Below are 72,089 nucleotides of genomic sequence, written 5' to 3'. Positions count from 1 at the left end.
ATCATGCAAGAAAACTACTCACAGTTTATCCTGTAACTCGACAGAGCCACCATTCGACCATGCATAGAGTATTATTGTCACATTTTGGTTGGTGCATTTATCCTTAGTCTCTCCCTCTTGGGTAGAATTAAAAAAAAAAGTCTCCAATCTAATAGGTCCCACTTTGTCAACTAAGCCCCAGCCCCTGTCCCATGGCCGAAATATTCTATCCTTGTGTCTGTTTTACAAATATTTTAATAGAATGTGTTTTGTTGAACTCATTGCACTTGTGCTACGTCAACGTACATGTCCACGATAAACTTGCTTAGCAACAAAATCTCACCCCTTCACTGTTGAGGTCCCTAAATGCCAGAAAGCTTTCTACTCTAGTAGCTTCTTACCTCGAACAGCTAGACTTTGGAATTCCCTTCCCGCTGTCTGCTTTCTAGATTGTACGGATATGCAAAAGTTCAAATGTAACGGCAACTAACATCTTTTAAATCTTTCTTAGGCATGGTCCTAATTAGGAGCCCCTTTACGCCCAAGTGGCCAAAGAAAAGTTTGTATCTCATATAATAATTAAAGAAGGTACAGCTTAGTTTGATGACAGATAATGAGTCACTCATTAAACTCGGGTTAAGTTTGTTTGAGTCAGAAAATATGAGTTTGAAAAGCCAGTTAAGTTGAGACGGATATTATAGTTTGCTTGAAGCATTGTGCGTAGTGTGAAAGAAGTTGTGTTTGAAGGCAATATCAATGCGGTTCGAAGGAAACAGATTTTTATATGGTAACTCGTGTCCACTGCGTTTCCTATTAACCGCATTGATATAGCCTTCAAACGCAACTCTTTCCAGTTAAGTTGAAATAAAAGATGCGTAAACACAAAATCATTTGCTTTCTGTGAGCAGATTTTCTGTTGCTTTCTTTCGTATGTAAATTATGTAAATAATTAGTGGCTGTTCTGACTTTTCTTTCTCGTTTTCCTCATCAACTTATTGTTCTTTTTTCTGATGTCAGATTTATCATTTGAAAATAGAAAAACAACAACGGTTGACAGTTGATGGTATACTTACACACATTTCTTGCGTGAATAGATGACCTTATTGGTTCACGCTAATTAAACAGTTCTCAAAACCGTCTGGACGTCGTTTTGAACAATTAAGTGAGACACCTGCGAACAGTCGTAACGGTTGCTGACAAATATTCACCTTTCAAAACGGACACTCGCTGCCCTTCTTCTTCTTCTTCTTCTTCTTCTTCTTCTTTCTTTCTTTCTTTTTTTTCTTTCTTTCTGCCATTCTTTCTTTCTTCTTTTTCGTGTTTCACTTTGTTTCCCTAATGTTATATACACGGAAAATTCCTCCTCCCTCAAGACAAAGATGTGATCGTCCGTTTGAACTTTACTCGTAATATTTATTACATTTTTTTTATTACATTTACACCCCAAACAAGGCACGTTGCCACTTTGGTCTATCAAGGACATAATCTACTGCGATACTATGTAGGGAGTTAGGCAGCAAGATGTCGGTTCACGTTACACTTGAACTGCTACATGCCAGTACAGTTGGAGAAGCAGGGGGCCGGAATAGAATTCCAAAGTCTTGCGGTTCTGGAGAAGAAACTACTGGAGTAGAAAACTCTCCTACATCTAAGGATCTCCACTGTATAGGGGTGGGATTTAGCTGCTTGTCGGGTTTGTCGTGGGTACTTACGTCTTGGGGGCACAAGTGCTTGCAGTTCGTCAGAGTATTAACCATGAACATACTTATAGAACAAGCAAGGGGACGCAACATTTTGTCGATAGGACATAGGCTGCAACTTAGATGACAGTTCAGGACCTATCAAGTTGGCGACTCTCTTTTGAACCTTGTCTAGGAGTGAGAGACTAGTAGCAGATGCACCAGCCCAAATATGACAACAATACTCCATACATGGGCGACTGGTGGCCTTATAGAGGTACAGGATACGTTTGGGCGTTAGTAGCTTTCTAGTACGGTAGAGAGAGCCTACCTTCTTCGCAGCGGTACTGGCAATGCTCTCAATGTAATTGTTCCAACTCATAGTTCCTGTGAACGTTAGGCTGAGGAGTTTAAAAGAAATACTTTCGGATAATGAATCTTTGGCCATTCACGTAGCCATGTACACTCTGCTTGTTCAAATCACGCTGATATGAAACTGTGATAAAGCTATTCAGTATTTAAACTCAGTCTTCTTAGCAACAGATATACGTGTGTGTGGGTGTATGTGTGTGCATATATGTAATACATTTATTCATGCAAACATTATTAGCTACATATGCCATATTCCTGCTGCAACCCCTTTAGAAAAACGGTATTTTCACATTTAATTAGAGATTAAGCCTGAAGATGTTGTTTCCATAACGAGATTGCAGCAAAAACATGTATGCACACACGTTGCCAATAATGTTTGCACAAATAAACACAATATGGTTATATTCTGCTTATAATTGTGCACTATTTGATAAACACCGGAGTTTCAGTGGATGCACATCTACGAAACTACAACGATATAATCACTATATAAATATTTGTCTACGTCCAAAAATATATAGGCGATTTTCTAAGGAAAAATATCTTCACGGCTGAAGACGGTTACACACCGTATTATCGTTTAAAAATTAAAAAAAAAAAACATCTACACACACACACATGCGCGCGCGCACACACACACATATATCTATAATATAAATCTGAACGTCTCTGTGTGTGCATCTGGTCACGACTAGGCAACCTCCGTGGCTTTCGGGCCAAGATCAAGTGTAGTATCTGTTCCGGCAGATACTGCAAGCAAAGACCATATGTGGGGCGACCCTACATATAAGACCTTGGTCAATGTAGGGGCAACCCATCATACCAATTGTCACTAACCAGCTCCCCTACTCCCCGGGGAGTTGGTCCCCATTTTCCCTTCACTCCTCACATTAAAAATCGGCCTTGTGCCTAATTTGCTCGGTGGGGGAGCAAATAAATACCTGGTCACGAATAGGCTCCTATATGGTTGACTATTATAGAAAACTGATCACGTATAATGATAGAAGATGTATCGAGACACATGGATGGATACGTTTGATCTGGCATAATGATGATTCATTAAAATTGTGGGGTCTGCGAACGCGCCTGGTCCACAAAGTATGAAAATAAAAAATTTAAAGATTAAAAAAAAAACGTTTACAAGTGTTTTTGATACAGATGTACATAATAATACTTTGATAAGTATGTTTTAACTTTAATAGGGATGGTATAATAAAATTGTTGGGTCTGCGTTCGCGCTTGGCCTCCATAGAATGGAAATAGGCACAAACTATAATAAAGACTTTTCATATCTATCTGCGTAAGTATACTTTGATAATAATGTTTCAGTTTGAAGAAATATGGTATAATAAAATTATGGGATGTTCGTTCGCGTCTGACCTCCATAGAATGGAAATATGTCACAACGTTTAACAAGTTTTTTTTAATAGAATATTGTGATAAGTGTTTCAGTGTGAATAGGTATGGTATAATAAATTATGGGGTTTATCTATTTTATTTTTACTTTCATCATATTTTGCTTTGGTTTTGATACCCCCGAATTCGAAGTTGTCTCTTTACAACCTATACCTATCATACTTTCATAAATCAGAGTCCATTTTCTGTAGGCTGTTTTTGAACCGAGTCAACGGCGGGTACTTTTGCTAGTATATATATATATATATATATATATATATATATATATATATATATATGTATGTATGTATGTATATAAATAATTGTGATTAAATGAAGTAATCATCTTTCAAACACAACTCATTTCACACTACGCGCAAAGTTACAATTGTGTTTTGTTTTAATCACACCATCTTTAAATTTTTAATCATATACAGGGAACGATAAATTTGTCGCCATACAGCTTTATTTTAAAAGTTTATTTGAAAATATCAGTTAACTTGATTATGTACTACAGCTGACTTCTATTCAATATAGACGCCTTCAGTATCAATCACCGTCTCGATACAGGTCCCAAACTGGAAGCATGCCATTTCCACAAGCGTCGAGAATATAGGCAGATGGAGGCGATTGGCTTGCTTTGATGCTGTCAGCAGTGTTGGTGATGATCTTGACGTATGAGCAAACGAAGTAGTCCAGCGTGTTCAGGTCGGAGAGGAAGAGAGTCAGTCCAGTGAGAGGTGGGTACACAATCGTTGCATTCCTTCTGAAACCAAGCGTGGGTCTCTTTGGACTTGTGAACCAGCACCAAGTCCTGTTGCCACACCCAAGGTCTGCCAGCAGGCACCTAATTGCACCAGGTGATCACCATACTCTTCAGCACATCCAGATACAATTTGGTGTTGACTTTCAAGCTGACTTTGAAGATGTGAGGTGGCATGATGTAGACCTAACTTAAAAACCACACCAAAGATCATAACCGTGACCGAAAACTTCGTTGAGCTGTGCCCTTAAGCATTCGACCGTCGGAGGTTTTATTCTGAGGATGCTGGTAATGGCCCGGTTGTCATTGGATCGGTAGAGAGCATGAGCTGTGTACATATGCGATCTCGCTCGTTGAACGTTGTGTCACATTCAGACATGATAAAAAAATCTCCTATCACACTAGAATCCGTACACAACTGGCCAACTAGTAGATGGCTCGCTTCAGAAAAAAAAAAGACAAAAGACACATGTTATCATCAAACAGAAATGGAATAATACCGTCTTTTCTAGGCCGACCATTTTATTGTCCCGTTCTGTTTATATAAATATATATATATATATATATATATATATATATATATATATATTTATATATATATATATATATATATATATATATATATATATATATATATATATATATTATTATTATTATTATTATTATTTAAACATTGAATTCTTTGGTTCAAATAATACATTTTTATGTTGTAAACTGACTCTTTTTAAATGAAATTTTAACATATAAACTCTAATTTTATTTGCTCTGTCTAGTATATTGAGCGTTTTTATCTTGCTGGGATTTTTTTTATACCAATATGTCCTTCCAATTTATATATAAAACTTGAAACCACTAGATTCACTAACCAGTAATCTAATTCATTTCAATATCTTAAAATATGTATGTATATATATATATATATATATATATATATATATATATATATATATATATATACATATATATATATATATACATATATATATAATACACACACACACACACACACATATATATATATATATATATATATGCACATGCAGTATTACTTCTCTATGCTGTGGCATATTTCATTAAATAAAATAGACGTTTTTGTCTATTAATTCTATTTTCGATCCTTTTCAATTCCGAATTCTGGCGGGAACTGGCTGATGTAATCACCATATTCATCACAAATCCGAGTACTTTCCAATCCTTCAGGATTCATCGTCAGGGATAAATAAATCTAACTGGTTTTGAACAATTAAAAAAAAATGTTTTTCATTGGTTAATTATATATCTCATTTATATCTCGTCATGATATGTACGGAAATTGGGATGAGGGTCGAGGATTTTGATATTACAACTCTTGTCAATTAATTATATCAAAGAATCAAATCTCTCTCCGTTGTTTCTAACAGCGATGTTTTTATTGTCTCCTGACAAAATAACTGAAAGCATTACGTATTTTCACACGGGTCGTCGTTTGTTCTATATTAACAGGTTTGAGTAGGAGTTTGTGCTTTCGTTTTATTATTATTTTTTGAATGTTTTTTAGGAGGAATGTTTCAGGTTATGCCTTTAGCTTTTTCTTCCGTTATTTTGACAAGAAGGAATGCTTGCTGTCATTCCTCTATTCTAAGAAACACCAAAGTCACAACATCTGTTTATAGCCGCATATACTCGAAAGTAAACTTATATAAAACTATTGTTTTCTGTGCAATAATCAGAAATTCTGATCTATCGTAATTACCAAAGAAAATACCACAATAAATGTAGAATCCATTTTGGTATTCCAGCTTCAGCACATGTATATGAAAATAACAAAAACCTTGTATTTATCTAGTGGCATATTATTGTTCGCTTCCATGGGAATGTTCTTAAAACGCTCAAGGACACCAGAACAGAGGGCTTCCCACCTTAGTTAGCGGTTAAATTTGTTAAAAAAACAAAAATAAATAAATAAATAAACAGAAAAGAAGAAAAACGTGCGCACGGAAGTAAGAACAGTGTGAATAATATGACAGTGACGTAATTGGTGAGTCATGAGAGATTTTATAAATGCAAACATTGCTAGAAGCGAGTTGCATCAGACATTTTAGAATCAGCTCTTAAAAAAAACGTTTAATTAAAATCTTTTTCCGAACCATCTCGATGCGTTGTCGAAATTTATACATTAAGAATCGAATAAAGAGGCAAATTGTTAACAATCATTACAGAGTCTCGCATTATTTGTATTATTCGGACTTCAGTTCTCATCTAGAGTGTTATTTTCACTGCGTGTCGATCGATGTAACCTTCGACCTGCTTCAGGTGTATCTTGTGGAATTCGCGAATCTTATCGTCGAACAGGGGCTTCTGCACGGAATTCTGAAACTCTTTATTAAATCCATGTGGTTGACATGTTCTCGTTCCGTTTGCCGTTGGGTGGTAGAAGTTCTCAGAAATTCGAAATTGTGTTTTGAGATTGACTCTTCAACCTCCAGAAGAGTGTAATTTACTACTGAATTTCACCTAGAACTTTATTCTAGTATTAAATTTGGGATCCTTAAACCTAGTTTTGTTTTTAGATATACAATCCTACTACTTATCACTGCACATTACTATTTATACTATCTATATATATATCTATAAAAGTAAACGTGTCTGTGTGTGTGTGTCTGTCTGTGTGTGTACATTTCCCTGTGTAATAACTCTGCCAATTTTTAGTCTACAGACTCGACATTTGATATACAGGGTACTGAGATTTCGGAAAGTCTACGTGATCGGTTTTCGGCCAGAACTTTGGCTGTTAAGGGGTCAAAATTCAACGATTTGACCTCTAAGAACTCTACCAAACTCCTTCGATAATTTTGGGTCTACACACTTTAAATTTTAGATATAGGTTCCTTGAACATGGATCGAACTTAATAACTTGATTTGAGTCCAAAACAATAAATGTTTAAGGGGTCACAATGGGGTTAAAATTTAAACCTTTCTTTTGTTCAGCATACACTTCCAAACACCCGGGCAACGCTGGACACCCATGCTTGTAGACTATTAATATATATATATATATATATATATATATATATATATACTATTATATAAATGTCACTTTGTGTGTGTGTGTGTGTGTGAGTGTGTGTGTGTGTGTTAGTTCCTTCCGCATACTTTCCAAAACGGTTGGGCATATCTTCTGAAAATTTCACACAAAGGTAATTTATAGTGTTCGATACTTCACAGTACCTGTTTCATAGCGCAGAAACAATGAGATAATTACAATATCAATTTTTTAAATATGTTACGCCCTTACTTTTCAGAAGATAAAGAACTCATCAAATTTTAAAAAGAAAAGAAATAAAAAAGAATTTTAGCATTATTACATAAATCTGAATAGTAGATGGAATAGTGTTATTTTATCATACAAATATGACAAAAATATTTAAGCTCTCTTTGATTTACGCCGTATTTGTCTATATATATATATATATATATATATATATATATATATATATATATATTCAGGTTTCAGCTGTCCAAAAGTAGGGGGACTAATGAATACAACGAAGTTGTTAGATAGTGCTCGATAACAAGAGCTAAATATTTTTTAATTATTTTTTCGAGGGTAAACAGTTGCATCTGGTCGCTACAAACAGTCATCTGTTTCAGTCAATGAGATTTCATCAGGCGACCTTGAACAACTTGACATCATAGAAAAAAAGTGGAAAAAGAGGGGAAAATTGCATTTTTTCTATGGTGTCGAAGGGTTCAGAGTCGCTTGACCAAGTCTCATTGACTGAAACAGATGGCTGTTTGTAGCGACCAAATGTAACTATTTACCCTCTAATACATAATATATATATATGTATGTATGTATATATATATATATATATATATATATATATAAATATATATATATATATATATATATATATATTTTGATACCTGTAAGAATCAGCCATTATAGAATTTTGATTTGCACTTGCATACAGTGTGCGAATCTTTCCTATTCAGCGCTTTCCAACAAATATAGAAAATAAATAATAAAAAAACATTCTCGTTAATCAGTAACACCTTGTCTTTGTAAATTCCGTTTGTACAAATTCCGAATTCAACACCTTTATTCGTGACACTATTTACATTAAATCTATTCTTAGCTTGATTAGACAACTTTTGTCAAAAACTTTTTAAAAATTCTAATGGCATTTTCAAGTGTATTTTTACGTAGTATTTCCCTGCTATTAAAAAGTGTTTCATGTTTATACGCTGCATTAATTATTTTGTATGCGTTATAAACGCACACCAGACGGCATGTTTGATAGAGTTGACTAGTTGTTAATCACGCGAATAATAGACTTGCTGCTTGTGGGAGATATTTTACCAGAAAAAAGACATCACCCAGAAAAGAAAAATACCAGGGTCGTTACAAAAGTAAGGCAATCCCATCTTTTTTTCAACTAAAAAACTAATGCGTTGAAGTGCTACAGACAAGGAAGTGGTACCATTAAAACGCGCGAAATTTTGTGTTACAGAATTTATTTTGCTACATAGCCACCACCATTCTCAATGCGCTTTCTTCAACCTCTTTTTATACCTCGGTAGTAAAGTCTGAAGCACGCTTTGCCACATACCCCTCTCTCACTTACTGAAATCGACGAACCCATCTCCTAACTGTGCATCGGCTTCGTAAATGCTGCATAGGCGCCGGTGACTGTTGATTGGTTCAAATTTTTCTACATGCAGGAATTCAATGACGTATTTCTACTATTGACGCACGTCCATGACGGTGATTGCAGTCTTGGAGTCTCACACCGCAAATATCTTCAACACAGAGATAAAATTTCTGGTCGTGAATGCATAAGTTGAGTGATCATAATAATGTAATTTACTATCCACTTTGATCCATTCGGGCGGAATAACAATAGAATGGAGTACGTTTGGAACCTCTTATTTGGGGTTGGCCACTCAGTATTTGATTTGCCTATTTGAGAAAATAATGTGGTTTTTCAGAAACGAGATATCTCACCGTGGTTACGATCTGCTGGATTTTGGGCAAATACTAGACACGCAGACAGTTTTTTTTGTGGGGGGGGGGTTAGATTGGGGAAGATTAGCGTTTAAAAGTGGCCAGTTACTGAAAGATATAATGAGGATTTGTTGACAAGAAAGATGGGTGTAGTTGTCTCTGATTATCAGCTGAAAAACTGGGAAAATGCTCAGACATATAGGATTTCCGGTCGAAAGTATATATATTCCAGAAAATAAGCAGAGGAGGGAAATCACATAGTCTTTTTGGTTTCCTGGAATATGACAGTTAGTTTTCGGTGTCCTTTGGGAACAGATGGGCTGGTTGGACTTGCATTTTATTTTGGCGTGGTAAATATTTTTCATTTACAAGGGAGTTATTTAATGGAAAAAACATCTTTGTCACCATTCAAATAAAAAAAATGAGCCACTTGTTTTATTTGGTTGCTGTGTGACGTTTCCCGATCACCGACACCAGATGTGATCTCTAAATAGGGATCCCTTGTCACATACGCGTCATACTCCTTCTTTGCAGGGAATTCTTCGCAAGATCTCTCGGCGCAGTAAAATACAAAATATAATATACACTTATATACAATTGTTCAGTTGTTGATTTTTAACAAACACTATTGAGTCCCAATTTAATTACTCTCAGTTTTGTGGTGGTGAGGTCGGAAAAGAGGGATGGACTCTTCGATTAGGATTAGATTCGCTCATAACTCAGCTCCAACTCTCTCGAACTGACGATTTTCGCGCGAGGGTTCGCTTATGTATGGAGGTATCAGGGTAGGGTAGGTTGCTCCCTAGACCAATCGCAACTGGTTACGTCATGTCAGGGGGAATTCCCGATTCCCTGCGTATGTGCCTGCGATCTGCCGATTTCTCAGGCCCCAAATGTCAAGTTCATCACCTCAGTTTCCATTAAGTGACATATGTTGCCAGTTTTCCACCAAACAATAAAATTTATATGTCAGTTTTATGAAAAATAATAAAATTCATAACTTAACTCTTCCTTTCAGCAGGGTCGGCTCCCGCTGCCCGGGCATACAATAATACTTAACAAACAACACAAACATAGCTGGCACGCATTCTCCAGAGTTTCGGAAGTCTCAACCTTCCCCAAATGGGGAGCCCTACCGCTCCATGGGACGGTCACGTCACAGCTGCACTGACTGAGACCAAAGCGGTGTCGTAAGCAAACAGCGACAAAATTAGCTGTGATCGCACGCAGAGCACCTTTATATCTCAGTGACCAAGATTGACCCTGGAAAATGCAGCAGATGCTTAATGCACACACACACAAGCTTACAGCTTGCATCAAGGGAATCGAGATGGATTATGTAAAATGCAACAGCACGCTCCCAGAATTAACCAAGGGAAATGTAAATATGGTGTAATCCTGTAAATAGAACAAAATAGAAAAATGACCAACTTAAACATCACCAGAAAAACACCCCCAAAATATTAGATGAAAACTATTCCTTTTTCTTCTACTTGTATCCATTTTTAAAACTTGTTTCACTGTTGATTCTGTTTTGGCTTTGGAAAATCATTCTTTAACAGATAAGAGTATGAAAACAAATCTGATCTTAAATACACGTATAAATTTAGCTTTTTTGTGTATTGAAATTCATATTAAAAATCCTTTTTCTATTCATTTAAAAAGAAAACGCAGCTTTCTTATATATCGGCCGTAGAATTGCATTCATCTGCGAAAGACCTAACTAATTTGCATATTCTTGTAAACATTTATTTTAATTAATTCCCGATTAGTTTCTTCGGTTTTTTAATGGGATAATCATCTTTAGTTAACTATTACTTGTAATTATATTCATGCAGATATTCTACATGATTCATACTTGAGTAATATTTGCGTACAATGTTATAGCAAACATAAACCCCTTTCTATATATATTTACGTATGTATATATATATATATATATATATATATATATTAGTTTATAAAATTTTGTCTACCAAACTCCTCTGTCAGTTTTTGGTCTACAGACATAAAATATCATATGTAGGGTATTCGAACTCGAATACGAAACTTTGTATTTGGGTTTTAGCCAGACAAAATTGGTACAAAAGTGTGAAAAAAAAATGGAATTTGTCAGGTGAAGGTCGAACGACGGCATTACGAATATGCATGCGAGACATAATAGCTATAGGTTCATGTTTTAATTTTTAGCCGTGCAGCAAACTTGTCTTCATAATTCAGACATTAACGTCAAATAAAAAAGCTAAACGGTTTGGTTTCAATTCTCGGTGGTGTCGCACGAGTCATTTTTTTTTTTTTAACTTTTTAAATAATTACTCTATATTAGGTCCAATATAATCTATCTATATATCTATAAAAGGGAAGTGTCTGTCTGTCTGTGTATCTGTGTGTCTGTATACATTTCCCTCCACAATAACTGTGTCAATTTTCAGTCTACATACTGACATTTAGGAAAATCTTTGTGATCGGTTTTCGGCCAGAAATTTGGCTGTTAAGGGGTCAAAGTTCAACGATTTGACCTTTCAGAACTCTATCAAACTCCCCCGACAATTGTGGGTATAAACACTTTAAATTTTAGATATAGGTTCCTTTAACATTGATCTAACTTAATAACATCATTTGAGCCCAAAGCAATGAATGTTAAGGGGTCATAATAGGGGCCAATTAAAAAAAATAATCGACCGCTTAAGTCACTACCAAATTACTCAGACAATTTCTGGTCTAAACATTTGAAATTTTACATCAAGGGTATTCAGAGATAGGGCAAGCTTTTTAATCGGCTTGGGTCGAAAATTTAAGCTATCAATATATAAATATATGTATGTATATATATACATGTATGTATATATATGTATATATGTTTGCATGTCTGCCTAAAAATTTCGAGAGAGGCGACGGATTTTCACAAGATCAGTATCGTTTAAAACTCGACCCTTTAGATGAAAAATACCGAAAAATTGGCTAAAAACATTTATTTCTTCGCCCTCCACTGGGCACTTTTCTACAGGGAGGTGTAGCTTTTTTCGCATATATATATATATATATATATATATATATATATATATATATATATATATATATATATTGCTCAATGTACACCTCCAAACACCCGGGCAACGCCGGGCTGAAATGCTAGTATATATATATATATATATATATATATATATATATATATATATAAATTATTTATTTACTATAATAATTAAATACCTTCAGACACTAATATTTCATCCTTTCGGGAATCTTCAGTGCAGGGTGTCAGGATTAACAGCAGTCGATAGATTTTAACCTGGCGACACAAGCCATCTCTGGTTTGATTAGCAAGTATCCTATTCATTCGGCAACTGCGTGAAATAAGGTTGAAATTTAAACAGCTTATTTGAAAAAATTTTTTTACATCAGTCAGAGTGATTTAATCATTATATGATTATCTATGCATAAGAGCTAAATTGACCGACTTAATTCAACTGAAAGTGCTCAACGATAAGAAACGAGTTTCTTAAAAGGGCTGACATAATATATATATATATATATATATATATATATATACGTGTATATATATATATGTTTAGCATGTTAAAATCTAATGGATGAACATCTGAAGACGTTGATGGGGACAGGATATTTTTATGAATACATGCATCGTAAAATTGCCTACCCATTAATGAAACAGCTGTAATGGAAAAAATCCAGGAAATAAACAAAGGTTATAAAAAGAAAACCCGAGTCTTTTAATTTTCAACAGAATTTTACACTATATATGCTCTGCACCTATTCAATAGATACATTGAGCTTAACTCAAAATTATCGGTGACTGGTTTTAAAATAACAATCTAGATCAGTTAAACGAAAACGGTATAACCATATTTCAAAAACAAACTTTAAAAACAATTTTTACTGCTCCTCTAATTGAGCTGACACTAAGGAGGAAATAACTTTCAGTCCCCAAACATAGCTTTTCCAAGACACAAAACGTACATGATGGACATGGTACAAGCCGTGAATTCCTTTCTTAAAAGAATTCGATGGAGGATCGTTCACCACAAAAGTACAGAAGAAAAAAACATAGAGGGATGCACACAAACTAACCTGAATTACACAACCACAACTGTAACTGAAAACACAGAAATCCCGTATGATAGAAGATATAAAATTAAATCCAGGAAATTCCCACCAGTAATTCCTACCTTAGAAGCGTTCGAATTAGACATGTTAAAATGGATTTTAAAAAAACCCTAAAAATCAAGAAGAAACACAAGTACATGAACCCAACAATTGAAAAAATCAATAATAGTTTCAAAAATATTAAAGATAATCCGAACTTTATGATTCCAACAGACAAAACAATGAATATATACAGCATGGATTTTGAAACCTACAAACAACCTAATTATGAAGGAACTCAATAAAAACTATAAAGTAGCAAGTAATGCAGAACTGAATAGTATAAACTCTGAAACCTTAAAAATAAGTGAAAAAATGAACATATAGGATAAGATAGAGGGATATACACGACTGTGCCCACGCTTTACCCTAAAAGATCATAAACCAGAGTTCAACAATAATCCTAGCATTAGACTGATTTCTCCATGTATTTCAGATTTGGGAAACATTAGCAAAACAATACTAGACGAACTCCTACATAAATTAAAAAACAAAATTTACCATAACCTGTGGAAATCATCGGAAGAGGTAATTGAATGGTTCAGCACACTACCCCAAGGCAAAAATACAAAATTCCTTATGTTTGATATAGATTCATATTACCCCTCTATTTCACCAACTCTCTTTGAGAAAACGCTAGAACTAGCTAGAAAAATAACAAAGATAACAAAATTAGAATTAGACATTATAAGATTAGCAAGAAGAACTCTAATTAAATATGATAACAAACTATGGACCAGAAAGAACAGAAACCTCAACTTCGACGTCACAATGGGGCGGATAGTGCACAAGTAATCGACCTTGTAGGTTTTTATATACTAAATGAACTATATAAAAAGATTCCAGGACTAAGTGGGGAACTATACCAGGATTTGTTGAGTTCTACATGAACTCAACAAATAGGTTATTTGAAAAAAACAAACAAACAAAAAATTTAACAATACTTCAGTAAACTGCACTTAGATATAACAATAAACCCAAACCATAAATGTGTAAACTTCTATGACATAACCCTGAATCTAGACAACAACTCTTATGAACCCTACCATAAGCTATACCAAACGCTATTCTATATAGATTACGTCCAACCATCCGAATAGTATGAAAATAGCATTTATAGCTAGCATCTCAAAGAGAATATTCAAAATATCACAAAATGAAGAATTATACAATAAAAATAAGGAATATTATAACCAAGCTAGATCAGGATATAAAGAACAAGTTAAATTTATTAAGGAAACTCAAAACAATAACATAGATACAGAATGAGCAATAAACAACATGTCGATGAGGAAATATAAAAAAGGGAAAAAAGAGCAAAAACAAATGAAAAAATGAAAGATGCAATAAACACAAAAAAGAAAAATGAAAAGATAGACCATAATAAAACTGAAAGTGAAGTTAAAAAGAAAAATAGAAGGAAGAGATAGACGTGGTTTAATCCACCGTTCAGCCACCATATAAAAAATTACATCCCAAGGGAATTTTACTAAATTATAGACAAAAGTTTCTCGCAAAATAGTAAACTATATATATATATATATATATATATATATATATATATATATATACATATATATATATATATATATATATTATACAATCATACAGACGTAAAAGAAACCCAAATATAATATTAGAAAAAAAATTGATAAATTCTGACTTTACGGAAATCACAAGCTTATCACACTATAACACTTTCTATAATTGATATTTTTATGAAAATATTAGACATAACAACTGTTTTGTGATTATTTTTTAACTGACTTTCAATCATTCAGAAGTAAAATAATGCTCAAATATAATATTTAAAAAATCGAAGAATTCCGCATCACATTAACCAAACCTTCCTATCATGAACGAATGCCAAAGTAGAATGTTTGAAAAAAAATCGACAAATTCGAAATACCATAGGTAAATCGCTACATTTATCAAGCTAATATTATTTTATAATTGATATTTTTGTCAAAATATTAGGCATAAATACTGTTTATAACTATTTTTTACTGATTTACAATCATACGGACAAAATATTTGAAAAAAAATCGACAAATTCGACATATCCGGACCTCTACGGATATCCAAAGTTTTAGCGCACTATATAATGTTTCTACATTTGATATTTTTAAGATATCTTCTTAATCTCCACTTACGGTTTAGCTGGAAATGTCTTTTCAATTATAAAATCATTTCTCTTTGATAGGTTCATAAGAGTAGTGGCTGATTGGCAAAAACCAGAAGCTCACAGTATTAATGCTGGTGTCTCCCAGGGGTCTACAAACTCTCTGTCTGATCTACATAAATTATCTCCCAATCACACTCTAAGATCCTTTGCAGATATTTATGCTAACGACACTTCCATCTATGGCAGCACTTCAAAAGCTGTAAACGACCAAGTTCTCTCTGATTCTCTCTCCTCTGATCCTGATCACGTGGTATAATGGAAACAGAGGCGGTTGGTTAATTTTAATACATTTAAGACCAAGCTTCTATCTTTCTATTATCAATGCTCTGATCCCATCGATCGAAATGAATGGTCCTCGTTCTGGCAAGGCTTCATGTTTTGAGAAACTTTTAGATCTGACCTTTACTTCTGATCTGAGATAAAACATGTACATCAAATCCGTTCACAGGGCTGTTAGAAAAATGTTGGGGTCGTTCTATCGCTCTAGTAGATATTTCATTGCTGATGCCATTTTCTACCTGTATAAGAACGAAGTACGTCCAAAGATGGAGTACTATTACCACATCTGGACAGGAGCTGCTAGAAGCAGCTTATCCTGCATTCAAAGAGTTCAAAATAGACTGTGTACTTTAGTAGAGGAAGTTCTTCTCACTTCCCTGTAACATATTTCCCGCAGAAAAGACGTTGAGAGCCTCTTCCTGCTTTATCTTTATTTTTATGGCAAGTGCTCGTGTGAGCTCTAATCCCCCTTGTCCTCACGTTCACGAAAAACACCTGTCTACCTAAAACCACTATCAATAATTTCCCCCAGTCTTTATCTGTGTCTAAACCTAAATCTAAATTCCAAAAACAATGTTTATTTCTTAGAACTGCACGCCTTTTAAACTCTGTTCCATTTTCCTGTTTTCCAACTGACAACAATATGGTTGTCTTCAAGTCCGACGTGAACAAATTCGTGATGAGCCATCCCCTTAAGTTATCCAATTTACCAAATTCCCACCACTAACGATGACTACGACATGTTTCCCTTGACCTCTGTACACTCATTAACCGTTATATTCGAGTTGCTTCTGGGCCTGGATAAGTGGCCACTTCTTTGTGAAAAAAGAAAAAAAGAAGATAAGGCATAAAAACTTTTTATCATTATTTTTGACTGACTTACAATTATAAAGACGTAAAATAATGCCCAAATTCGACATATCAGGATCTTACGAAAATCGCAAATTTCTGTCAACTTTTAAAATCTTCCTATAATTGATATTTCTGTTGAGATATAAAACAGGACCACTGTTTTATTATTATTTTTGACTGACGGGGGAGGGGGACTGCATTTTATCGTTTCAGTTCCTTGACACCATCTTTCAGGTCAGGTATCTTGCTTTTTATCGATTTACTACATGTTTTTTTTTTATGAAAATCAGCTCCAACACATCTTCTATTTGACGATTTTTGGGGGGGAAGTTTTAGAATTTATTCTCATTTCAACATGACACTTGAGTATATAATAATGTTTTTGCGTAAAATGCCTTTGTTTGGAAATACACAATTGGGTCGGACAACACACTATAGTAAAGTTGCACTCATTGTTCTTTCTGATTCTGATAAAGTTGATTCTCTATTTCCGCAAACATTTTCTCACAACTATTCTCTTGCTCTACACATCCACTACTAGATCATATATTCAAGCATGGTCGTATTTGTGAATATATGATTAAGTGGCAGTTTTAGTCATTTAGAACTGCTTTAAAGCTTACAATCATACAGATGTAAAATAATGCTCAAATATAATATTTTACAAAATCGACAAATTAAACATCTTTGCACATTATGGACATCACAGGTTTTATAAAGCAATACAATCTTTCTACAATTGATATCTTTGTAAAAATATTAGGTTTAAAATCTGTTTTATGATCATTTTTTGACTTACAATCATACATGTGCAAATATATATATTTTTTAAAAATCGAAAAATGTACAGATATTACGGAAATCGCCATTTTTTTTGCAAGTTATAGAACCTCTCTATAATTGATATTTTTTGTAAAGATATAAAGCATAAAAATTGTTTTATGGTTATTTTTGACTGACTTACAATCATACATACTAGAAAAATGCGCAAATATATATATTTTTTAAAAATCGAAAAATATACAGATATTACGGAAATCGCCATTTTTTTTTGCAATTTATAGAACCTCTCTATAATTGATATTTTTTGTATAGATATAAAGCATAAAACTTGTTTTATGGTTATTTTTGACTGACTAATAATCACACAGACGTAAAATAATGCAGAAATATGATATTTGAAAAAAAAATGGACGAATTCGGCATATCTGAACCTTACAGAAATCATAACTTTTCTCGATCTATCAAAGTTTTCAATAATCGGTATTTTGTAAAAATATTAAGCACAAAAACTTTTTATGATATTTTTTGACCGCCTTACATTCATACAGACGTTAAATAAATATATTATTTTTAAAAAATTCGACAAATTCGATATATTCGGACCTTACGGCAATCGCAATTTTTATCAACCTATAAAATCTTATTGCACTATAACATTTTTCTATTATTGATATTTTGTTAAGATATAAAGCATAAAAACTGTATTATGATTAATTTTGACTGGCTTACAATCATAAAAAAACTTAAATTGATGCCGAAATATTATAAAATAACATACGTATTAGAAACAACGCATTATTACAAAATGAACAGATATTTATTTTGCTTGAAATTTGTATTAGAATTTAGAAATACATTTCGAAGCTATACTTCATCTTCAGTATGCCTATTTTTTCATGCTGTTGTTGGAGCATAGAATAAACAAGGAGAAGTCCGTTTGTTGTTTTTACGGTAATCTTTTCAAGTGTCGGAACGGTGCGTTGGTCACGCGGAATTCACGTTAGGGGGTGTGTTCCTAGATAGAAGCGCTGGTTGAGTTATAATAAAATGAAATACGTATTAGATACGTTTGAAGCCGAAACAACGCATTATTACAAAATGAACAGATATTTATTTTGCTTGAAATCTGTATTGGAATTTAGAAATATATTTCGAAGCTACATTTCAAAAACATCAGGTAAAATAGTAACCTAATATCATATTTGGAAAATGAACAAATACGACATATCTGAAACGTATGGAAATCGCAAGTTTACCGATCTATAAAATACTTCTGAAATATAATATCTAAAATAGTCGACAAATTAAACATATTTGGACTTTTCGGAAATCGCAAGTTTTATAAACCAATAAAATCGTTTTAGAACTGATATTTTTGTCAAAATATAATACATAAAACTGTTCTATCAATATTTTTGACTAATAATCATACAGATGCAAGAGAATTCCTAAATATAGTATTTGAAAAATATGACGGATCTTACTGTAATCGATCAGAAAATCTTTCTATAATTGCCATTTTTGTCAAAATATTAGGCATAACAACTGTTTTATGATTATGTTTGACTAAATTACCGTCATACAAAGGCAAAATAATGCACAACTATATTATTTGAAAAAATGGATAAATTCGACATATCCGGGCCTTACGGAAATTGCAAGTTTAATCAATGCATAAAATATTTCTATAATTGATATCTTTGTTAAGATATCAGGCATAAAATCTTTTTAACGATTATTTTTGACTGACTTACAATCACTTTACAGACATCAAATAAAGCCTAAATATAATATTTGAAAGAAATCGACAATTCAACATACCAGGACCTTACTGAAATCGCAAGGTTTATTGATGTATTCAACCTTTATATATATATATATATATATATATATATATATATATATATATATATATATATATATATATATATATATATATAATAAAATTAATAAAATATTATTTGTTTACGCCCACATAAAACATGGGCGATTTTCTAAAAAAAAAACTCCCGATCCCCAAGGTGGAGACGCTAACCATAATATCATTTAAATAATCAACAACAAAATCTACGTAAATGTATAAACGATAAAAACTAAACAATAACATTGTTTATGGCATCATAGCGTAATGGATTAAGACAGCGAGACTGTAATACATAACGTCCGGGGTTCGATTCCTAATAACAGTCAAGCTACTCTGAAGCGGCGCAAGGCCCCAATACATCCACGTACGTTAATTACTGTTAAAAAATAACTATAATTATAATAAATAAATAAAATAAAATATTATTTGTTTACGTCCAAATAAAAATTATCAATTTTCTAAGAAAAATGCCGATCTCCGAGATGGAGACGCTAACCTTAATATCGTTTAAAAAATCACCTACGTATATATATATATATATATATATATATATATATATATACACACATATATATATATATAATGTAATCTTAAAATGAAATTTTTGCTAAGAATGGTATTGTGTTTGCAAAATATTGCCAATAATATTAAAACGCCAAATGAATGATCTGACTTTAATTTTTTGTTGTTGTTGTTGTTGTTCTAATTTAATCAAACAAGGGAGTTAATCATCTTCGAGAAAATGAAAATATGAGATTTCGAAGAGAAATAATTCTGCCCCCCCCCACCTTCTAACACACGCTGAAAAAAAAAATCCGGACACACAACTGAATTTCCCTTGCGATTTGAGCGAGTAAGAAAGCAAATCATTTAAATAATTTGAACAAATCAAAACACTGAAGTGGAAGAAAGAATCATAAAAAGGAAAAGGGAAAACAAAACGGTAAATTTGTGAGATGCATCCATCTAATCAATGCGCTTAATGATGTAGACGCCATTTTGAATATAAATGTCCGACGATTATGCTGTTTCAAAATCAAGCCTGACCGACTGATTAACAGAAATGCTATTTCAAACACTTCAGTCACTCGGAAGAAAAAAGATGTAAGCATGACACTCAAAATGACGCACACGGATATATAAAGAATATTGGAAGCATCTGAAATATGTGTCCATTAATATATATAGTAATGAACACCGTCTCAGTGAGACACAGGCCTATAATACATGCATCTGAAAATTACCGAGCCGTGTGCGAGGTGACGTCACTGCAAGGAAGAAGGATATAGATGATAAAAGAAGAACATATGCGCAGACCGGGAGTGACGTTAGAAAGACGTGAGTGACATCAGAGCTGAGACGAAATGTAACGCGTGGCAGGAGAAGGAGGAATGAAGGTGTTTGGTTAAAACCTGAATTTCTTTTAATTTCTTTTATTATGTTCCTTGCGACAGAGTCCACAACGTGTGGGATCTACATGTTAACACTTACGTAAACGTGTGAAACGGTAAAGAAGTAATGACATGCTATTTCAATGTGACAGACAAACGGAAATTCTATTAAAATTTTATACTTAGAAGAGCATCAAAACATCCGTGGTGCTATCTGTACATTAATACGATAGCGTGTGCGTCATTTTGTCTGTCACGCATACATCTTTTTTCTTCCGAATGACTGTCGTTTAATTATTATGATAATTAGGGCTATGACAACAGCATATTCTTTTCACTGTTTTGACTCGCGAGTATATATACGACACAGTTAGAATCAACAAAAACCACATCACTCTATATAAAAGCATATAAGATATCAACGGATACACACTCGAGAGCCCAAATAATGAAAAGAATATGCTGTTGTCCTAATCCTATTTATGACTTTCCATTTCTTTTAATAAATATTTTTACCAAGAATTCTTCTATAAATTTTGGTTTCGGTTTCGATTATAACTGAAGGAACTCAAATTGTATATATATATATATATATATATATATATATATATATATATATATATATATATATATATATATATATATATATGCTTTCCTTCATAAATTTTGGTTTCAGTTTTAATTCAAGATGATGCACCCAAGCCATATGAATATATTTTTTTTATTTTTGAACCTGCAACTTTATAATATATAAGAATCGATAGAAAATAAACTCTATAATAATATATACGTAATCTGCATTAATTAAAATAGCATATTTAAGCGTATTTTACGACCTGGCTACGCCGGACGTGCCTGCTAGCTTAGATGAATACTTTTGCAGTTTTAACAAACAGAGCTACAATAATATCAGAGCGTCTCCATTTATGCTGAACAGAGTGCCAACATCAATATATTACAGATGAAAGAGTCCGCTATGGAATTCCCACACGTCCTGTTACTTCAAAGTTAATCGTCACAGACCGACAAAAGTATATTTTAAACCGAAGCTTGACAGACCAAACGATGTGTAGTTTTAAACATATACGACACAAACTTATCGATGGACCTTGCGTGCATCTGATAAATGGACAAGAAGAAAAAAAGAAAAAAGAAAAACAATAAAATATCAATACGAAAACAGCGAAGTTAATGATTTGACAAAAGTCTTAATGATAGACAACTTCTAACCAGAAATCCGCCAGAGGGCGATAAATCACTAAAAAATTAATTTACCTCCAACTCAGCTAGAATGACAGTCACAAGCCTCCCGAAAAGATCATCGCCATCAGGCATTAATTCAAGGGGGGAGGGGAGAAAAGGGTTGAATAGAAAAAAAAATGAGGTGAATTTAAATGAGCTTACGGGATCAAGTTGTATTCGGGCGAGCATATGGAAGCGGTATCCGCTCCGTCCTTACGTAGCCACGTTATTCTAAGCTCTTCCATCGTTTTCGTTTCTCACACGACGATGGCGACCATCCACCCCTGATTGTTATCGTCTTTTAGCGCTGTTAATGTTATATTTTTGTTACAACACTTAGGATTTCCTTTTATCTGTCGGTTCATTCTTTGCAGTCTTTGAATATCCATTATTTTATCTCTATTGCCTTTCAAAACTACGCCGTTGCTTATACATTCTTTTTTGTCGTGTAGATCATATTGTACCATTTAGATAGATTCAAAAGAAGAAACAGTAGTGTTTAAAACACGTCCATTCAATCTGTGCGTTAACTGGTAGTCTAAGATTAGGCTGTATGGGGATACAGACTTCCTCACCTCAAATGCACCAAACATTGATGTTATGGCACCTTCTTTTCTTTCGCAAAACTCAATCATGTTCTACAAATCCGGAAACAAAATACGATAACTTTCCTCTACAAAGCAACCAAACCAAACATCATCACTAAATAACGAAAAATGTAAAAAACTGGAAGTATAAAATCTCTTACAAAAATGACGGGATTTGGCACAAAATGACTCGAAAGGGGTAAATGTGACAATCGGAATACCCAATGGCCAAAATCACCGCTAAAAAATCGTCCGCGTCCATCAAATTTTAAAGGCCAATCTGGAAACTCGAAAACAAAATTAAACGAAATTTATTCATTCATTTTTTTCTGCATTTAAAAAAAAATCTATTTAAGCATGCTTTTACCAGAAAAAAAATGTGTTTCTTGCTATTATTTTAGTGAGAATGAATTAGCATTTCGGTCAGTGTGCACTTATTGTCCAACCTGCAAAGTGTGTTTATTCCGAAAGCCGTTCTTAACATTGGGAGGTTAGGGTTACTTATTCCGAGAGGCATTTTCATTCAATGTGTTGTGTTATTATTTTATTTACTGTTTTATTGTTATGTTTTTTTTTTTTATTTTTTTTTATTTTGTTTTCAATTTTTATTTTTATTTTGTTTTTTTATTTTGTTTTTTTTAATTTTGTTTTGTATTTTGTTTTTATTTTGTTTTTTTATTTTGTTTTTGTTTAATTTTTTTTATTTTGTTTTTCTATTTTGTTTTTTTTATTTCGTTTTTTATTTTGTTTCATTTTCAGTGAATTTTATTCAAGTACGCATGGAAAAAATAAAAGAATTAAACAATTTTATTTCATTTTAGTAAGAAAAGTAAGGAAACATTTTAGTAAGAAAGATAACGAAATAGTGGTCAATGTGCACTGTTGTCCAATGTGCAAAGGGTGTTTATTCCGAAAGCCGTTGTTAGCATGGGGAGGTTGAAAAATAAAAATACCTTTCGGAATAAACACCCCCAACCTCCCCATGTAAATAACGACTTTCGGAATAGACACCATTTGCAGGTTAGACAACCAGTACTCACTGACCAAAATGGTAATTCGTTCTTACTGAAAAAATAAGAGGGGAAATGCATCTATTGTGGTAAATGCGTACCTGAACTAAAATAAATAAATAAATAAATAAAAATAAATAAATCGTGCAGCAAAAAAATAAACAAATAAATAAAAATAAAAATAAAAATAAATAAATGAATAAAATTCGCTTAATTTCGTTCTCGAGTTTCCGGTTCGGTCTTTAAGTTTGATGGACGCGGACGATTATTTTAGCGGTGATTTGGCCAGGGTATTCCGATAGTCACGTTTACCCTGAAAAGGGTTGATATGCCGTGAATATAAACAATCAAAACAATCTGTGTGTTAACCAATAAAAAAAATGATATTTCAAATATAAGTCTAATAGGCCGAATAAAATATGATTTCAAACTTAGATTTGACAGACCAAATAAAATACTATTTGAATCTAAAGCATGACAGACCGACAATAAGGTATATCAAACGTAGACGTAATAGCTGAATTGGCATATTCTCTTATAGAATTAGCTTTGACGTATTGAAAATAAGATACGTCCGTTCAAATTGAGTGTTTATTGATGTAAATCGGACATTCTCAAATGTTTACCCCTCGGCTTTATTTCTCCATTTATTCCCTTCTCCCATACAGAAAAAAAATCATAGCCATTATCATGTAATGTAGAACAAGAAGGCCAAGAAGAAACTACCTTTTTGGTCCCCCGATAAAGGGAGGGTGGACCTGTAAATTCACCCTTGTCCGTTCATCCGTTCGTCTGTCCGAACTTTTTTCAATAACTACGCATTGGAATTTTTTGAAATTTTGCACAAACATTAAACATGATATGAGTAAAAAGTTACAGAACAGATTTTCCGGGGAAACTCCGGTTGCCCTCCTAGGGGTGCCTTTCGGGTTAAATGGCTAAAATTGACACTCTTGTACTTATTCAAAAAATGATCCTTTGGATTTTTATAAAACTTTCTGAAAAGTTGTAAATAACTGATTTCTACATAATTTTGGTTGTCCATGCTTCGCGATAACTCTTGGATGTGCCCCAGGGGATCTTTTAAAACAAATAAAAACACTCTGTTTTTGGAACTATTTTACCATGTTTGTTCAAAATGTTCTGTGTATGTCTTTAGCAGTTTTGCATGGTGCTAGACTCAAATTTAAATATGTTAAGGCCTTGGGGACTTTGGGGGCTTAATGGGGGGGGGCAAATGATGGACAGTCATTTCTTTTTTTTGTATGGTGCAGAACTCAAACTTACATATGTTAAGACCCAAAACTGCACTGTTTGTTCATTTTCACCAGGATTTGACTTTCCCTGGGGACTTTTGTGTCTAAATGGGGGGAGGGGTAGTGCAAATGCTGAACTTAGTCATTTTTTATGCCTTGTTTACTGTGCACCCACAGTTAGTTAGGGTTTTAGGCTCTTGTATCATAAAAATAAAGAAAATCAAACATTTTCTAAATAGAAAAGTATGAAATTAATTTGTATTACGTTTCTCAGACATGACAAAATCTGAAAAGAAATAATTATTTTTTTAACTAACGGGGGACACCCGGCTTTGCCCAGTCGTAAAATACGTTTAAATATGCTATTTTTATTTGTTCGGATTTCGTATATATTATTTTAGAGTCGTGGTTTCAAAAGTTAAAAAAAAAGTATTTGGGTGCCATCAGCTAGAATCGAAACCGAAAGCAAAAATGTAGCATTAAAAGCCGATGACGTTACCACATGACGCGCATAGGAACTAATTGAAAATCAAAAAATTAAAATAATCCAAGTTACTGAACAATTTTTTTTTAAATTTTGATCCATGTTTGGCCACTTACAAACTATTTAAACCGGCTAATGACTCCAAAAAGAAAGATTCATAAAAAACAATTATTTGAAACCCTTAACGCCGATCTGCGACTTTTAGTTTCGGAAGAGATAGTTTGAAAAATATGGAGACAGACAGACAGACAGACATATAGCCTTTTATATATTAGATTATCTATATACATTTTTACCCCTTAACATTTAAATTTACCCATCGCTAAGAACCTCTGCTGTAAATTTTATTCTAACAGAAATGTGACAGATAGACTGGCAGCCAAAGCTTCCTGTGCTGATCAGAGGACAAATCTAAATACTACTCACTCTAAAATAAAAGAAACAAAAACAAAACAAATCAAACGTAACACCTTTCTTTAGAAGTTACGAGTCGGTTTTAAGTAACTTTTGTGCTTTCACTTCTAACGTCTTTGACGTTTTTTTTTTTTTTTTTTTTTTTTTTTTTTTTTTTTACGGCACAGCCATTAAAAAGTGGGAACGCCCAATGAGAAATAAACAAAAGTTTGTTTGTAAAACTTGTGTTAATAGCTTCAACATGGACGCGAAATTCGCTCATTTCTCTCAAAATTCAATGAGATACTATTTGACGCTTATTTATCTGTATTTTATCAATGTGCATTGTTACGTCCAATTATGAAAAAATGAGATATTTTGCAAAAAAATATAACCGACGCCAAAATATATCTCTAAGTAAGATAGCAATTGGTCCTTATTAAGTCAGTTATCTCAATAAATACGAATATATGTTCCATTATTCTTTACAAAGGAACCGCCACTTATCAAAACCCAGAAGCAGCTCGAGGATAAGGGTTAACAGGAGTAGAGTAAGGTGGTCGGTGAGACAACAGCTGTGGTCGTTTTTGGTGATAAATTTAAGATAAATTGACCACATCGGACATGAAGACGAACATGCTATAGTCAGCTGGGATGCAGGCCAATGAAACAGTGTTCCACGGGCAGGCAGTTCTCTGAAAGTAGCTTTGTTCATGGCATTTGCGTTTAGATTTTGGCACTGATAGATATTAGGGAAAATTGTTGGTAGTGATTGTAGCTTGACGAATGCTTTTTTTGCGAACGTTTAGCTGGGAGAAGCATCGAATGTAGCTCAGAGTAGCACTTACGGTGAAAATAATGGTTGCGTAAAGAGAGACTCCCAGCGTCTCTTCTGTGGAAAAGAGACTGCAGGAAGAAGGGAACAGCATCGCCCACTAGGTGTTGAAGATGGTTTGGAAGATTGTCAATGCAGAATAGGGCGTTCAGAACTGTCCCACCCAATGTGGCGTATTTGCCTCTTATACAGGCAAAAGATTACGTCAAGAGTGAGATACCCCCTGGAACGGTAGAATCACGCGACCATTTTCCAGTGACCTAATCAACAGATTTGATGTAAATCTTACGTTTTAGGTTAGAGTGGAAGGTCAGTCCCAGAAGCTTGTCGAAGCATTGTGCTTCTTTGAGACGAGAACCAGTTATATTAATTGTGGCCCATTGCACCATGCGCCCAAGGCCGTAAAAGAGAGAGACTCAGAGAGATCTTGGTAGTTGCTTACCTTTGAAGTGTTACCATAGATGATAATGTCGTCTGCTATAACTGTACTACCATTAAAAAAAAACTTACTGTAATTTAAATCAATAATAAAACATATTTTTAATACGATAATAGAGACCAAAAAGCCCAAACACGACTATTTCTGTGCGTGATTTGCATATTTATTTTAAAATGGTTCATAATAAATTAATTTTCGATGTCCTTTATTTGTAATTTTGTTCTTCTATTTGTCCTATATCAATGCAATATTTCCACCGAAATTAACAGCAATTAAATGATTGAAAAAAAGTATTATTACAAAAACCTATTTTCAAATATGTTTTTTAGTTTTCAGTGTAGATAAGTTAAAGTTAAAATAAGCGACGTAACGCAAACATATAATCGAACAGTTGATATGCTAACTGATAAAAGACTGATAATATGATGTGCTTTGTAATGCTGTTGCGGCTGCTGCTGCTGTATATGAGTATCATTCATCATGATGATTTTGTTGGCATTCGTTTCCCCGATATCTATCTGTTAAGAATTCTTTCTGAAAAGATATCGGGTACTTATAGGATGGACTACGGGGATTTTGGCAACATTCCTACGTGAACGTGATTCTGTGGAACAAACTTGATTCGAACTTAGCGCATCCAGATTGATAGTCCGTATCGTTAACCACTAGGTATATCAGAATTTTTGTAGGAATTTTTGACACCCCTATCACGAAACTGCGAATAAAATATAAAAAACTCGTAATTTCTCTTTTAAAAGTGGGTTGTTTATTTTCTTTATGGATTATACTTCCAAAATAAATTATTCAAGTTGTTTTAAAAGTAATAGAAATATATATATATTTTTTTAAACAGTAATGAATTTTACGAACTCAATATTTTTCAATTTTTAAAATTTAAAAATCTATCAAAATTTTTCTATTGATTCTATTTTTACGATATTTTCAGGGTCAATGTGAAATTTCATGCTCTTTCCAATAAGCTGAATATCATATTTTAGACAAACGTTTTTTTTGTAATTCACGCCCCCCCCCCCATTTTCAAGTGTCTATCAAAAAGTAAATAATGAATTTATTTATATATCACAAATTGAAGAGAAAAGGTCAATAAATAATATATTCAAATTAAAAAAAAAAGTAGTGTTTTTTAGAAATTTACTTGTAAAGTTCGAAATTTAAAACTTTCTTTTAAAACCACGTTGTTTGTTTTTTCTCTTGTTTTTTTTTTAATGAAACCTTGGTTTTTGCTCCGTTAATTGAAAAAAAAAATTAGGGCTTTACATTTTTCGAGTAGTTATAAGCTTGGAAAGACAGGGGGTCGAATAATTCACGCTTCCCATTTTGAAATGTCTATTAAAAAGTAAATAATTAATTTACTCACCAAAGTGTTATATATCACAAATTGAAGAGAAAAGGTTAATAAATAATATATTCAAATTTAAAACAAAAACAAGTAGTGTTTTTTTAAATTTACCTGTAAAGTCTGAAGTTTAAAACCTTTTTTTTTTTAAAAAAACATGTTTTTTTTTGTTTTTTTTTAAATGAAACCTTGGTCCTTGCTCCTTTAATTGAAAAAAAAAATAGGGCTTGAATTACATTTTTCGAGGAGTTATAAGCTTGGAAAGACGGCGTTGAATTATTCATGATTTTTCACGAAATTTCTGACACACCTAGTTAACCACTGCCATCCTGTTGCTGCTGCTGCTGCTGCTGCTGCTAATGATGATGATGATGATGATTGAAAGTTTACCATTCTCAAATATTAAATTCGCCTTATTTCTTATTACTCCGTTCTTACTTCCCTTATTTCGACCTTCAGTCTTTACACCGCATGTGTTTCTTATGCATAATAGTAACACGTATCTTTTGCTAGTAGTTTTATGCCTTGAATTTTCATGGTTTGTTTTTGATTCGCGTTGCTTCATGCGATTTCAATAAAAACTAAATTTAGTTTTTTTTTTCAGGCATACAAGTTGGATTAAATAAGTTTCCACACTTCTTTCTATATGGCATTTAAAATTGTCGTAGACTCTTGAAAATTCAGTATCTTATTGCATAACATTTTATGGTTTGACTTTTATGATTTCAGGCTCGAATGAACAGTTACAGAAGAAATTGGAATACCCCCTACTAAAGCATGGTTGTCACAGCTGGTGATATTAAAAAAAAATGCAAACTGGACGTGAGGACACTTCAGAAAAACAATATAAAATAAATTTCTGTTTACAACTTGGAAAATGCCACAGAAACGTATGGAATGCTTTAAACTGCTTTTGGACCGTCTTGCATGAATTGAGCATTAGTTTTTGAGTGGCATAAGGGATTAGGAGAAGTCAGGGAGACTGTAAGGGATGATGAGATGTGTGGGATGTGTAAAGAAGTCAGAAGACCAGAATTGATTGGCCAAATAAAGAATTTAATGGATAAGTACCATCATGTGTCTAAAGAGAAAATATATGCACAATTTGATATCAGTGTGGGAACTGTGCACACAATTATTCGCGAGGAACTGAAGTTGCGGAAGGTTTGTGCCAATGCACCAGTTCACACCTCCATTCTTGTCACAGGCTATTTGACCAATATGGGCGTCAAAACATAACGTTCACTATAGTCCAATCGTTGCACCCTGTGACTTTTTGTTTATTCCCTAAGCTCAAGGAAAACCTTAGAGGCTGTCGTTTTGAGGCGATTGAGAAGATAAAAGAGGTTGTAATGAGGGTCAGTGACATCCTCACATAAGAGCACTTTAATAGGGTCTTTCAGAAGTTGTTGGAATGCTACAGCAAGGAGATTGCTTGGAAGGGGCTTGGTGTTTCATGTGTGTACTATCAATAAAAGTGACCATACGAAAAAGTCTGGAAACTTATTGAAGGCAACCTCGTACATTATCTTCAAGATGAAAGTCCTGTACCAGTATAGGAAAAAGGTATTTTTATAACTCGGCATGGTATGACTTTATTGATATTGTTATCCCTATTTCTTTTTAGAATCATGTACTTTCACGAATATCCACGTGAACATTGCTAGGATCTAGGGTAGAAAGTGATCCTACGGAATCGACAGGAATCGAACTTGTCACACACAGATCGTCATTTCACGTCGATATTTACTTCATCACAAACAATGAATTGTGTAACTTGCCTATTCTGTGTGCATGTTTTTTTTTTGTGTGTGTTTTTTTTTAAACGAGAAGGATCCGTGAAAATTCCACGGAATTAACATATATTTAATCAATAATTATGTTTTGTTAAAGCGGTTATTTTTCTAGGTAGAGCAAAAACCAGAAAAAAAAATAGCAGGCAACAATTATCTGCTTATTAATATTTCTATGTAAATAGTGTTTTTTTTACAAGGGAGTCACAGCCTTATCAAGGCCTGAAGGCTATTCGAGGGTAAAAGGTTAATGGGTGTAAGGTGGTCACTGAGACACCAGCTTAGTGATCGATGGTGGTGGATGTTGAGTAGAATTTGGTTATTTAAGGGGGTAATATCGAACTGATCCAAATGAGATAAATTAATAAGTACTGATAAATACTCAGAAAGTAATATTGTGCTACATAGTTCAATACAAATTATAAAATCATCGTATGGTAAGAGGAATTTTTTAACATTACTCATTCTTTAGTCTAGCATCCCTTGGCAGACACTTTTCTTCTTTTATTTGCCCAGTTTCTTTCGAATGTTCCCTTTTTTTCCGTAACGTTTCTCTGACTTTTTTCTTCTGCAAAGAATCGTTGCACGTCGAAATTGCTGCGAGTTCTTTCTCACACCATTACAACAATGATTATATATTATTATAATGATATTTGAAAATGAGGTGACTTTCAAAAGAGTTCATTCTCATATTCTTGTCTTCTTTAAAGCAAATTTCGCAAATTTGGCTGTGGGGGGGGAGGCAGTTTGACCTTCAAAAATTGCATTTGTTCTATTTTCAAAGCGTAACGTATGGACTAACTAAAGAAAGGTTTAAGCTGATTATTATGAAGATAGACATTATTATAACCCTTAATGCATGTGCATCTTAACCGCTGTTGCTCGGAAAATCTAGCGAATACAATGGTTGCGATTATCATACATATAATCAGAAGCGGATGGTAAGAAACATAGGCAAATATCGATCCTCATTATTATCGATTTACTAGTAAATGATCAATAAATTAACGCAAAGTTGTAGAACTCTCTTTCTGCTAACTGTTTTCCTCATACCTATAGCTTTGTCCTTTTCAAGACGAATACTAGTGTTAGTACGATTAATCGGAATTGAAATCGGGAATCGAAAAAATCGGAACTTTTTGGGGTATCGGAATCGGTATCGGAATCAGAAAAAAGTGTGCCTATTTTCCGATGCCAACAACGATTCTTTTAATTGTCTTTTTTATTTGATTTTCTTTAAAGAAAAATATTCTACCGCTGATAGTAATACTTAAATAGTGAATAACTATTGATTTTACAATTTATTGGTAAAACTAAAATCGATAGATCATCGCTCACAAGTGTATCCTTATGTTTAAGAAAATGCCTACACATTTAACATGTGTTTTTACGGTAATCATGAAAAAAATAACAACTTTATAGTACAAATATATAAAGATTTAGAAAAATTCAGAATCGGAATCGGTAATTGTATCGGAATCGGGAATTTAATACTGAATCAGTAACTGAATCAGAAAAAATATTGGAATCGCCCCTAATTAATACGAAAAGGACTCTTCTGTGTTTGAAATAATTACCTTTTGTTCTTGTTAGCTTTTTTTTTTTTTGCATCAAGTGGCTTTTTTTTTTTTACATCAAGTGGCTTTTTTTTTTTTTTACATCAAGTGGCGTTATGATCAACTCCCACCGGAAAAAAAAAAAATTGAAAACGGAATCTGATAGATTCTGCTTATTAAAGGTTTTATTTTTCAAATCTCTGCAGTTTCCACATACTAAAAAAATAAATATTTAAATTCCCATTGGGGTTGTGTTACTATACACGTAGATTCGAGAAAGTTGTCAAAAACAAATATATAACAAATAAATTTTACTAAAAGCAAGATAAGTTACTTTTCTACCTAATTGGATACTTTTTTAGTGTTTTTTTTTACTTAATGTAACATGTTTATCCAGCTCGAAAAACATACAGTGTTTAACGATGTATTGGAAAATTTTAAATGGCGCCCAACTCTCTCCTAAACACGGTAAGTTTGGGAAAATGAGTTAAAAATAAGAAACTATACAAAATACTGTTAGAAATTCACTGAATATATATCAGCTTATGTCACGGTAACAAATTGAGCGAGTTTCTAACAGTATTTTGTATAGTATTTTTTTATTTTTAACTCAGTTTTCCAAACGTACCGTCTTCAAGAGAGTGAGTCGGGTGCCATTTTAATTTTTTCAATACATTAGTAAACATTGTATGTTTTTCGAGCTGAATAAACATTTTGCATTAAATAAAAACACTAAAAATTATTCAGTTAAGTAGAAAAGTAACTTATCTTACCTTTGATAACATTTATTTGTTATATATTTGTTTTTTTGACAACTTTTTCGAATCTATGTGTATAGTAATACAAACCCTTCCCATTTTGGATGAAGATATAAGGCTCTCAAGATCATTTTGGCATTTTCTCCCTTCTTTGAAAAAATGCAAAATTATTTTTTTTTATAGTGCTGTAATTTTGCATGATAATATGCTTTTTTCCCCCAAATTTTTCCTTTCGTTTCTAAATGTGCCAATCGTATATAATGCTGCTGCTTGTACCGCAATTTTAACCAATGGATTTTTAGACTTCTAGATTTTGGTGGGCGAGCAGAAAATATCGACTTGGTTTGTACCACCAAAGATCAATTGATCGGTTACAAAATCGAACAATAAACTTAAAAAGCTAATAACGTACACGTGCTTTCAGATCAATGCATCTTCTTTTCGAGTTACTTTATTGATACACTGTTGTTAGCCTCTGTCTGTTTACAGGGTTTCAAATGTCTAAAGTGCTAACTGATTGTTCACAAGGAAGCTTTTGTTAAGTATATTTTGGAAGTGTCTCTTTATTATCTTTATTTGTCGTGCATACGCTTAGCCTTATTTAGTTTCAGCACACCCTCTGAAAGTGCACAAGATGTCGTGCGTCCCGAACGTCAGCTGTCCGTCTCAAGCCCTTCGCCCAGTGGCAGTCACATCACTAATCAACCAGCTCCCCTGTCCCACAGCATGTACTATAGAATCAGCAAAGAAAATAAATAAAAAAACGCATGTTTACTAATGAAACGTGATCTTAATAAATACTATTAGATTTGATTAGCAGGCATACCCAACGTTGCCCGGTATTAAATGAGGATCACCGAATATTCAACGCTTCGAATGCTTTCATTGGCATCGAACTTGGTAAAATCGTCCATTTTTCAATCAAATCAATATATTGCCTTCTCTAGTCTGGGACCCACCATAGTGCACTAGGTGAAAGTTTCACATACCACTCAGCAGTAACTGAGACAACAATACATTGTAGTCTAGATTGCACTGTAGAGAACCTGATGTTTATATTATAAAATTATTTTATATATTTAATGGCTTGAATTAAAGTTTAAACTGCAAACGTCAAGTATCATGCTGCAATTGTGCTCTAAATGGAAATATCCATTCTTAACGCGCCCATGTTTTATCAAAGAGCCTACTTTTGAATTTATACTTCTCAAATGTACTTAAAACTTCTCAAATGTACTTGCGATGTAATGATGTACAAGGGTGTTAACTTTGCATCAAAATATGACTATTCTTTCTTAAATCGTATTGTATTGATTATCGATTATGGATATTTATGAGACACTCAGATAAAAAAAACTATCTAACAACACTCCAAAAACGCATAAAGTACATTTATGTGTATTTTAAAAAAATGGCCTAATCGTTTTGGAGTCCATAGGGAACGAACTTTCACACACAGATAAAGTGTTTTTATATACGTTTAGATATTGTCATAGGTTTATAATGTCTCTAAAGATATACAGGAGAGCCCATTTAAGTGTAGACTGTTACACATTCATGCTGTTTTGTATGTTTATTTTTTAAAATACAAGGTATATGTTGCGGTGTGTCCATCCTTCGGATAATAATAAGCTTTTTCACTCCTATAAATATTATGTAAAAAACGGACAGACTCCAGTAAGTAAAAGAGCAAACTAGATAAGTTGAAAAGTATATGTGGAAAAGGTCACAATCGAACCCAGTAAGAAAAGTTAAAAAACAAACAAACGAATACATATTGAAATCGTAGGAATGTAGAACGATTCTCATTATTCTTAGAAATAACTAAATATAATTTATGCCAGAGTTAGATATGAACAATGCAGTTAAGAAATAATGATTAGCAAATTGGTTAAATGATACAATGCACTCGAGGAATTTCTTTGTTTGCCAAAAGCGTGCTTGGATATACATACGTAAAATCCACGTGAACGAAGTCCCCGTGGTGAGACTTGCTTTGACGTCGTCAAGAAAGGAGATTCCCAATATATTGAGACAGGGCTCGAAGTTAGAGAGAAGAAAGACAGTTAGTTAGCAGACAAGAGTCGGAGGGCGACTTAGTGAGAGCTGATACCTCTGGGAAGCGAAGGAGGGAGGAAAGGAGACCATGTAGTCGTAAATGCTTGAATCCCTGACCATCATCAATCATCCAGCTGGTATGAATAAGGAGTCATCTATATCTGTCAACTGTTGTCTTCATCTGTCTCCATTCTAACAAAAGGAAAAGGTAAATGTGTTTTATCTATCATCTTGTAAAGGAACTTTGTATAACTCCATCAAAATATTATGTGTCCCTTCTCTGAAGAGTTAAAAGACTGTACCCGTCATATCTCTCAGTGTCTGTTATAACTGCTCCTGTTAAAACTGTATTCGCCGTCATCTATTAGACATAAGAATGTACACACTCGACGATATATACACTCGTCGATATATGTACACCCACCCGTACAAGATGAGATACGGTTTCAATATATCAACGCAGCAATATACACTCTCTCGATATATGTTCTTTATAATATACATACGCTGATATATACAAACAACGTAACATAAATACCGGGTGAATATATCTTCCGGCGTTAGCGCACATGTCATGCTCGCCCTGCATCGCTGCAGTCGGACTGACGTATACCCTCACCCTTTTTTTCGGTTCAGTATAGTTTGTTTTCACTAATTAACGAGTTGTGTTATTCTTCCGGAGCATTAGGGAACCACATCAGTATACTACCAATGATTAAAAAATCAGTAAATCAGTTGCTGTGTAGGTGAGATGTCTACTAAAAAAAAAACAAGATTTTGCAAAAATTAAAAAAATTAAAAATCGCAATTTTCAGTCAGTCAGAGATCGTTGACAAGGATGAATTACGAGTAGTCATTTTTTTAAATGCATATACTATGTTTTTGTTTCCACAAAATAGTATAACGTTGCAAAGGGATTTTTTAAAAAAAATTTTTATTTTACTTATATATAATACTTAGTTTGCCATTTTGTCTTGTCTGGAAACAGGACTAAAGGAGAGTAAAAGGAAAAACACTTGTAACTCTCGCTCTTCCTATTTCATCCCTCAGTCCTATCTTCCATGAACGATGATTCTTACAAAGGCGGGGAGGCAGTGATGCCCTTCCGGTCGGCAGTTTTATATGACTAGTAACTGGAGTGCACCTTTTGAGACATTTCTTTCTAACGCTACTTTTACACCTGTTGTCATGTCACTAATAAGGGTGCCGGAGGTCAACGTTATGGGAATCGAGTTCTCCACACAAACGGACACACAAACACACTGATGACCTTAAGGCAAATACGATTATCGCCATAGTAATAAGCTTTTTCACTCACTATAAATGCTATGTAAAAAGAGACAAAACCCAATAAGTAAAAGATTTGGCAATATCATTCTTGGTCACAAGGGGGCGATATAACACTTTCACTTCCGGTTTGTGTCATTCTTTCTCTTTTCGCTGGGCCTCTTAACGAAGGCAGATGCGACGAAAACATTTCCCGGTTTTTGGCAAACCGCCAAACCGACGTTCAACTTCTCATCAAGAACTCTGAAGACCCAAATCGCAAGTAACAAACTCTAAATTTTCACAACTTAATATTTGTATTATAATGTAAATAAATTTACTTCGGTTTTGATTATATATTGCTATACTTCGTGTCTTCATTACTTGGCATAGGAAGCCATGCGACAAGTAACTTCAATCTCCTACTTAACAATAGAGGATAAGACCGTCAATCACAATAACAGGTGACACTGTCCTGTATAACGTTTTAACAGCGGTGGCGTTATACGCCTGATAGTCAGGGACCCGAACCTTACTGTAAGTCCCAATAGTCAGAAAATTAAGAAAATCAGTAATTTAATTGCTGTGTAAAGATGCGATGTGTACGTAAATAAACAAAACAATGTTGACAGGTGGATGAATATGGTGATAAGCTGGCATAAAGATTCATGATTCTAAGGATACTAAGAAATGTTGACTTCATTAAACGAGACAAATTACTGTAAAATATGTCATGCTTAAAGGTCATTGTCTTTTTACAATTTGGTGTTTATTTTACATTACAGAGGGAAAAGTCATACAGACACACATACAAAATGGGAGACTTCAGTTAGGTGTAATAGTTCTGTTCAGAATACGATCTGTTAGAGAGCGCAATGTAGGTAAGGAGAAATTAAAAAAAAAACTGGAACAAAAGACGTATAAATCAGAAGAAAATAATTCATTTCACATATTATGAAAGGTCATGCATAATAAGGTTACAAAAAATTGAGATGTTCACACCACGAGTGAAAATATACGAAGGTCGTTTCAAAATAAAAGCCACTTATTATTTTACTCTAAAAGTTGGAGAGATACGAAGACGGGAATAATACCATTAAAACGAGCGACTTTTTGTGCTCCAAAATTTATTTTTCTCCATAGTCCCCACAATTCCCAATGCACGTTTTCCATCGATGAATGCTGGCTGGGCACGGGTGTTCGGAGCGCGATTTGTAATACGAGGTTCATTCTAAAAGTAACGTCTCCTACTTTTTAACCAAAAAACGTTTAAAAGGTACAAGGGCAGAATTGATACCATTTAAACGAGCACCATTTTGTGGTCTAGAATTAGTTTCCACATAGTCACCGGCATTCTCAGTGTACTTTTGTTAGTCTCTTTTTATGGGTCGGTCGTAAACGTCCAGAACGCGTTTTGTCACTGCTGTAAACAATTTGCCTTTTGCAATCATCCAAAAGACGGCTGAAAGATTGTTAGACCATCTATGTCGTTCTGTAGCTGCTCACGGCAGGATGACATTGACAACTAATCAAACATTAATGTTATCTTGTATTTTAGCAAAGCATTTGTTATGAACACCTGTTTTCTATTTCCGACATGTACTTGTGCACGTTTGTATTAATTTAATTGTTCTAAATGTCTCATTATGAAACACAATCAAGTAAAGTGTCACAGACGTCAGAAGCAGAATTGTGTTAGTGAATTCCTCCATAAAAAAAATGAACCGCTCAATATGCACCGGCGCCTGTTGAACGTTTACGAAGCCAATTTCAATAGAATAAAGTGCGGCTACAAAGATGTGAGCGACAAAAACACGCTCTGGACTTTTACAACTGACGCAACAATAGAGGCTGGCAAAAGTACATTAAGAATGGTCGTGATACTGTAGGAAAATAAATTCTGAACCACAAAGTGGCGCCCGTTTTAATGGTATCACTCCCATCTTCGTAGCTCTTAAACTTTTTTAGTTAAAAATAGGAGATTTTACTTTTAGAATGAATCTCATATGAAAAATCGCGCTCCGAACACACATGCGCAGCCATCATTCATAGATGGCAAAAGTGCATTAACAATGGTGGCGATTATGTAGGAAAATACATTTTGGGGCACAAAAGTAACTCGTTTTTACGATACCACTCCCGTGTTCGTAACCCTCCAACTTTTTTTAATAAAAAAAAAAATAGGTGGCTGTAATTTTGGGACGACTTTCGTATATTTCCACTACTGATGTGAGCGTCTCCATTCCTTGTATCCTTATTATTCAGCACCTTAAATAATATATGAAATGAATTATAACCTCTGATTTATGTGTTTTTCTTTCAGTTGTTTTTTTAAATTGCTCCTTACCTACGTTGCGGTCTCTAACAAAATGCATTCTCGACAGGACTATGCCCCCAACTCAGATTCACCATGCTGTATATGTATTCAAGCTACTAAAAAATGTGACAACATGCCACAAGCAAGAAGAACAAGAAAAGAATCAGCTTATACTTTTTACAAACGCGTTAATCACATCGAAAAAAATCTCCAGATTTAAAAAAAATTAATAATAACACTGTGCAACGCTCAAAAACGTACGAACATTTATGGTCATTTTTATATGCACAATGGCATGAAAATCTATTTCTGGTCGTATAAGGAGCAGATTATTTTTTGCAAAATTGTTACGTTAGACAATTTTGATGAATTGATGTAAGTGATGAACTTGGCGAGAGATTCCATCGCGATGTTTCGATGATGGAGAAACGTTTTAAAAGCAAAATGGGAAGTTGGCATGTTGGCAGATTACTTTTGAAATGTAAAAAGGAAAGATGACACTCAACACAAGAGGACTAAGAGGGCAAATGTAAAAAGGAAAGATGACACTCAACACAAGAGGACTAAGAGGAAAAATGCCGTTTAAACTGATATTTTTTTGTTTATCATTCATAATCAATTATAATAAAATATGATTTATAATACATGGAAAAGATAGTACGAGGAAACATCAGATAACACTGTGATATAAATTTATTTTTTGCGGACTATTATCCTCATCTTTCTTTGTTATTGTTTCTCGGTGTTTCGGCCAACTGTTCCTCTGGCTTTCGTCAGGTGAGAACCGTGACGAGATAGGAACTCCGAATCTCCTAACTGCATCCTTTTAGTAATAACAGCCTTCCATAGTTGGTGTCATCTCACCACATTTTTGTCAAGTAAGCCTCTGGCCGGCTTTTGGTAGGATTGAAACCGTAATCTTCAGACAATTCTCTTGGAAGCGTAGAGATTCAAGGACGCTATCCATTGCGTCATGGGCCCCGAAGGGAGATCGAGGTTGGATCTGTTGGTCTTATAAATCCACGTTTTATTTATTATATGATCTTCCATGGTCGGGTCCGTACCGAATGATATGCATATTATTTTTATTGAAATTCATTATTGAGATGAGTATTATTTATTAATTTTATTTATTGCGGACTATTATCCTAATCTTTCTTAGTTGTTGTTTCACGACGTTTCGGCCAACTATTCCTTTGGCCTTCGTCAGGTGGTAACCGCGACGGGATAGAAACTCCGAATCTCCTAACTGCATAATTTTAGCAATTACTGCCTTCCATAGTTTGTGTCGTCTCACTAAATTTTGGCTAAGTAAGCCTCTGCCCGGCTTTGGGTAGGATTCAAACCGCTATCTTCAGACAATTCCCACCTGGAACCGTAGAGATTCAACGCCTCTATCCATTACGCCACGGGCCCACAGTGGATAGAGACGTCGAATCTCTACGGTTCCAGGTGAGAATTGTCTGAAAATAGCGGTTTCAATCCTACCCAAAGTTGGCTAGAGGCTTACTTGGCCAAAAACGTGGTGAGGCGACAACAACTATGGAAGGCAGTAATTGCTAAGGATGCAGTTAGGAGATTCAGAATTCCTATACCGTCACGGTTACCCCCTGACGAAGGCCAGAGGAATAGTTGGCCGAAACGTCGTGAAACAACAACTAAGAAAGATGAGAATAATATTCTGCAATAAATTAATATAATAATACTCATCTCAATGAATTCCAATTAATAATATATATATAAAATACAGCAGTTGAAATTTAGTTCGGCAAAATAAACAAAAGACGTCGGAATGCAAGTTAAAGAAACTAAAAATTATTAGAAGTTAAACGAAGTGGGCTACGAAACTCTGCTTCATCCGCGATATTCTCCAGACTTCTTTCCTACAGACTACCACGTTTTCAAGCATCTTGAAAACTTTATGAGTGAGAAATGCTTTAAAAACCTAAAGGATATCAAAAATGTCCTTCAATGACTTCATCGCCACAAGAACGCAAGATTTTTACGTTACTTGCGTAAATCCACTTGTTTTGCGTTGGCAAAAGTTTGTTGCTTCTGATGTGCTTATTTCGATCAATAAATTATTAAGTGAGCCGAGATATGTTTATCTGGATTCAACAGTTAAAAACCGAAAGAACTTTCTTGTCAGCCTGATATAATTATTTTGTTGAGGTAATGTATTAAGCTCCATTTATAAGAACCTCCAAATAGCGACCGGCCCCATCAATTCTAGTTTTTTGAGTGCAGGCGAAACCATTACGACAGAGAAGTACTGTCAGCAAATGGATGAAATGCATCAGAAACTTCGCCAAGAACACCCAGCATTAGTTCACAAAACGGGCCAAATTCTCTTCCACCACAATGCCCGACCGCAAGGTCTTTCTTGTCAACCTGATATAGAAAGATTTTTCCCCTTCGAAAAACCTTTAGTGTTTTAATTACCTTCTTTGTTATTTATCAATGGATAAAGAAATATTATTATCCCGGCCAGCCACAGTAGTATTGCTGATAGATACGTTGCTGTCCACCGATTGGAATTCCTGACAGATCTTGTGAAAATGTTATTGTAAGTCAAACGAGGTCCGTGTAAGCATCGCCGGTCGAACGAGTAACTCGCGAAACTATCTCTTAATCAAATATTTATTGTTGTGTCAATTAGCGCCTGTTCGTTTGTGTCACAATAAAGTCAGTAACTTGATCGAAACATTACAAATACATTTTGACCGATTCGAAGCGAATGACCATTTTGAAATACTTAAACCGATGTAAAGATAATATAAGCGTGTTAGTCGCTACAATTAGTTGGTGGTATTAGGTGATTAGTTTTCCGTATTGCTTTGTAAGTTATGAGTGAAATAATTTCCCAATTTCATAGGCTTCGCTTCACGTGGGTATGATTGAAAAGGATATAAGCCGGGTTTTCTTGTTGTCCGAAACAAAGGTAGGCGTCTGGTATCCTGGCTTTATGTCGTTAATTTAGCGTAATGCTTAGGAGCCTTGATTGTTGTACGGGCGGTCGGGTTAAGATCCTGGCGTGAGATAGTTGCCTGTCTAACCGCACTGATGAGCTTTGATACAGCGAAACAGTACTATATGTGGATGACTATATATATATATATATATATATATATATGCATATATATATATATATATATATATATGCTGGAATCCTTTGTGATGAATAATTTTTATATTTATTTATTTTATTTGCAAACTTCATATTTGCTGTTTCACCACGAAATAAAATATAAAGATGAGGATAACAGTTAGCAAATAAAATAAATAAATATACAAATTACTCACCTCAAAGGATTCCAACACACACACACACACACACACACACACACATATATATATATATATATATATATATATATATATATATATATATATACAGTGAAGGACAGAAGTTTATATACCAAAGTTCATGACGTTGATCATCTTACAATTTATTCCTTTAATTCAGTTGACATTTACAATTCTTAACAGTATCTATTTCGTAGCGAAGAAACAATCACTTAATCATTATATCAATCGGTGAATCTATTTTGCCCTTAACTTATCAGAAGTAATAGCTACAATCAATTCAACCAAAGGAGATAAAATCCGAAAATTGGAAGAGAAGCTGTAAATACCTTATAATGTGTTTACATTACCTCATTTTGAACTTTGGGATACAGTGTTCTGTCATTGATTCATTATATTGCTCTGTAATTACATTGGGCTTCTTAAACAAGGATTAGTATATATTATAAAGAAATAGTGTCTTACAAGTTACTATACAGACACCCTGTAATATATTAACTATTAATACAAATATAATACAATAAAACAACAAGACTGTATAGTAACTTTACGGACACCCTGTATATATATATATATATATATATATATATATATATATATATATATATATATATATATATATATATATATATATATATATAATGATTTTCTTGGGGTACAAAACTTTATTAAGGCAATCATGAAGAGAAGACGCATTCCTTCGGAATTCATTTTGTATTAAAAAAAAAGACCGAGGAGAAAAATAAAATGGATAGCGACTAAAAAATAAAAGTAGGGAAATAGAAAAAAAATCAAAACGATGCAATTGACATGTTTCGCCCTCACTCATCAAAATTGGAATCGAGGGATTAATTTTTTAGTAATTTGTTTTCCTTAATAATAAAATCTAAAAAAGAGACGAGGGCAACAGAAATCGTATGGGGGATGAATTTTAGAGGCTGATCATGTTCAAACCCAACAAGCAGTCATTTTGCTTACAAAGGGAAAGCTTCCCAAGGCGAACGTGAACAGTTTCCAAGACTTGTAGATGATATACGGAGTGAGCTCGACTCAATACGGAGAAAGAGTGGATGTTGAAGTTCGTTGCACAATCCTGGTATTTAATAAAGTGTTCCGTTATAGCGGATCCATATGTGTTGCTTACAGCGTCGGTAGGTAGGAATGTTCCATTCCTGATTTTGCTCGGTACATGTTGTTGTATGCGACTTTCCAATTTTAAAGACGTTCGACCTACGTAGTCGGCACTGCAACCACATTTAAATGAATAAATGACATTACTAATATGATGAGGGGGTAGAACATCTTTTTTATTGGAAGCCATTAATGGTTTTGTATTATACATAACACGAACATTTGAAGCAGAATAAAATCCTTCAACAGTTGAACTAATTTGTTTGGTGAATTTTTCACTTACTTTCCCCAACCACGGCAATCGAATATAAACCGGACATTTATCCACCATATTGGGTTTTGTTCGTAAAAAATCTGCTCTTTTCCTTTTAATGATGGTTTACATTACATCTGAAGGATACCCATCATTGGACAAAGCATTTCTAATTGTATTTATCTTCTCATCCAATTTTTCTGGCGAGCAGAACATTAGGGCACAATGTGTTAATGTCCAGATTAAATTATATTTGCGCTTGTTAGGGCAGAATGAATCCCAGCGTGTATACAGCCCAGTATATATATATATATATATATATATATATATATATATATATATATATATATATATATATATATAAATGAGTCGCACCTTATATTTTATGGGACGGATTTTTATTTATTTATTTTTATTATTAAATATAATTACCGGTATAAAAGGCATACCTATGGACATGCATCGTTCTAGCTTCAAGCCATCATCAGTATAGGCTTGAATCGAACTAATGAGACCAGCATCATATATCCATAATATAAAGCTGAACGTCTGTGTGCGTGTGTGTGTGTCTGGTCACGAATAGGCTCCTATATGGTTCACTATTATAGAAAACTGATCACATATAATGATAGATGTATCGAGACACAGGAATGGGTATGTTTGATCTGTCAGTACAGTGGTTCATTATAATTGTGGGGTCTGCGTTCGCGCCTTGTCAACAAAGTATGGAAATAAAAAATTAAAAAATTAAAAAAAACGTTTACAAGTGTTTTTGATATCGATGTACATAATGATACTTTGATAAGTATGTTTTAACTTAAATAGGGATGGTATAATAGAATTGTGGGGTCTGCGTTCACGCTTGACCTCCATAGAATGGAAATAGGCACATACTTTAATAAAGACTTTTCATATCTATCTGCGTAAGTATACTTTGATAATTATGTTTCAGTTTGAACAAATATGGTATAATAATATTATGGGGTGTTCGTTCGCGCCTGACCTCCATAGAATGGAAATATGTCACAAAGTTTAACAAGATTTTTTTTAAATATAGATCTACAGAATATTGTGATAAGTGTTTCAGTGTGAACAGGTATTGTATAATAAATTATGGGGTTTATCTATTTTATTTTTACTTTCATCATATTTTGATTTGGTTTTGATACCCCCAAATTCGAAGCTATCTCTTTACACCCCTTCCTTTTCATAACCTATCATACTTTCATAAATCAGAGTCCATTTTCTGTAGGCTATTTTTGAACTGAGCCAACGATGGCTACTTTTGCTAGTATATATATATATATATATATATATATATATATATATATATATATATATATATATATATATATAGTATAGGAGTTGGGATGAGGAATGAGGGAGAATGCCTTTCGTATATATATATATATATATATATATATATATATATATATATATATATATATATATATATATATATATATACGAAAGGCATTCTCCCTCTTTTCTCATCCCTACTCCTATACTTATTATGGACATGCATTTTTCTCGCTCTAAGCCGTCATCAGCATAGGTTAGGATTGAACTCATGACATCAGCGTCCGCATATATATATATATATATATATATATATATATATATATATATATATACTCGATTTTCTATTCCGCCCTAATGAATCAGAGGAAGTTTCGATTTGTATTATTATGAAGTCTGAATTCATATATAAATTTAATTTCTCTGCTCCACATTATAACCTTTTGAAAGTCTAAGAAAAAACACATGCCATCGGCATGCGTCAGAAGCAAATCCGTCATTGAATTACTGACAAAACTTCATTTAGCATGGTATTGACTATATATTATGATAAATTCTGAGGAACGAAAGGTCTCCTGTTTTAACGGTACCACTTGCATCTTAGTAGCTCTTCAACGTTTCGAGAGAAAAAAAAAATAGAATGCTTTACTTTTGGAACAGCCTTCGCATATAATCCTGTATATTCTTATAGTTTCCTTTTCTTAGTTTTTAGCTCGGTATCGCTTTTATATAATATTACAGACGAAATATTTTTCCTGGATTTTGTCGGTATACAAGATACTTTTTTTTCTTTCGCTTGTCTTCCTTGACGTATATGGGATGTTTACTTGTAGCAATAATTCTCCGCATTTAAGGGGTTCAATTGCTAAAACAACAAACCCCTTAAATCGTTAATCACCTCATCGAGTCCAACTGCCGTTCTGGCCGTGTCCGTAACACGAGCCCTGTTTTTCGACTGTCCTTATTTGTTGACAAAAACCGTTTAGAAAGCGATTCTCTCAGTTAACATAAATAAACCTCCCCCTTCCTATAATGTTTATATAAACATGTCAACGGGGTGTCAAAATATAGAAGTTGCCAAAGATGTTGCATTTTTCATCTTAAAACACTCACATTCTTTTTTTTTTTATTATTATTAAACTTTCCTAAAGAAAAAAGAAGAGTAATTTGGAAGAGGGAGGAGATAAAGATCTCAACAACTTACTAGAATTGAAAGATTTAACCGTTAGATAATTTTAGAAGGAAAATACGCTTTTTCGATTATATTTTTCTCTTTGTGTATCCGAATCTTTTTTGTTTAGAAGCCATATGCTTGCGAAATATAGCAACAAAATGAATAAAAACGTCGGTTTATTCCCAGCGCCAAGGTGTCTTCTATCCCGATTATATATTAGATTCAAGTAAATTAACATTCATTCAATCAATAGTGCTCAACAAGCTTCTACCAGAACTAGCTCTTATACTTACAAAACTGTTTGAACGTCGCCTTAAGAAGAAATGCTTCCCAGCATCTCAGAAAACTTCATCAGTCTGCTCTGTATTTAAAAATTTCGGAGATTGATCATCTCGCCTTCAGTACAGACAAATCAGTCTCCTGTGCGTCATGAGTAAGTATATGTAAAAAAAAATTGTGGATAACCACTTCAGCATAAATAACCGCCAATGCGATGCGGTATGTTTTCCGTTCTGCAAGATCTACAGCTGATGTACTAAATCTGATACAACACAGGATTAGTTAATCTCTCAACAGGCGTGGTTTTTCTAGAGAAATAGCTCTTCACATATCAAATATATATTTTACTAGAGTATGGCATAAAGAGCTACTTCATAAAATCGGCAAAAATATCTACATTATATAATATAGCATAGATATCTACTATATACAGTATGGCATAAATATCTACTTTATAAAGTATGCTATAAATATCTACTTTCTATAGTATGACATAAATATCTACTTTATATAGTATAGTATAAATATCTACTTTATATAGTATGGTATAAATATCTTCTTTATATAATATTGTATGAATATCTACTTTATATAGTATGCATAAATATCTACTTTATAAAATATGGCATAAACATCTACTTTATATAATATGGGATAAATATCTACTTTATATATTATGGTATAAATATCTACTTTATACAGTATGGTAAAAATATCTACTTCATATAGTATGGTATAAATATCTACTTTATAAAGTATGCTATAAATATCTACTTTGTATAATATTGTATAAATATCTATTTTATATAATGTTGCATAAATATGTGTTTTATATAGTATGGTATAAATATCTACTTTATATTGTATGGCATAAATATCTACGTTATATAATATTGCATAAATATCTACTTTATATAGTATGCCATAAATATCTACTTTATATAATATGGTATAAATATGTACTTTATATAGTATAGTATAAATATCTACTTTATATAGTATGGTATACATGTCTACTTTATATAGTATGGTATAAATGTCTACTTCATATAGTATTGTATAAATATCTACTTTATGCCGTATGGCATAAATATCTACTTTATATAGTATGGCTTAAATATTTACTTTATAGAATATGGTATAAATATCTACTTTATATAGTATGGCATAAATATCTACTTTATATAGTATGGTATCAATATCTACTTTATATAGTATGGCATAGATATCTACTTTATATAGTATGGTATAAATAACTACTTTATATAGTATGGTATAAATATCTACTTTATATAGTATGATATAAATATCTACTTTATATAATATAGCACAGATAAAGAGTGGGGGAAACTTTTGACAGTGGATCCAGCTAGACGGGTGTTTTTCCTGAAAGATTGGCGAGGTGGGACCAGAGATTGGAGTTCAGACGAGCACCTGCCATGGAAATAACGATAAAACAGGGATAGGCTCGCAATGTCTCTTCTGTGGGAGAGAGGTTGCAGGGTAGAGAAAAGGGCATCCCCCACTAAGCCACGAAGTCTATTTTTTACTCTGTCAAGGCAGGATAGGCTGTTTTTAGCAGCTCCTGGCCAGATATGGCAGCAGTATTCCATTCTTGGACGTATTTGGCTTTTATATAGATAGAGAATGGCATCAGTAGTGAGATATCTTCTGGAGTGGTAGAAGGATCCCACCATCTTTCCAGCGACCCTGGCAACAGACTTGATGTACGTGTTCCATTTCAGATCAGGAGTAAAGGTCAAACCCAAAAACTTTCAAAACACGGGGCCTCACCCAGACGAGAGCTATCCATCACAATTCATGCCAGCTGGGGATCAGAGCGTTGATGATGTAAGGATAGGAGTTTGGTTTTGGATGCATTAAAGTATGGTATAAATATCTACTTTATATAGTATGGTATAAATATCTACTTTATATAGTATGGCATAAATGTCTATTTTATATAGTATGGTATAAATATCTACTTTATATGGTATCGCATACATATCTACTTTATATGGTATGGCATAAATATCTACTTTATTTAGGATGGCATAAATATCTACTTCACAAAATGTCTTCTCGATTATTAAATCCTTTCTCTCTGATAGGCTTATAAGAGTAGTCGTTGATGGGCAGAAATCAGAAACTGGTCATAATAATGCTGCCCCCCCCAAGGTTTCATCCTCGGCCTATCTTCCTGATCTTTATCAAAAATCTCCCAAATTATATCATAAGATCATTCGTAGACATTTATGCAGACGAAACCGCAATCATGACAACATTCAAAGGCCTGCAATGACAAAGATATTACTTATTCTCTCTCTTCTGATCTTCTAGTTGGTATCTCATCCAAAATTCTTAAATTGCGTACCTTGCTAAAACTACCCGCCAGAATATTACAGAGAAACTCATGTGCTCATTGGAGGTGTCCCAGAACATTATTAACAAAAACACAAGTTTATTTATACGTGCGATGTCAAATTATTAAACATATTTATTAAATTAATTAATTAAATTTTGATATATTTATATTACTATTATTTAACATATTTATTATTAGATTATTATTATTTAACATAATTATTATTATAATGTTATTATTTGACATATTTATTAAATTATTAATTAAATTCTCCTTAACATACAACTAATCATAATGATGATGATGGTAATAATAATAATAATAATAATAATAATAATAATAATAATAATAATAATAATAATAATAATAATAATAATCTAAACCTTTGAAAAAAAAACGAGAAAAACGGAATCGACGGAAAGGCTGGGATTATGCAACGAGCGGTAATGCTGAAAACAGTTGAAATCTTAAGGAAAATCCTTGAGTGCAAGAACTAATCTACATGAGTGACAAATTCTACCCGGGCATATATAAACTGCGACAGAAATGCAACAAAGAACCAACCAAAAGAACTGGTACATCAAAAGTGAAAAGTGTCTATTCCCACTCCCTTTCCCCCTCTTCCCCAAAAAGGGAACCGCTGGCGTCAGTATGATTGGTACCACACGAAATAGTTGAAGGGTCAAAAAGAATGGAAAGACTGAGGAGAGAAAGCGCTGACAGACCTCCACTGGATGAGTGTGAAAAGGACTAGGACCTTGGGGAGGCTTATTGCCACTCAAATTCGATCGAAGACCAATGGCCGTTACCAACAAGAAATCAACGGTAAACCGTTGTTGCAATAACGCAAATTAATTGGCAAATGGTATCAAAGCGGGTGGAGATTACTGGAAATCTGGGGAGAATTGTTGGCACTCAGACTCCAGGGAACACCGCAAGTTGTTCTCAAAAGGAATTGTTTTGATGGTGCCCTGTGTGAAACCTCCTAGTGAGTGAGTGAATAATAATAATCTATATATTAATGCGATAGCGTGTGTGTTCTTTTGTGTGTCACGCTTACATCCGGGTCGTTTAATTGTTATGAAATGCCATTTCTTTATATTAATATCGTAATTCGATTCGACCGTTATCATGCTGTACATCCCTTAAAAGGAAAGTGGAATATTCCAATTCCTTAAAATATGAAAAGAGTTGGTGTCGCTCTTGAGGCAAAGCTAATAAAAACGATTTGTTCTTCTTTGCCTTTTGGCTAAGATCAAAGTGTAGTATCTGTTCGTCAGATGCTACATTTCAATTTCTTCTTCTCTCTCATTGGAGGAGAAATCCTTTACAACTAAGACAATTTCTGTTCCTTTTCTCCACGTTAAAAAACGACCCTGGTGTCTAAATCTGTCCCGTGGGGAAGCATTGGAAATAGGAACTATATTTAATGTAACAAAGTTTTAATATTACAAAAGTAACTGGGAAAAGTAATTTCTGGTTTAATTACAAATGCCCTGGAAATGTCCCTTCTGATTAATTATAAAATGAACCGGAAATGTGTCTTCTGATTAATTATAAGATGCCCTGGCAAATGTCCCTTCTGACTATGTTTTTGTTTACAAGGGCAGAATTGGACATGAGGTGGGTTAAAAATTAAGGGGGAAACCAGCTCCCCAAAAAGGGCACTCTGGTCAGTATCAAAAATAAAAATTGTATCAGTAATGAAGGATTTCTTCTCGATTAACCAAGACCAAACAAGGAGGGGGATTTAAGTCACTGGAATGCTGAGACTGATACTACACTCAGAAATTCATGTTGAAGCAATGGTTGCCTAATCACTAACAGTGTTAATGTTTATTTATGTTGAAACAGTTTATGATTTAAATATTACTTTATTTCAAGTATATTTTAAACAGTGGGGTGGGGGATATGTAGGCAGTCTCTGAAATGACTTAAACCCTTTACAATTTAAACGTTACTTTATTCCATGTATATTTTTAACAGTGAGGTGGGGCATACAAAATTAGTCCGTGAAATTGCTGAAACCGTTTACACATTAAACATTACTTTATTTAATGTATATTTGTAACAGTGGGGTGTGGAATATGAAGTCAGTCCGGGAAATAGCTGCAACCAATTACGTTTTAGCCATTACTTTATTTAATATATATTTTTAACAGTAGGATGGGAGATAAGATGTCAGTCCCGGAAATTGCTGAAATCATTTACATTTTAAATATTACTTTATTTAATGTATATTTTTAACAGTCGTGTAGGGGGATATGAAGTCAGTCCCGGAAAGGGCTGAAACAGCTTACGATTTAGACATTACATAATTCAATGTATATTTCGAGCAGTGGGTTTGGGATATAAAGTCAGTACCGGAAATGGCGGAAAGAGTTTACGATTTAAACATTACTTTATTTCATGTATATTTTTAACAGTGCGGTGGCGGATATGAAGTCAATCCCGAGATTGACTGAGATAAGTGCAAATATATACTCGCAAAAAGCGTCGCTCAGGATTAAATGAGATAGGTGGAAAACATATAGTAGCAGAATATCCAACGTCGCTCAGGATCAAATAAGATGGGTGAAAAATATATACTAGCAGAATACATTGTGTCAACCGGGATTGGATAAGATAGGTGGAACATATATACTATGAGAATACCCGGAATTAATCGATGTTTTTGTAATGAAATAATAGCCCAGACAATATATCAAAGTTCTTATATTAGTAGGACGGAAGCATAATGTGAGTTTTTAATTATAAAAATGATTGTGAAAATTAGTAACATATCCAAGAATTACAAAAAATGATGAAATGTGAGTTAATTGAGTGATGTGTTTGTAATGAAATAATCAGCCCAGGCAATATACGAGGGACGTGTAATAAGTAATGCCCCTGACACACTTACCATAGCAGTAGAATAACGAAGCCATGCACAGTTATTAGTCTTTCTCTGCATAGGAACCACACAGAGTTATGCATTTCTCCCATCGTTTGATGCAGCTCTGGAGACCGTTTTTGTAGAACAACCCAGGTTCGTCCCCCAACCACGATGCGACTTCAGACATCAAGACTGCATCATCTGGGAAACACTTTCCTTTCAAAAACAACTTCATGGCTGGGAAGAGGTGAAAGTCAGAGGGTGCAAGGTTAGGAGAGTAGGGAAGATGGACGAGTAGTTCATAACCACACGCCCGTGCTTCTGATCTGGCGACATGCGAGTTGTGGATCGGAGCGTTACATGCAGGAGGAGGGTACCTTTGCTGATCTTGCCCCGCCTCTTGATTTTGATAGCTTCCCTTAATTTCCTCAAAAGTGAAGCATAATAAGCTCCTGTAATTGTGGTAACGTTTGCCAGGAAATCTGTCATCACTTTTCTGTCCTGGTCCCAGAAGACTGTGAGCATGGCCTTGCCAGCGGAGGCCTGCACCCTTGCCTTCTTTAGGGGTGGGGAGTCTAAGTACTTCCACTGCATTAACTGGGCCTTGGTCTCTATATCATAGTGATGGACCCAGCTTTCATCCTGTGTAATCAATCTTTTGAAAAACTGACTCATCTTCTTGGCACATCTCCAAATTCATCATCGAGCACTCGACGCGTTCTCGCTTCTGGAATGGTGTGAGCAACCTGGGAGTCCATCTGGTAGACACCTTATGCATATGTAAATTTCATGAATGATAGTTTCCACAGACCCTGTACTGATCTTGACATCTTGATTTGGCGAATAGTAATGCGCCGATCTTCCAAAATGGAAGCCTCAACTTGACGGACAGACTTCCGGCCATGTTTGAATTCACGATACCAGTGTTTTACAAGGTCATATGATGGGGCACTATCACCATAAGTTTCTTTAATTTCATCAAAAGTCTCCTGTGGTGTGCGTCCATTCAAATATAAAAACCGCATCACTGCTCGACATTCAACAGGCTTCATTTCACACCTGACTCAGTTCAAATACCTGTAAAACAGAAACCACAATTAGTTCAGAGCTGTAATTTTCCCTATAACCCGTAGAGATATAAATCATTGAACATGCAAAATTTCAGCTAGATCAGACAACTGGAAGAGGGTCAGGGTCATTACTTATTGCACGCCCCTCGTATGAAAGTTGTTATTTTAGTAAGGAGAAGGCTATAAGGCGTGTAAAACTTGTGAAAAACTATTGCCGAAATTAGTAACATATCCAAGAATTATGAAAAATGATTAAATGTGAGTTAATTGATTGGTATGTTTATAATAGAATAATCAGTCCAAACAATATATAAAAGTTATTATGTTAGTAAGAGAGGGCGATAAGCATGGTTTCAATTATGAAAAATGGTTGTCGAAATAAGTAACATACCCAAGAACTTTGAAAAATGATAATATGTGATTTAATGCATTAGTGTGTTTGCAATGAAATAACCAGACCGCCCAATAAATCGAAGTTATTATTTTAGTAAAGGGGCGATGATGTGGGTTAATATGATGAAAAATGATTGTCGAAATTATAACATATCCAAGAATTATGAAAAATAATGAAATGTGAGTTAATTGATGGTTGTGTTTTTTTTTTTAAATAATCAGCCCATATAATATATCAAAGTTATTTTTTCGTAAAAGAGGGCGATGAGGGTGGTTTAAATTATAAAAATTATCGTCGAAATGAGTAACATATCCAACAATTACGAAAAATTATGAAATGTGGGTTAATTGATTGGTGTGTTGTAATGAAAAATCAGCCCGGACAATATATCAAAGTTCTTATTTTAGTTAGAGGGGAAGCTACAAGGTGTGTTTAATTTATGAAAAATTATTGTTGAAATTAGTAACATATCCAAGAATTATGAAAAATGATGAAATGTGACTTAATTGATTAGTGTGTTTGTAATGAAATAATCAGCCTAGACACTATATGAAAGTTATTATTTAGTAAAGAGGGAGGTGCAAAAATGTGGGTTAAAATTATGAAAAATGATTGTCGAAATAAGTAACATATCTAAGAATTATGAAAAATGATGAAATGTCATTGCATGCATTAGTGTGTTTGTAATGAAACAATCAGTCTAGACAATACATCAAAGTTCTTATTTTATTAAGGAGGGGGCGATAATGTGGGTACAAATTATGAAAAATTATTGTCGAAATTAGTAACACACCCAAGAATTATGGAAAATTATGAAATGGAAGTTAATTGATTGGTTTGTTTGTAATGAAATAAACAGCCCAGCAAATATATCAAAGTTATTATTTTAGTAAGGCTGGGCGATAATGTTTGTTAAAAGTATTAAAAAAATATTGTCTAAATTAGTAACACATCCAACAATGATGAAAAAATGATGAAATGGGAGTTAATTGATTGGTGTGTTTGTAATGAGATGATCAGCCTAGACAATATATCAAACCTATTATTTTAGTAAGGAGTCTTATATGGTGAGTTTAAATGATGAAAATGATTGTCGAAATTAGTTCCATATCCAAAAATTATGATAAATAATGAAATATGAGTAAATAGATAGTTGTGCTTTTAATGATTGGTGTGTTTGTAATAAAATGATCACTCAATGCAATATATCAAATTTATTGTTTTAGTAAGGGGAGGGACGATAATGTGGATTAAAATTACTAAAAATTATTGTCGACATTAGTAACATATCCTAGAATTATGAAAAATGACGAAATGTGAGTTAATTGTGCGATGTATTTGTAATCAAATAATCAACCCAGGAAATATATCAAAGTTATTATTTTACTAAGGGGGCAATACAATTTTAATAAAAGGGCTGGAATAATATGATTGTGCCTTCATTCATGTTGAACAGAATACGCAACAACATATTACATATGAAAAATGCTGCTGTGGAATTTCCACAGGGCCGCTAATAATAATAATAATAATAATAATAATAATAATAATAATAATAATAATAATGACATTAATAATAATGGAAATAATAATTATAATAATAATGATAATAATAATAATAATGATAATGATAATGATAATAATAACTGTAATAATAATGATAATAATAAGGATAATGATGATAATGATAATAATAATGATAATGATAATAATGATAATAATAATGATAATAATAATAATGATATTAATAAATAATGATAATGATAATAATAATGATAATAATAATGATAATTATAATGATAATGATTATAATAATGATAATATTAATGATAAAGTAATGATAATTATAATGATAATAATAATGATAATAATAATAACGATAATAATAATGATAAAATAAATAATAATAATAATAATTATAATAATAATGATAATGATAATAATAATGATAATAATAATGATAATCATAATTATAATAATGATAATAATAATGATAATTCTAATGATAATGATAATAATAATGATAATTATAATGATAATAATAATGATAATAATAATGATAATTCTTTTGATAATGATAATAATAATGATAATGATAATAATGATAATAATAATGATAATGATAATGATGATTCTAATGATAATAATAATATTAATAATAATGACAATAATAATGATAATAATAATGATAAAATAAATATTAATAATAATAATAATGATAATAATAATGATAATGATAGTAATAATGATAATAATAATGATAATAATAATGGTAATCATAATAATAATAATAATAATAATAATAATAATAATAATAATAATGATAATAATAATGATAATGATAATTCTAATGATAATGATAATAATAATGATAATAATAATAATATTAATGATATTAATAATGATAATAATAATGATAAAATAAATATTAATAATAATAATAACGATAATAATAATAATATTAATAATGATAATTATAATGATAATAATAATAATGATAAATTAATAATAATAATAATATTTTTTATAATGATAATAATGATAATAATAATAATAATAATAATAATAGTGATAATAATAATGAAAATAATAATAATAATAATGATAATGATAATAATCAAAATAGTACCGATAATAGTAAGAGCAGTAGGAACAATTCCGAAAAACTTTGAAAAAAGAATGGCAGAAATTGGAATCAGAGGAATAACTGCAACAATACAACGCCTAACGATAATGAAAACGGCTGAAATATTAAGGAAACCCCTAGAATGTGGGGAATAACAAAAGACAATATAACAAAGAAGCGTTACAGGGAATGAAGAACGCCGAAGCTGCATATATACAAGTTCTACACCCCCATCATGCATCCCCTCCATTGTCCCATCACCGCCCCCCCCAATAGAAAAGTGATACCAAAGAACCGAGAAGGGTCAAGGAGGATCGAAGGACCGAGGAGAGAGCGCTGGCCAGACCTCCGCTGGACAAGCGCGAAGAGAACTGGGATCTTGGGGAGGCTTAGTGTCACTCAAATTCCAGTACAAACCAATGGTCACTACCAGCGAGAAATCAATGGTATGCCGCAGATTTATTTGCAAATGCTGTCGAAGGAGGTGGAGATTGCTGGACGTCTGGGGAGACTTGTTGTCACTCAACTTCCAGAGAACACCACAGGTCTCCAAACCGATCGTTTGTTGACTTGTGTGAAAGCTCCATGTGAGCCAATAATAATAATAATAATAATAATAATAATAATAATAATAATAATAATAATAATATGTCAAGGGAGAGCCATAACTGTGTCCCACTACTTGGCTAACTTGCAGCAGTGGCGAGAGAGGAAGAGCTAGATAAAGAATTATTGGCAGATAAGAAGAAGCACAAGGACATAATGGCAGCAAAAAAGTTGATAAGTCACTTTGAGCGAGATACTAAGGCACGCGGAATTTTCTGTCTAAAGGTGATTTGAAAATAGAAGCAGGCACTAAATAATAATGCAATTAATAGAAATATGTTTGGAAAGGACTGTTCTGATAAGTGCAAGCTGTGTGGTGTAACTCTTGAAAAACTGTCACGCATTGTTACTGCTCGTCTATGGAACACAATACCATGGATCTGCTTCTCAATAGACTAAGACATGGTTGTTTCCAAGTCCAACGTGAAAAGGTTCTTAATGATCCGTCCTCTAAAATAAATTAACTCATTAAATCCCCCTATCATCGACCAACACGGTACCCATTAACACTAATACTTGAGTGAACTGCGTGGTTTAATAAGCGGTTGCTATTTAAAAAAGAGAGTTCATCTCGAAATATCATGAAAAGCGTATATTGTTTTATAGTCAGTCGTGTATTAGAAATTGAATTTTCACTTTCAGTCTGTCATGTTTGAATAACATTTCTAGATGTATCTACATATCTCTATGAAAGGTCTCTATAAAATAATAAAACTCCCCATAAAATATTCCGTGCGTACGTTAATCGGTCGCTTTGTCGGTCTATAAAACTTAAGTTTAACATACTGTTTTCGTTGGTTTCTCACGCTTAAATTAACAAAGTATTTTACATACGCCCACGTACCGCTGTTTCATCTGTTCTTCTTTCATATTTTACTAGCGGGGGTATCCGGCGTTGCCCGGGTGTGGAGAGGGTTTATAGTAAGTGTATTGATTAATGGAGCCTTTAAAAATGTTTTAAAACGCTGTAGAAAAATAGAAAATAGCAGTGCGTACCTGTGCGAGCGGAAAAAGTAATAAGCAAAAACGCATACTCGAACCAGTAACGCTAAGAGGAAAAGGAAGTGATAAAAAAAAAGCAAACGATTTAATCGCCGAGCCCATCGCGACAAACGACGTTGGCGGCATTCGAAATAAGGCTAGTCATTGCAAGGCGTATGATGATTGTAAAAATGTCCACGAAAAAAGTGACTTCTCTTTGACCAAAACGGCCTACTTGACGGTCAAAGAATGAATACTTTTTTGTCGTCCGAGAGACCGAGCTTCCAAGGATACGAATTTTGTCACTGTTGGTTGCATGTGTCGCAAGTTTTAGCAAGACATACAAACATACAAGCATTCGCCCACACACTAACAGACAGGTGAGATTTATATTATAGAAGGCGAAAGAATAATGGACGCAACTTTAAACATGCTCTTCTTGTTTATTAGAGTAGCCATAGGGTGGGACGCTTGTTCGTGGCGTCGTAGCATAAGCAGTAACTTGTTAATATATTTCCGTAAAAATTTCTTAGATTCTGAAACGTATTTAAGTGAAAATGTGTTTTGTAGATGTAATGCGCACGCGCGCATGCACACACACACACACACACACACACACATATATATATATATATATATATATATATATATATATATAATTTGTACTTTACTAATAACAATAACACTTTCATTTGCTGGTGGGACCAAATTCTTGTCCAATATGAAATGACCCATTGAACAGGCGCTGTGAAGCGGTTTATTTGAACGGCCGGTAATTAAGTCGTTCCTTTGAACTCTGGCGTAGGTATTTCACTCCCCCCCCCCCTCATTTATAGTTCCTGCTCCAAATCCAAAAAAAAAAATCTTAAACAAGGTGCTGCCTTTCACCGATCTCTATAATCAATAAAGAAAAAAAAATGTGTTTGGCCGTCTACACACTAGGTGGCGTTCGTGCCTAGTTGCGTTAAAGGCAAGATGGCTGCCAAGGGCAGTTAGATATGGCTCAGATCAGACACTCGCTTCCCGCGCACCGCTAGACACATTTCCGTTTTATTGACTCACTGGCCGCCATGTTTGGTTGGACAAATGGAATAATTGAAACGCTGCTTTACGATCTGTTGGTCACGCTTGGAACTGGTTTAGAAAAAAAAAATGGCCAGTCTTTCTCTTGTCAAAACTGTTAATGGCCTTCACTAAAAATAAAACAAGTAATGTTTAGCGCTTTGTTTTTTAGTGTTTTATTTGTTCAAATTGTTTAGTGCTTTGATCTTAGATTTTTTTTTATGTTAAACACGGCTTGTTTGATTGTGTTTAAACACCGAACAAACACATGTTTGCTTGTGAAACATTGTGTAAAGATTCACTTTATTTGTTTCCCAATTGCAAAGTATCGTGACCGTGACGTGTTTATTTTTAACAGCCGAAATATTATTAAATAACTAGCTGAGCCCCCACCCCCGGCGTTGCCCGGGATTTATTTTTGCGTTTGAATTATAGTATTGTTTTATTTTTAAATTAAGGCCATTAAGTTTGTTAACGTTTTATTAATTTTTTTTTTAATAGAATTTTCATACTACTACTGAAATTTACTTCCTTATTGGGCACTGTCGGAAATAAATATAGCAACATATAATGTATTATCTTATTTTAGATAATATGAGTCTTACAAGTTAAAATATAAAATAAATTCAATAAGATAAGATGAAAAATTGAGGTATTACGACTTAAGAATGCATGTCAACGTTCCGTCGAATGGTTACAGACTTATTTCTCAAGAGTGTCTAGAAAAAAAAGTAGCAAAATTCTTGAAAAGCAATATAAATGTTTATACATGAAATTAACAAAGAAGATTATATTCATAATAGACTTTTGTCGGTTGAAAAATGGCAAAAAGTTTCAACCCATTTACTTAGAATGAGTGCTTTATGACGAATTGATGGGTTATATGGTTAAATTTAAGATCATTTTTACATTAAACACTAATCTCTTTCGATCATCATTAATCCCTTACTGTGCCTCCAATGGATACCAAAATACTTAGTTCGCTACACTTTATCTATGTAAAATCTCATACACTATTTCAGCTGGTTCAGCTCATTAGTTTCGGAGAAAAAGTAGAACGGAAAAACAAACTAAGAGAAATATAATATAGATATCCTCCCCTCTATTATAAAGGTCAATATATACATATATATATATATATATATATATATATGTGTGTGTGTGTGTGTGTGTGTGTGTGTGTGTGTAGTCATCCACATACAGTACTGTTTCGCAGCTCATTAGTTCGACTAGACAAGCAACTACCTTAAGCCAGTATAGAAACCCTACCGCCCAAACGACAGTCGGAGTTTCTACCCGTCGCGCAATTCGGCTGCTCCTATGCGGGACGTGAATTAACAATTTTTTAACATTGTCAAAATACCTAAGCTCAATTTGTTTACACAAAGAGCATCGCTTAATACGCTAATGGTGATTTGTATATCATTCCCAATGTTTGTGTGTGTTTGTGTGTGTGTATGTGTATTTGTGTGTGAGAGAGAGAGAAAGAGAAAGAGCGAGAGAGAGAAAGAGCGAGAGGGAGAGAGAGAGAGAGAGAGAGAGAGAGAGAGAGAGAGAGAGTAAGTAAAACACGTGCCTTATTCTAACTCCCAACAAGTGAAGGAAAGAACTTTACGCTATAATAGAGTCATTAATAGTTTTTTTTTTTTTTTTTTTTTTTTTTGTGTAGTGGGGGTAATCGGACATAATAATCATTTATATATGAAATATAAAATTACTGAAATTATTCAATAAATTATATTATTTTTCTATTAATAAGGAAGAGAAATAGTTTGATTCGCCATATATATATATATATATATATATATATATATATATATATATATATATACATGACGCTCTCTTTGTCTCTTCTCTCTCTCTCTCTCACACACACAAACACACACACACAAACACACATACACACAAACACACACATACATTGGGAATGATATACAAATCACCATATATATATATATATACATATATATATATATATATGCATGTATATATGTGTGTGTGTGTGTGTGTGTGTGTGTTGTTTGTTTTTTTAGCGATTCTTATTAAATGAATTCAATTATTTATATGAAAGTGCATTTTTACCTAAATGCGAGTTGGGAATTGTTTCTCCTTTGACAAGTTTGGTACCCCCAAATGGGGAGCGGCATATGTATTACTTTTAAAATATAATTATCAACTGGCATGTGTTTCGTCGTCTATGACTCATCAAAGTTGTTGAATCTAGCGATAGGAAGGGAACACTTTTATGATTCATGATTAAAAGTAAATTTGTATATATGTAAATATATATATATATATATATATATATATATATATATATATATATATATATATATTCCTTTAATCTTCTCTCCAAAAAGGGAGGGAAGGGGGAACAGGAGAGGAAAGAAAGAGAAATGGGGAGACAGCTGACCAGTTTTGACCCTCGTTTCTCAAAGCTGTATCGAGGGAATTTTTTAAACAAAGAATGAAAAAGCGATTAAAATTGCGTTTTATTCAATTTACGGGGAGAAAAAAAAGTGGGAAAACGATTAAAATAAAACAGCGTTATGGTCGAATACCCAAGAGATTAATCACGTTCAAACCCAGGAGGCATTCCCTTTGCAAGCAAAGGGAAGGTTTTCTAAGTCGAACGTGAATAGTCTCCAAGATCTTAAGGTGATATAGTGAATGAGCACGACTAAGAATGGAAAAAGAGTCCGTGCTAAAGTTCGTTGCACAAGACGGCTTTTTAAGTAAATGGTCAGTAATTGAGAACCCGTATGTGTTAGTAACAACGTCCTTTGCCCGGTAGGTTCCATTCCTAATTTTACTGGGTACATGTTGTTGGATTCTTCCATCTAATCTTAATATCGTTCGACCCAAGTAGTTGGCACCGCAATCACATTCAAAAGTGTAAATAACGTTACTATTATGGGGAGGGGGATAGAATGTCTTTTCGAGAAGATGGTAATAAAGTTCTCGTAGAGAACACAACACGCACATTGGCAGCAAAATAACATCCATGAACTGCTGAACTTATTTGTTTGGCAAATTTCTCACTTACTGTACCCAACCAAGGCAAACGAAGATAAATTGGATATTTGGCTACTATATTCTCTTTAATTCGAGAGAATTCATCTAAATTGTTTTGAATAACTGACTTAATCACATCTAGTGGGTACCCGTTTTTGGATAAATTATCCGTAATTGTTTCCAATTCCTCATCTAATTTTAACTTGGAACAAATCATAAGGGCACGATGTGTTAGGGTCCAAATTAGATTTATCTTACGTTTTTTAGGACAAAATGAATCCTAATGAGTGTACAAACCTGTAAATGTTGGTTTGCGGTATATAGATGTATGGTAACTAAATGGCGTTTTTGTTACCAAAACATCGACGAAAGCTATGGATGAATTGCACTCTCCCTCATAGGTGAACTTTAACGCGGATGCATTCCATTGAGTAAGGAAAAAAAGGTGTTTGTTTCCGTTTGGTTATTAAATAATCAGAATGTGTCATCAACATATCGGAACTACACTAATGGTTTTATGAGTCCAGATAGTAAGCGCTCTTCATAGAACCTCACAAAAATATTCGGCATGGTCGGTCCAAGTACTGACCCCATGGCAATGTTGAAACTAAATTCCACAGATGTCGTGGCAAATTTTATAAGTTCAATAAAGATGTTTTCAGGAATAGGAGGCGGTGATATCCGGCTCCGATATAAAAAAAAAATCTGCACAGATATCTATAGTTTCAAAAACAGGGACACAAATAAAAAGATTGCTATTGTCATAAGAGCACATAAGTCTATTAACAATCTTAGACTTTTTAATAAAATCAGCAAAATAAAATGAATCTTTAAGACAATATTTACTATAATGTTGTAAAACAGGTTGTAAAATGTCAAAGATCCATTTTTAGACCTTGAGTTGCGATTACCCTACCATGGAGAGAATGGGCCTTAATGGGATATCCGCTTTATGGGTTTTAGGGAGACCATATAACCTTGGGCGGATAGATCCAGAAGGTCTTATCTCACTAGCTACGTTCGTCGGAAGTACACCGTTTCTGACCCACTTGACCAGTTTCTTTTTAAATTTGGTTTCCAAGAAGGCGGTTGAATCATGAGTTGCGACAGGCCCCAATTTTTCAAATTTATCTTTGTCATCTAGTATTACTGACATTTTGTCAACGTACTCATGATGATTTAGTATAACCACCCCTGAGACTGGTGCAAGTCTCTCTGGTTGGGCATTGAGGATTTCAAATTCCGAATATACCTCTTCTCGTTATATATATATATATATATATATATATATATATATATATATATATATATATATATATATATATATATATATATATATATATATATATATATATATATATATATATATATATATATATATATATATATATATATATATATATATATATATATATATATATATATATATATATATATATATATATATATATATATATATATATATATATATATATATATATATATATATATATATATATATATATATATATATATATATATATATATATATATATATATATATATATATATATATATATATATATATATATATATATATATATATATATATATATATATATATATATATATATATATATATATATATATATATATATATATATATATATATATATATATATATATATATATATATATATATATATATATATATATATATATATATATATATATATATATATATATATATATATATATATATATATATATATATATATATATATATATATATATATATATATATATATATATATATATATATATATATATATATATATATATATATATATATATATATATCACTTATATATATATATATATATATATATCACTTATATATATATATATATATATATATATATATATATCACTTACTTATATATATATATATATATATATATATATATATCACTTACTTATATATATATATATATATATATATATATATTTGTGTATATATATATCACTTACTGATATATATATATATATATATATATATATTTGTGTATATATATATATATATATATATTTGTGTATATATATATATATATATATATATATATATATATATATATATATATATATATATATATAGGGTGTCCCAAAAAGATGTATACACACTTTTAATAATTTTCAACCAGATATTTGTTTTTGCTTTGCAGATTAAACTCGTCGATCTTAAGGATGCCCGTCAGGCTAAACTTTAAAGAAAAGAAAAATAGTTCTGAAATGCTACTTGAAGCATGCAAACGCTGTTGAAGTGCAAAGACCGTTTAGGAGTGTATACATCTTTTTGGGACACTCTAGTAGCCCAGAAAATGTAGTATAGAGGAGGTACATTCTTTAATTGTTTAAATTACTTGTAGTGTTATAAAATATGCTGGAAGTGCTACCCGTTGACCTTTATTCATTTCTGGACACGTTTAACACCGTTTGCAGATACTGCCTGTAGATCTCTGGTGATTCTCCTGATAGCGCTGGAAATTTTCTCTTGAAGTTCGTCTAGATTGTGAGGATTATTTGCATCAACTTTGCGTTTTAAAGTCCCCCCAAAATAAAAATCACATAATGACAAGTCCGGGGAACGTGGTTGCAATGACCCTATGCTTATTATTCTTATAGACTTCCACAATCACTATTTTCTGCTGCAGCGAAAACACCATGCTTAAAAAACAATTTTATATATTGATTTTAACGAGTTAGAAAGCTTAATCTGAAAAAAAAAAAAAATTGATTAGAGAAAGATTAGAGTGATCGGGCTACTTTTAAGTGGACCGCTTAATCTAAAAAAAATATTAGAGAAAGATTAGATAGATTAGATAGATTGGGCTACTTTTAAATGGGCCACCTGTATATATATATATATATATATATATATATATATATGGAATTTTTTCTTTTCTTTTTTAATTTATTTTTTAAGTATCTTTTTCAATAGTTTTATCATTTTTTAATATTTAAAAAAAATCATGAAGTTACTTGTTTTTGAGAAAGAGAGAAATATTCACAAAACTGTAAAATTGTAAATAATAAGCAGTAGACATATTAATCTCATGTGTTTCAGAAGAAATTAATCTTACATGAAATTAATTGCCTAAAGAACCATGCAAGAAATATTGAAATAATGGCAACAAGGCGCGCTGTAGGAGTTGGATCTCGCAGTAATATTCCATCGCAAAGCTAGGAAGATACTTATTTTCCGGGGTTATGATCATAGCGGCGGCTACGGATGCGACCAACTGAAGCTTTATTAATGATGTTATCAGGCAAGTGTCAAGATGGCCATGTTTTGCGATGTCAGACATGAATCCGACATATTGAGGCCACTTACGTAGCAGGCATTCACAGGACGAGGCTATGCAATTAAAAAGATAAACTAAGATTTCGTTCAGAAACCGTAAACCATTGGACGCTATGTTTTATCGCGGGAGCGCTGTCAAGAACTTATTCGAGTCCAGTCTGGCGTTCATAACTCAAAAATAAGCAGTGAATATGTTTTCAAAAAAGGTGGAAAAAGATAGCCTTCTAAGCAGAACTAGAGGAGTATTTGGTTACTTTTTGATATAACAGGCGTAACTGAAATTTAATGTAGAGATTTTGCATCCGACCATTTATAGTACACCAAACCATGTAAAGAGCAATAAATAGCATTAATAACCGAAATGTGATATTGACATAATGGATAGCATTATTGTCTACTGAATTGGCTATACAAAAAAAAAATAAATAAATAACAAAAAAGCAACAAAAACGGTGTCGATTTTACGTCATGAAATAATCATGTTCTTTAATCGACAGTCTTTCCACAGCCGTTGCCTTTGACAAAGACGGACATTAAGTTAGAGAATAATAACGTTAATATAGCGCTTCTCGTAAGATCATCGAAGTTAAGTGATGCTGACTTTGCTCAGCATCAGATGGGTGACCATTTACAATTACCAGGAGTTCTACGTGGAAGGACAGATAGAGTACTTTGACAAAAACAAAAAAAAAAAACAACTAATATAAAAACGGCGCTATAATTGTCTGTCCGTCCGTCTGTCTGTCTATCTGTCTGTCTGTCTCCATATTTTCAAACTCTATCTCTTCCGAAACTAAAAGTCGCAGAACGGCACTAGGGGTCTCAAATGATTGCATTTTTTATAGACTATTCTTTTATGGGTCTTTAGCCGGTTAAAATTGTTTTTAAGGAGTATAAAATGGTTAACATCGAAAAAATCCTTATACATTTTGTATATTCATCATAGTTTATTTTTAATTATTAATTTTTAATCGATTTATAATAACTCAAAAATAATTTTATTTACAAAAATCTACACCATATCATTAAACACGTGTAACTTCAATAAAACAATAAAAATGTGCATTAAGTCAATATTTCTATGACTTCAAAATGTTTTATAAAGTCATATATATATATATATATATATATATATATATATATATATATATATATATATATATATATATATATATAAGAACAAGTAGTTAATAAAACATGTTAAAAAACACCTTGAAAAAGAGTTAAAAACATATCTAATTTGAAAAGGAAACACTAAATAAGTGGATAGCCCTTAATCCGCGTAGTTTCGAAGAAATACTTTCCTTCTCATCAGAGGGTAGAAATTAGCAAAATGCGGGATCGGATTTTGCTTGCAAAAGTATTTGATGAAACTGCAAGTAAGTCATAGATCTTACTTGATAACAAAAAGTGAAGCAGAGGGAATAGGGTGAAGAAAAAGGCGATTTCACGTGAATGGATAGTCTGGTGAAAGGTAAAGTATCCAATGACGATAAAATCAAGAAAGTTAGTTAAGTTCAAAAATTTATTTTATATATATATATATATATATATATATATATATATATATATATATATATATATATATATATATAACCAGGGAGACCCGACGTTGTCTAGGATTTAATAAGGATCAACGGATGTTCCCCCTCCCCTATTTTATTTTCATCGAAATAAGTAAAATCACTTATTTTTCAATAAAATCGATCGATTTCTATCTCTATTCTAAAGCTTCTCATTTTTTCTCGCACTGACTTAGGCCATAATACATTGCACTGTAGAGAACCTACCGCTGATTTTATAAAATTATTTTCATACAAAATGGCTAGAATCAAAGTTTAAAAGGCAAAATCAAATATCATGCTTCAATTGTACTTTAAACAGAAACATTCATTTCGGACGCACATCTGTCATATCAAAGAGTAGACTGCGTATTTTATATGTCTGGCCTTACTATGCGTGTGGTGATAATGACTTGAATTAAAGCTTAAAATGCAAATATAAAGTTTCAGTTGTGCTCTAAACAGGAACATTCGTTTCGAACGCACCTCTGTCATATAAAAGAATTTACAGTTGATTGTATACGCCGGGCACATTTGCTTGTGCGGTAATAAAAATTATCAAATGCACTTGTGATATTAGACTGTATAAAATTGGTAACTTAGGTCAAAATCAGACTGTTCCATCTTTAATGTTTTTTTTAAGCGATTCCCGATTTTCGATAATTATCGGAGGCATTCCGGTACAAAACTTATCTAAGAACGCTACCAGGCACATAAGGTATATTTGTGTGATGCTTTTATTTTAATCGACGCAGCTGTTTTGGAGTTCATAGTGAACGAACTCACTGGCACACAGACAAAGTTTCTTTTATATAATAGTAGAAAAATAAATAGATAGATAGATAGATAGATAGATAGAGAAAGTGAGTGAGTGAGAGAGAGAGAGAGAGAGAGAGAGAGAGAGAGAGAAAAGAAAGAGGCCAAAATATCGTTCACTGAATGCGAACATATTTGTGAAATTAAAAATACGACACGTGGATATAATTTATGTATATTTAAGCTCATGACATTGTGTTTTCATCTACTAGAACTTTTCTCGTGCTGCCATTCAATATAGAATTGAAAACTCTTTGGTTTTAAGTTCAGCGAAATATCCTGATCTTTCAACTTGAATCCATGTCAAGGTTAATGCTTCGAAAACCATTTTTAGGTTTCGGGTTAATTAGATAAAACTTCAGCTGCCACACAAGTTCGTTTTAGCCTTAATGGAGAGTGAATCGGAAGGCTCGTCTTTCTGGGTAATTCTACCTGCTTCAGATAAACAATTTCGCCCCACCCCCTTTTTTTGGTGCCTCTGGGGAACGCACAAAGATCAACCTTTATTATATTTAAGTAAGTCTTCAATAAGAAGAGCCGCCTTAACAATGGCTAACTTTACACGAGATCGGGTTTTTGATTAGCTCCACAGTAACCGTTGCCGGCAAGCTTTCTTCCATTTCAATGTTTAAACCTTGTTCCCGCTTCGTCTTTTTTTCTTTCTTTTTTTTTTTTTTTCATAAGAATTGGTTTGCATTCGTATTAGGTGTCAATTTATTGCTTCGCGTTGCGCTTTACAATTTCTGTTATTAGGATGGCAAGAAGTGTTTTTTTTTTCTTTGTATTATTCCAATGTGCAATTCAGTTATAAAATAGAAAGAAAAAAATGTACATCAGTATTGTGTACCATTTGAAAGCGGAATATTATCCTTATCTATCTATCTATCTATCTATCTATCTATCTATCTATCTATCTATATTAGTGGCCTGGAAAAGCCACAGGGGAGACAACCAAGCAAACAAAAAAACCCTAAGCAAAATTAATTCTAAAGCAGCAAAACTAAAGTTGACTAGCCAGAACACTATATATATATATATATATATATATATATATATATATATATATATATATATATATATATATATATATATATGCACACAAATGTAGGCCTATTTGGGCATATTTTCTTAGTTTGCAAATAGTTTCCTTTTTACAAATTGTCATAAAATTCTAACTGTAGAATGATATTGTAATCTTCAAAAAGCCTGCAAAATTTCATGTAGTTTCGTCTCAGAGAACAAAAGATATGATCATTTCAATATTTAATTGTTCTCCGAGTATATATATAAATATATATACGTAGTTTTTGTTGTTGATTTTTTAAACGATATTAAGGTTAACGTCTCCGCCTTGGAGATCCAGTGCTTTCCTTAGAAAGTCGCCCATTTTTTATTTGGACGTATAATTTATTTATTTATTATATTATTTTTTAAAAACAGTAATCTACAAACACGCATGCTTCGGAGCGCTATTCCTCTTCAGCGTAACTTGACTGTTGTTGGGATTCGAACCCCAGACCTTATGTATTACAGTCCAGCGCCCTAACCCATTACGCTATGGTTCCATAGCCAATTTACTGTTTAGTTTTTTATCGTTTATCTATTTACTTAGTTTTTGTTGTTGATTTTTTAAAAGGATATTACGGTTAACGTCTCCGCTTCGGAGATCCAGAGTTTTTCTTTATGGCATCATAGCGAATTGGTTAGGGCGCTGGACTGAAATAATAAATAAGGTCCGGGGTTCGAATCCCAACAACACCCAAGCTACGCTGAAGAGGTGTAGGGCTCCGAAACACGCGTGTCCGTAGATTACTGTTTTTAAAAATTATACATATATATATATATATATATATATATATATATATACATATATATATGTATATATATATGTGTATATATATATATATGTATATATATATGTATATATATATATATATATATATATATATATATACCACCTTTTTTTGGGGGGGGGCAATTTTATAAGCTCCAAATCTCAGCGTCTACTGATCAGAATTAAACAAATTAAGGCTCGTTGGAGAGGTAATGACCTGGATCGTGTAGTGCAGTATGTAACATTTGCCCTAAATGTCGCACATAAAGGGGATCAGCCATCATCCAGAAACTATTTTTGGCACATTTTTACAGCCTTAAAATATTTGGTGAAGTTTCGGTATCTTTCCACCTTCAAACATTTTTTAAATGACCACTATTATTGGTTTTCGGGGATTCTGAAAACGAAAATAACGTTTAAAATTCCGAAAAAACGAGTAATTTCCAAGATATGGAGAAATCATAGTTCAAAAAGTGGGTGATCACTTTTATATATTAATTTAACGTAAAATAAGCAACCACTTTATGCCCACTTTTTTTTTGGGGGGGGGGGTCTTTTTTTTTTAGCGGTGGTGTTATTGTGGCCTGGAAGATCAACAAAAACCTACCTTTAAAAAATTGTTTTCTATGGGTTTGTGGGTGTGGTGAAAACGTACATGACATTTAAATAATCTCTAAATAAGTATTTTCGGGGTATTAAGCAAGAATATGCGCGCTTGCGCGTATAACAATGGCCACCACTTCATACATACACAAAAACAAATTTATAGGAGTATAGATAAAAATCATAGTAATACATACGAAATTTTCATGTATTAAAATATCATATTTAAGCGTATCTTATGACCTAGCTACGCCTGGCATCCCTGCTAGTTTGATAAATACTTTTTCAATTTTAACAAAAGAGGTAAAATATTATCAGGACGTCTCCATTTGCATTGAATATCCACAGAATGCCAACATGTGTGCATGACATATGAATGCGTCCACTGTGGAATTTTCACAGGCCCTGCTAGTTATTCTGATCTTTGTATTTTCTTTTGTAGATATTTCTGGCGGTAAAGGAGACCCAACTCTCATTCATTTATTTATTGCAAACTATTATCCTTATCTTTTTAATTGATGTTTCACGACGTTTCGGCCAACTATTAATCTGTCCTTCGTCAGTTAGTTCTTGTCTAAAATTCTCATTATATTTTTAAACAAAAATATTAAATAATTTGTATAATGTGGTAATGACAAAACGAAAATATCATATTAAAAAAAAAAATAAAGTAAATAGGTGAAGTATTTTTTTATTTTAAAACTAGCATGGGTGTCTGGTGTTGCCCGGGTGTTTGGAGCTGTGTGTTGAGCAAAAAAAAAAAAAAAGTGGTAGCAGGAAGGCAGGCTCGAACCCGTACCGCGAAGGAAGAAAAGAACGGGGGGGGGAACCTGACGTCTTTGCTGTTATGACCACCGCCAAACCGGAAGTTACGTAGTTTAAATTAAAACTAGAAATCGAAAAGAGGGGATGACTTTCGAAAATATCGGCGAAAAAACCGACCTCTACCTCTCTAAAAAAGCGACCAGTGGAGAATGAAGAAATTAATGTTTTTAGAAATTTTTTTTCGGTATTTGTCGTCTGAAAGGCCGAGCTTCAAAACGATACTGATTTTGTGAAAATCCGTCGCCTTTGTCCAAAGTTTTAGGCAGGCATGCAAACAGACATACATACATTTATGTATTGGCAGCTCAACTTTTCGACCCAAACCGATTAAAAAGCTTGCTCTATCTCTGAATACCCTTTATGCAAAATTTCAAATGTTTAGGCCAGAAATTGTCTGGGTAATTTGGTAGAGACCGCAGAGGTCAATTTTTTTTTAATTTGACCCCTATTATGACCCCTTAACATTTATTGTTTTAGGCTCAAATCAAGTTATTAAGTTAGATCCATGTCCAAGGAACCTATATCTAAAATTTCAAGTGTTTATACCCAAAATTGTCGAAAGAGTTTGGTAGAGTTCGCAAAGGTCAAATCGTTGAATTTTAACCCCTTAGCAGACAAATTTCTGGCGAAAAAGGGACTACAAAATTTTCCCAGATCTCAGTAACCTGTATTTCAAATTTCGAGTCTGTAGACTGAAAATTGACAGAGTTATTGTTTGAGAAAATGTACACAAACACACAGACAGGCACTTCCACTTATATATATATATATATATATATATATATATATATATATATATATATATATATATATATATACTAGCATTTCAGCCCGGCGTTGTCTGGGTGTTTGGATGTGTATGTTGACCAAAAAAAAAAAACGTGGTAGTAGGAAGGCAGGCTCGAACCCGTACCGCAAAGGAGGAAAAGAACGGGGGAAAAATCTGATGTCTATGATGTTACGACCACCGCCAACCGGAAATGACATATTTTAAAATCAATTGAAAAGTGAGGATGACTTTCAAAAATATCGGCGAAAAAAGCGACCCCCTCCCCCTGTAGGTGAAGATATTAATGTTTTTAAAAAATCTTTCGATATTTGTCGTCTGAAAGGTCGAACTTCAAAAGGATACTGATCTTGAGAAAACCCGTCTCCTCTGTAAAAAGTGTTGGGCACACATACAAGCATATATACATACATAAATTTATATATTGGTAACTAAAAATTTTCGACCCAAACCGACGAAAACGCTTGCCCTATCTCTGAATATCCTTTATGTAAAATTTCAAATGTTTAGACCAGAAATTGTCTGAGTAATTTGGTAGAGACCGCAAAGGTCAAATGTTTGAAAACTTTTGACCCTATTATGACCCCTTAACATTAAATTTCGAGTCTGTAAGCTTAAAATTGACAAAGTTATTGCGTAGGAAAATGTACACACACAGACACACAGATACACAGATACACACACACAGACAGACATATTCACTTTTATAGATATACTAGCATGGGTGCCCGGCGTTGCCCAGGTATTTGGAGATATATGTTCAGCAAAAAAAAGTGGTCAATTTTTTAAAGTTTGACCCCTTAACATTTATTGTTTTGGGCTCAAGTTAAGTTATTAAGTTAGATCCATGTCCAATGAACCTATATCTAAAATTTCAAGTGTTAGATCGAAAATTGTGGAGGAGTTTGGTAGTGTTCTCAAATGTTAAATTGTTGAACTTTGACCCTTTAATCGCCAAATTTCTGGCCCAAAACCGATAACATCGATTTTCACAAATCTCAGTACCCTGTATATCAAATTTCGAGTCATTGCGTAGGGAAATGTACACACACAGATACACAGATACACATGCACACAGAAAGACACTTTCACTTTTATAGATATAGTAGCATTTTTTAAAATTTGACCCCGATTTTGACCCCCTTTATATTTATTGTTTTGGGCTCAAATCGAGTTAAGTTAGATCCATGTCCAAGGAACCTATATCTAAAATTTCAAGTGTTTAGACCGGAAATTGTCGGAGGAGTTTGGTAGAGTTCTTAACAGCCAAATTTCTGGCCGAAAACCGATCACCTAGATTTTCCCAAACCTCAGTACCCTGTATATCAAATTTCGAGTCTGTAGACTAAAAATTAACAGAGTAATTGCGTAAGGGAAATGTAAATAGACAGACACACAGATACGTGTACAGACACCAGACACATAGACACGTTCATACATACATATATTTATATATTTGTAGCTCAAATGTTCGACCCAAACCGCTTAAAAATCTTGCCATGTCTCTTAATACCCTGTATGTAAAATTTCCAATGTTTAGGCCAGAAATTTTCTAGGGAATTTGGTAAGACCGCAGAGGTCAATTTTTTTTTAATTTGACCTCTATTGTGACCTCTTAACATTTATTGTTTTGGGCTCAAATCAAGTTATTAAGTTAGATCCACTCCAAGGAACCTATATCTAAAATTTCAAATGTTTATACCAAAAATTGGCGGAGAAATTTCGTAGAGTTCTCAAAGGTCAAATCGCTTAACTTTGACCTCGTAACAGCCAAATTTCTGGCCGAAAACGGATTACAAATATTTTCCCAAATCTCCATACCCTGCATATCAAATTTCGAAT

The 72,089-nt window shown here is 33.1% G+C and overlaps 1 pseudogene; it reads left to right on the top strand.

Annotated features, from left to right (window-relative positions):
* Positions 1-49,080: 49,080 nt before the first annotated feature.
* LOC145284699 (U2 spliceosomal RNA) lies at positions 49,081-49,180 on the top strand (annotated as a pseudogene).
* The last annotated feature ends 22,909 nt before the right edge of the window (positions 49,181-72,089 follow it).

This window comes from Euprymna scolopes, chromosome 1, assembly GCF_053919585.1.
Source record: "Euprymna scolopes isolate OS-2025 chromosome 1, ASM5391958v1, whole genome shotgun sequence".
NCBI lineage: Eukaryota > Metazoa > Mollusca > Cephalopoda > Sepiida > Sepiolidae > Euprymna > Euprymna scolopes.
This window is presented reverse-complemented; position numbering and strand designations above follow the sequence as displayed.